The sequence below is a fragment of the Pyrus communis genome, chromosome 2 (assembly GCF_963583255.1).
Source record: "Pyrus communis chromosome 2, drPyrComm1.1, whole genome shotgun sequence".
Taxonomy (NCBI): domain Eukaryota; kingdom Viridiplantae; phylum Streptophyta; class Magnoliopsida; order Rosales; family Rosaceae; genus Pyrus; species Pyrus communis.
Genome location: NC_084804.1, coordinates 15,640,384 through 15,698,337, shown reverse-complemented (window position 1 = coordinate 15,698,337; position 57,954 = coordinate 15,640,384). Strand labels below are relative to the sequence as shown.

At 36.7% G+C, this 57,954-nt stretch overlaps 6 protein-coding genes and 2 long non-coding RNA genes across 10 annotated transcripts; 5 read left to right on the top strand and 3 right to left on the bottom strand.

Annotated features, from left to right (window-relative positions):
- Positions 1-225: 225 nt before the first annotated feature.
- Positions 226-3,274, top strand: LOC137726196 (U-box domain-containing protein 15-like). 2 transcript variants are annotated; one of them, XM_068465081.1, is made up of 4 exons: positions 226-825; positions 949-1,053; positions 1,275-1,706; positions 2,132-3,274. In XM_068465081.1, exons 1-4 carry the CDS (start codon positions 484-486, stop codon positions 3,185-3,187), a joined length of 1,935 nt encoding a protein of 644 aa, XP_068321182.1. In that variant the 5' UTR covers positions 226-483; the 3' UTR covers positions 3,188-3,274. The 2 variants fall into 2 exon arrangements, with proteins under 2 accessions (XP_068321182.1, XP_068321181.1); XM_068465080.1 differs by having other exon boundaries at positions 227-825; positions 949-1,065.
- A 14,510-nt stretch (positions 3,275-17,784) lies between these two features.
- LOC137724409 (ubiquitin domain-containing protein DSK2a-like) lies at positions 17,785-21,787 on the top strand. The gene is made up of 8 exons (XM_068463152.1): positions 17,785-18,357; positions 18,639-19,415; positions 20,036-20,244; positions 20,336-20,443; positions 20,611-20,666; positions 20,979-21,007; positions 21,104-21,190; positions 21,311-21,787. The coding sequence occupies exons 1-8, from the start codon at positions 18,120-18,122 to the stop codon at positions 21,457-21,459; spliced, it is 1,653 nt and encodes a 550-aa protein (XP_068319253.1). The 5' UTR covers positions 17,785-18,119; the 3' UTR covers positions 21,460-21,787.
- A 321-nt stretch (positions 21,788-22,108) lies between these two features.
- Positions 22,109-26,415, top strand: LOC137725889 (uncharacterized). Its single transcript, XM_068464724.1, has 4 exons — positions 22,109-22,303; positions 23,618-24,289; positions 24,392-24,475; positions 26,025-26,415. Exons 2-4 carry the CDS (start codon positions 23,632-23,634, stop codon positions 26,120-26,122), a joined length of 840 nt encoding a protein of 279 aa, XP_068320825.1. The 5' UTR covers positions 22,109-22,303; positions 23,618-23,631; the 3' UTR covers positions 26,123-26,415.
- Positions 26,416-28,577: 2,162 nt separating this feature from the next.
- LOC137724425 (zinc finger protein ZAT3-like) lies at positions 28,578-29,699 on the bottom strand. Its single transcript, XM_068463167.1, has one exon. The coding sequence runs from the start codon at positions 29,697-29,699 to the stop codon at positions 28,578-28,580; it is 1,122 nt and encodes a 373-aa protein (XP_068319268.1).
- A 1,250-nt stretch (positions 29,700-30,949) lies between these two features.
- LOC137726690 (uncharacterized) lies at positions 30,950-33,074 on the bottom strand. 2 transcript variants are annotated; one of them, XR_011067659.1, is made up of 3 exons: positions 32,833-33,074; positions 31,732-32,068; positions 30,950-31,645 (listed from the first exon to the last, which is right to left on the bottom strand). It is a non-coding gene; the product is annotated as an uncharacterized lncRNA (long non-coding RNA). The 2 variants fall into 2 exon arrangements; XR_011067658.1 differs by having other exon boundaries at positions 31,732-33,074.
- A 10,238-nt stretch (positions 33,075-43,312) lies between these two features.
- On the top strand, positions 43,313-46,901 carry LOC137725948 (beta-glucosidase 12-like). The gene is made up of 13 exons (XM_068464793.1): positions 43,313-43,507; positions 43,698-43,767; positions 44,025-44,083; positions 44,233-44,308; positions 44,488-44,565; positions 44,659-44,746; positions 44,828-45,083; positions 45,285-45,400; positions 45,540-45,757; positions 45,894-45,925; positions 46,019-46,121; positions 46,279-46,387; positions 46,504-46,901. Exons 1-13 carry the CDS (start codon positions 43,337-43,339, stop codon positions 46,673-46,675), a joined length of 1,548 nt encoding a protein of 515 aa, XP_068320894.1. The 5' UTR covers positions 43,313-43,336; the 3' UTR covers positions 46,676-46,901.
- Positions 46,902-51,601: 4,700 nt separating this feature from the next.
- LOC137721147 (uncharacterized) lies at positions 51,602-52,946 on the bottom strand. The gene is made up of 2 exons (XR_011066608.1): positions 52,421-52,946; positions 51,602-52,334 (listed from the first exon to the last, which is right to left on the bottom strand). It is a non-coding gene; the product is annotated as an uncharacterized lncRNA (long non-coding RNA).
- A 3,078-nt stretch (positions 52,947-56,024) lies between these two features.
- LOC137727077 (uncharacterized) lies at positions 56,025-57,465 on the top strand. The gene is made up of 2 exons (XM_068466016.1): positions 56,025-56,967; positions 57,288-57,465. Exons 1-2 carry the CDS (start codon positions 56,025-56,027, stop codon positions 57,320-57,322), a joined length of 978 nt encoding a protein of 325 aa, XP_068322117.1. The 3' UTR covers positions 57,323-57,465.
- The last annotated feature ends 489 nt before the right edge of the window (positions 57,466-57,954 follow it).

The window sequence follows — 57,954 nt, the reverse complement described above, 5'->3', positions numbered from 1 at the left end:
AACTAATTCGTATCAAAACGGTCGGTGTGACGATGTGTGATGTTGTAATTTGTATACAATCTTGAATAAGGTGCGTGAAATCATTATTATATTTAAGAACAGTGAAACTGCTCAACTGGACTTTAGTATATATAGAAATTGATTCAAAATTTATAGATTTTTGTTTTTTTGTGAATTACATATTAAAATGTTATATACTTCTTAAATATAACATTTGAGTCTAAATGCATTAAAGATGAAAGTTTTGTGTCGCTTGGTGGAACATGACCAACTGTGTTTTGTCAAATTTTTAAACATAAAAATCTAAGCACTATTTGTTACACAATCAAGGTAATTACTAATTATTGGGTCTTAATTACTTTCTCGGGAAAATCACCATTTGTCCGGGAAAAGTTGAAGATTTGTACGATTTAAAGAAATCTTTAAGGGGGTGTTCGTATTGCTTATAGCCACATATAGCTGGTGAAGTGGTACTAGTGGGAAATGGCAGAGAGGCAGATAATGATGGAGGTTGGGGAGAAGAAGAATGTTGGCAGCTCAACCAACGGTGAGGATGGTAGCGATGGCGTCGTTGTGGAATTGATGGGAGTGATTGAGACCGTTGGATCGTACTCGGGGTTTCGGAAAACACACAGGAAGGAGTGCGTGAACTTGGTGAGAAGGCTGAAGCTTTTGGTACCACTTCTGGAAGAGATGAAAGAATTGGACATAGTCATGATCATTTCTACAACAAAGGCTTTGAATTCTCTGGTTAATCTGAAAAATGCACTTTCTTCAGCCAAGAAGTTGCTGAAGAATTGCAGCTCTGGAAGCAAGATTTACTTGGTCAGTCTTCTCTCTCTCCCTCTCTCTCTTCTCTCTTTCTCTCTCCAGAATTGGCTTTTGGCTTTTTGGGTTCTCAGATTAATGGTTTTGTTGCATTTTTGTGTGGTTAAAACATGATTTTAGACGCTGGAAAGTGAGGCAGTGATGGGAAGATTTCATGCAGTTTATGATAAATTAAGCCAGGCTTTGGATGATATGCCATACAATGAGCTGGGGATCTCAATCGAAGTCAGAGAGCAAGTAATTTTGATTCCTTTTCCTTTTAACTTTTCCTTGTTTTGCTTTAGCCATCTTCAAATTCTGTTGAAACAATCTCGCAAGCGATTTGTAGCTTAAGTGGTTAAGAACGTTTATATTGTACTTGTATCACAATACAGGAAATTCTGATATTGGGTTAATTAATTACCGATGTGCTTGTAAAATGATCAATTTTTCGTGTCGATTTTCAGGTCGAGCTAATGCGAATGCAGCTCAAACGGGCGAAGAAACGCGCTGACACACAAGACATAGAGCTGGCAATGGACATGATGGTTGTGTTCTCTAAGAAAAAGGAAGGCAGGAATGCAGACAGTGCAATTCTGGAGAGGCTTGCCAATAAGCTGGAACTTCATTCCATTGCAGACTTGGAGGAGGAAACCGTGGCGGTTAGAAAACTTGCTAAGAGGAGATCGGCAAGGCATAATGCTGAAAGCATTCAACAAATCACTGATCTTCTGGGAAAGTTCAAGGAAATTGCAGGGATTTATGAGGATTTCTTGCTCGATGGTCCTGTTTCGACTAGATGTCTAAGGAGGTGTCAGTCTTTGATGATTCCTCATGAATTTCTCTGCCCAATTACTTTGGAGATCATGACTGATCCTGTCATTGTAGCAACTGGACAGGTAATCTTGAATAGAAAGAGGACTCACCTGTCGCGGGGGTAAACCCCCAATGTCTCTGCCTCACTCCTCACGTGAATTGCGCGAGGAGTATGATAGATACATTGGGATATTAACCCCGGGATAGGTAAGTTTTTTCTGCTTAACCATCTAAACCCTTTCTGCAACTAGCTATTACCCTTTATGAATTGTTAGATCAATGCATCTTATTCAAAGTGTTATTACATTTTGGCTTATGGATCATAAGTTAGGGTTTAAGCGTCGGTTACAGTCCCGGTTATTACCATAACAGAAAACTTAATCCTGATAAAAAAGCTGCCTAAGGTCAAAATGTAATCGGATAGCCTTCTAAGTCCAACCATAGTTTAATTTTCTCAAGTGCATAACATGGGGTCTGAGATAGTTTTTTCTGCGTTTTTTTTCTGAAGACTTATGATCGAGAAAGCATACAAAAGTGGCTGGATTCAAATCATCGCACCTGCCCAAAGACAGGACAAAAGTTGGATCACTTATCCCTAGCGCCAAATTTCGCCCTCAACAACCTAATCCGTCAATGGTGTGAGAAGAATAATTATGAACTTCCCAAGAAGGATCCCTGCGCAGGTTCGGATGGCTCTTCTGCTGAAATCATAGAGGAAGTATCTCGCTTAGTCCAAAATCTATCTTCATGTCAGCTGGATGTTTTGAAAGAAGCCATTTATAAAATCCGAATGCTCTCTAAGGAGAATCCGGAGAACAGAATTTTGATTGCTAACAGTGGAGGAATCCCGCAGTTGATTAAGCTCCTTTCATATCCGGATTCAAAGATTCAAGAACACACCGTGACAGCGCTTTTAAATTTGTCGATTGATGAGGCGAACAAAAGGCTCATTGCCAGAGAAGGGTCTATTCCTGGTATAATCGAAATCCTGCAGCATGGAACAGATGAAGCTAGAGAGAATTCTGCTGCTGCATTGTTTAGTTTATCGATGCTTGACGAAAACAAAGTACTGGTGGGGGCTTTGAATGGAATTCCTCCCTTGGTAGATCTTCTGCAGAATGGAACAGCCCGTGGAAAAAAGGATGCTGCCACTGCACTATTCAACTTGTCTTTAAACCAAGCCAACAAGTCTAGAGCCATCAACGCCAGCCTAATACCGCCACTGCTTCATTTGCTTGAGGATAAGAACTTGGGCATGACGGATGAAGCCCTCTCGATTTTGTTACTCCTTGCATCACACCCTGAGGGTCGAAATGAGATAGGCCGGCTGTCTTTCATTGAAACCCTGGTCAAGATTATCAAGAACGGGACACCGAAGAACAAGGAATGCGCTGCATCAGTTCTTCTGGTGCTGGGATTGAACAATTCGTCTTTCATTTTGGCTGCACTTCAGTATGGTGTTTATGAGCATCTGGTGGAGCTGGCTAAAAGTGGAACCAACAGAGGTCAAAGGAAAGCAAATTCCCTTTTGCAGCACATGAGTAAATGTGAGCACATACCCTAACAGAGTTGTTGATTATTCTTTATGTAGTATAGATTGTATCATGCTGAACAGTTGTTGATTTTGTTGAGTGAAATATATATTTACATAGACTCTTGGACTGTTTAGTATACGTTTAAAAGAGAGGGATTTCCGCGCTTTTTTTTTCTCCATTCCCTCATCGTTCCTTCTTTTTTATACTTCGGACTGAACAAATCAAAAGAGAATGAAGGGCTATATACAAGGAGAGGAGTGCAGCTCCATAAGTTGAAAATGAGAGCGTAAATCAGTATCCTATTGAAACTTGCCCAATCATCAACTGTCACGGGGTGACCTAGTAGTTGGAATGAATTTTAAGTTCGTATTTTACTAGCACATTCTGGGTTCAACTCCTGGCGTTGGTGAATCACACGATAGTATCCAAGAAGGCTAAAATGCTTCTGTGAATCTTTTTGGACCTGTTATGCTATGATTGTGGGAGCATCAACTCCTTTCCTATGGGCTTTCGAGGAGCACAATAAATTGTTGGAATTCTATGAAGAGTTTCCGGAGTCAAGATGCATGCCAGTTTCATATGACTAGGTGGAGTGGCACAAGATTTGCCTCTTGGCTTATGTATTGATTCTTCCACGCAACAATTTGCTTCTTGTATCGACAAATTAGAAGAGTTGTCAATCGGCAACTGTATTTGGAAACAACGATTAGTGGATATCAGCGATGTCACTACACAACAAGCAAAAGATTGGGGATTCAATCATGTAACGTTAAGAGGTCGTGCAAGATAAACTGTCGTGACGAAGCCACCAACTTATCATTTTTAGAAAAAAATGATGAAACTCGCCCAATCATCGTATGGATTATTTTTCATTGCCTCATCTGAATGGATGCTTAATGAGATGAAAATATATTCATGAATAAAGAGTGGGAGTATATTAGTGAACTCAGATTATGGTGGGCTCATTGTGATCTTATTATTTAATTAGTGTCATGTGGAAGTGTTAACTCTGCTGCAATGCTACATGCAGGACATCAGGCCACCGACGAGGACCACATCACATTTAATTTTTTGAAAGTCCAGAGAAATTCTAACAGAAATCCAACGAAAAATATACAAAATTTAATAATAATAATTACAAGAGAAAAATAATAATTTTGCAACTAGCAACGTGTATAAAGTATAAACATAAAGAAATCTATCTCACAACTCTAAGGTCCTTTTCCCTTACAACAGAAAAGCATCTTCTCGAATTCTTTTGAACAAGTTGATGACTGATGAGTAGAGCATATGACCACTTTGGATTTATTTTTTAAAACAAGTATAAGAGTTATGGTGTGCTAATGGAGCATGAGCTTTGAAATTATTCTTGTACTTTAGGTTGCGCTTATATTTTCAATTGCGTTCTTCAAATGGGATAATATATTGAACACTCATCTTTGCTTCAGATCGTTGTCTTTTACCTGTTAGTTTTAGTCAGCTTCAAAATAACTTAGTGGTGGAGGACGGCCGGACCCTCCCTGGCTACAACATCCAGAAGGAGTCGACTCTGCACCTGGTGCTCCGTCTCCGTAGTGGCACCAAGAAGCGTAAGAAGAAGACCTACACCAAGCCCAAGAAGATCAAGCACAGACACAAGAAGGTGAAGCTCGCCGTCCTCCAGTTCTACAAGGTCGACGATTCCTGAAGGGTCCAGAGGCTAAGGAAGGAGTGCCCCAATGCTGAGTGCGGCGACGGAACTTTCATAGCCAACCATTTCGATAGTCACTACTATGGTAAGTGTGGTCTCACCTATGTTTACCAGAAGGCTGGCAGTGACGGAGTCAAACGCGTCGTTTTATAAGTTTGTTTTGGGTATCGTTATGGTAGCTTGTTGAACAGATGGTTAAGTTCAAATAATTTTGATTTAGACTTGGAACCGTGGTTGTTATGGAGTATGGTTTATGTATTTTGATACGGTATTTAGATTTTTTTTTTTAAGTGTGTATTCAGATTTTTATTTGTTTTTAAAAGTCTGTATGTTTATGGGCTTTAAATAGTCATTTTATTTCAGGTGTACAAGTCATTTATGTTGCAGTCATATTAGATTAGGAATATGATTGTGTAAATCCTAACATATCTAGGATTTCCTTGTAAGATTCTACCATATCTGTTAGACTAGATATTATCCTATTAGAGTTGTAATCTTATTGGGGTAAGGAATTTACCTTCTCTACTACAATAAATAAAGGCACAATTGGATGATATAACACACACCTCACAATTAAATCTCTCTCTTCTCTCTCTTGCCACCAACCTCTCTCCCTCACTAGTCATAACTACAGTTCAGTCAAATAGGCCTACAAGACATTATCAGCACGCTCTTAACGTTGCACTAAAGAGAGTTTGATCTTCCTAAGTTTGATATTCAATCAAGGAAGTATTACGTTTTAATCATTCTTTTTATAATTAATTTATTATTTTATTGAATTGATCTACATGCCATTGATTCAATTTAATTTTTTTTATTCGTTGAACGTGATACAATGCATTGGAGATGCAATTCCAGCTTTCCGAGAAGGATCTTCTACAAATTCAAAGGATTTTGTTGTTTTCTGCCAATCAGTTACGCTTAAAATAAAGGAAGATATTTGAAACGTCCATGAAGCATGAACCCCTTATATTTATATTTTCCTTCCGATATATATATTGTATATGTTTCATATGTTTGTCAATACACACACACACGTTTCAATGCATTATGCAATTTGTGAGTTAAAGAATCAAAAGAAATTAGAAGCAATTAGAGTTTTTCAAACCCTAAGAATTTCGAAGAAAAAAAACAATTAAATTTTTGGGAAAAATTTGCGGTTGAGCCGTGCGCCGTCACGCCACCTCACCCCAAGTCGAGCCTGCAACTCGAGGCTTGGGCACTGGAACCATAAGGCAACATCCCTTTGGGCTTTGTTGCATGCGTGGACCAAGCCCTTGGCCTGGGTTTGAACTTGCTGGGCTTGTAGCACCTCTAGGTCGCATAACAGCCTTGTTGGCCCCCTTCCCACGATCCAGCCCATACTTGAGCAAGCCAGTGCTGCTATTGACCGCCTCTAACAGCCTATGCATTGTTGGGCTCTTCCCATCTCTTTGGCCCAAACCTGCACCTTGCCTTGTAGTGGACTGGGCTGCCTTGCAGCCATGTCCCCAAGTCCAAATGCTTGCAACTTTTATTTTTTTGCAAAGCCGTATAATGCAACCAGCCCATATGTGCTAGGCTGCATTCCTCTTTTCGACCTGATGCCATATTTTGGCATCTCGTGCTTCTTAACCATACCCAAATAATTTTTGGGATGTTTTTTGGTTAACACTAATTAAGTTATAATTCACTTGTCACTTAGCCCGCAACTAATTGAAGCTAATAAGACCCATATGTCATTATTTAACTTCCATGATTGATCTCGTATGGTCTCGATCTATTGAATTAATTAAAAGTGACCAGCAGTCCATTAATCTGACAAGACATCCAAAATTATTGGTCCGAATATCACTTTTGGAAATTAATGATTCAATAATTTATTTTTCTTCTTTGAACTGTTGACATCCTTTCGTAGTCCCGAAGTGCTCACACTTGAGTTCCCGAAGCAACTCAAATCCTCTACACTTAAATCAACATATTGTATTATGTGTTATTGCAGGAACCTCTCTTTTATGAACTAAACGTTCATAAACTAAATTGAACCTGTAGTTTCAAATTTAGTGCATTTGAAACTTGAAGTTTTCTTAAAATAATACACCCATGAAAACCCGAATTTTTCATGTATACCATGTCTTAGAACCCGAATATTCTAACTTTGATGCTTATGAATATCTTATTTCCATAGCACCAATCACAATCTTGTTCTCTCCACTCAGTGGATTGTCGAACTGTCACAAGTTTGATTCTCCTAATTTGGATGTTTCTAATAGAAACCATGTCACGCCCCGATCCTGACATGCCTCCAGGATCGACACGTGACGTCACCCAAATACTTGTAGATCTCACATACCCCGTCTCAGGAATATGGAAAATCGCAATTCGAGAATCAAATTGCAAAGAAAATTTTCGTTTACCTTATGGCTGCATCTAACCTCCTCGTTAGACTGCCTACGTACCCTCAATAGGGATCAAGCCATTCGTAGTTCACTAACACAAAATCAGACGTTTATTCCACTAAGTTCAAGTCGAAAAGCATAGTATTCCTCAATCATTCAATATAACTTGACAATATGTAATTCTTGGACTCAGGCTACATAACCAATCCCCATAAAAACATGATTTCTCTCCCATCCAACATATAAATCATTATGTCTCATCATGATATCGCAATTCACAACACACATCAAATTTAAGAACCGACGAAACACAAAACCATTCTCTAGCTACATTAATTAATTAATTTGATCAAAATAATAACAATCATTCCCATATCTTCTAAATTCATACCTTATGAAATCATAATCGAATCATGGAAAATCCCGAAGGAGTCACTCAGACGTCCAACATTTTTTCTAACTCAATTCACAAGACTCTCGAAACCATTGACACAAATATATATATATATATATATATATATATAAAACTAAGGCTAGAGTGACATAGTTAGGCCAAGCCTACTTCTCCAAACAATGGGATTTTAGGCTGCCCACGAAATTCAACAACCTCGGGTTCCGAACCACTTAACGGAACCAAACCAAATATGATCACCTAAAAATGTACCATGTACAACTAGTCATCATCACCTCTAGAATGCGTATGGTCCCCCATTACGGATATACCAAGCAGGACCATACGCAAAACTCATCGTGCAGGCAGTGATCACCCATCACGGATATACCAAGCATGATCATCCCTGAATACATATGGTCCCCCATTGCGAATATACCAAGGAGGACCATCCATGTACCACTACTACGTGGTGCAATCTCATCATCACACATTAAACATAATTATATGCATACATGTTATCGATTCCACATATCAACCAGTATCTAGTCAAATGGAGCACAACACAAGGAATTCCCTTAATTACTATTTCTACTAGAAATCTAATAAAGTACCTAACTCATCTCCTGACTTCCATCTCCATCTTATGCTAGATAATAGTGCCAAGTTCAAATAGGTATTCAGTTGGCAAGCATACCCAAATAATTATCAAACAATAATTAGCTTCCATAATTGTCATAACATTCATCATAATTATTATTCACATTATTAAAAAGTTAACTAAACACATATATATCACAGACATCATCAATACACAAGCCAAATCATAGTTAATTAGCATAGGTCTATGACTAAATATATATAATTCACATTTCAATAGAAATCATAATTATAAGACCAATTCATATTCACAAATGATACTAATATAAGAAATTAAGATAATAATCATATTTCATCTAATCAAGTCGTTATCAAACCAATATAGGCCCACTAGATTTTCACTAGTAATTCCCTAAGGTCCATAAATCATATCTACAATAACATACTAAAATTTGGTGTCAATTCAATGGTAACATCGTCAATTGTTAGAATATTCAAGTGGTGGACCTTATTGAAAATATACTCAACCAACAGCATTTCATAAATCAAATTTTACAAGAATGAAGATCTTAACAAGTAGAGTAAACTTTATACCTGCGGCCAAGGCCAATTTGGCCGGAAAACACCCCAAACTGGCCACGAACCGCCGAAACCCTAAGGTGGGTGTTCTTCAATTCGACTTCCTCGGTGTTCCAACGCCCCTACAACCTGTTGAGTCTTGTTCCTGGGTCTAAGGGGAGTTGACTAAGGGTGGTGGTGGGTGGTGAAACTCACCGGAACGGCAGAATCGCCGTCAAAACTCCATGGGTCGCCCGCATGGTTTTTACATGGTTTTGGACCTAAAACCCTTCAATCTTGGGCGAGAAAGGTAGAAGGGAGGTAGTGGAAGAGATTGCAAGTGGTAAATGGTGGTTGTTCAACGGAAAATTACAGGAGGATGCCAGAATCAAACCGGGTTTTGTTGGGGCTGCACGGGTCAACAGGAAGGGGGAGATTCCTCTATCCTCTCCTTATTGGCTGTTTCCTTCCCTTCCCGTTCTAATTGGTCCTCTTTTCCCTTAAGTGATTGGGCCAAATACCAAGCCTTACATTGGTTCCCCTTCCCACCTAGTGGGAGTTTTAAACAAAATTAAAATCTATAGTTTAGAAACACAACTTCATATGTCCATAACTATACCGTTATAACATGGACTCGCAAACAGCTTTCTCCTATGCGCTCGTGGTGTCGAGACCTATTTGAAAATTTTACTTTTGACCTCGAAAGGTCAACGAGTAAATAATAATTTTCCAAACTTCACTCTTCATAACTAGTTTAATTGAAATTTAATTTCAAATAAATTCTCGAAAAATAATATAAAATCTCAATAATACAAATACGTAGATTATAACAATGAAATCTGGAAACAGGATTTCACAAACCACTTCATATGGGGTACAAGACGTGAATCTCCACTTGACTATCAAGAAGCTGAGAAACCATGTAGCCAACAATGACAAGGAAGAACTGAATAAGCCTCCACCATGATCTTCATTCAAAGACTTATGCCCAAAGCATTACATACGGAAGTACCACCCTAATAAGGATTTTATGGCTTTTTGGTTCGCTCCCACGGACCATTTAATTAGGGTTAGATTCGGTTCAAATCGGTTCGGTTTGGTTCATTTTTTTTTTGGTTCAGTTTCGGATTTTTTTTTTCTTCTAAAAATGAAAAAAATTTGAAATCTGAAATTTTAACATCTCCAACATAATCATAACATAAGCATTCCAACTAGAATCAAAGACAATGAAAATAAACATTTAAAGTTCAACTAGAATCATCAATCAAGTCTTCAAAGTCCAAAGTTAAAATAAACATCAAAGTTTAAGTATTCAAAAAGTCCACAACACAAAAATCGAACAAAATCTGCAAACTGGCTTACTCTTTTCCTTTGGGGTTTCACTCGGCAAGTGTGGGCAAAGTGTCACATCCCGGCCCGGGGCGGATCACTTCCCAGGCCCGCTCCACCACCGTAGCACGATATTGTCCGCTTTGGGCTTACCATTCCCTCACGGTTTTGTTTTTGGGAACTCACGAGCAACTTCCCAGTGGGTCACCCATCATGGGATTGATTTAGCCCCCTTCTCGCTTAACTTCGGAGTTCCTACGGAACCCGAAGCCAGTGAGCTCCCAAAAGGCCTCATGCTAGGTAGGGATGAGAATATACATTTAAGGATCACTCCTCTGGGCAATGTGGGATGTTACAATCCACCCCCCTTAGAGGCCCGACGTCCTCGTCGGCACACAACGACCAGGGTTAGGCTCTGATACCAAATTGTCACATCCCAGCCTGGGGCGGATCACTTCCTGGGTTCACTCCACCACCGTAGCACGATATTGTCCGCTTTGGGCTTACCATTCCCTCACGGTTTTGTTTTTGGGAACTCACGAGCAACTTCCCAGTGGGTCACCCATCATGGGATTGCTTTAGCCCCCTTCTTGCTTAACTTCGGAGTTCCTACGGAACCCGAAGCCAGTGAGCTCCCAAAAGGCCTCGTGCTAGGTAGGATGAGAATATACATTTAAGGATCACTCCCCTGGGCGATGTGGGATGTTACACAAAGTTTAGGGTTTGCAGGACTTGCAGGCTGCTATTGATGCAGGAAAATACGAATAGGGAGAAAAAATAGAAGGATGATTTGAGAGCAAAACAGAATGAAGGTCTGACTGGGGGGAAAAAGAGGGAGAGAAGAATAAAGGTACGTCTAGAGTCCAGGAGAAAGAAATGAAAAAGAGAGACAAAAAAGAAAAAGAAAGAAAGAAGATGGAGAGATGGTAAGGTGAGGTTAGGGTCAAAGAAAGGAAGGGGGAGAAATCTTAGGTTAGGGTTTAGAGTTTCTACAGGCTTTTTTTAATATTTTGGGCTTAAAATTTGGCAACATATTGGGCTTACAAATTGGGTTTAAAAAATAATACCCAAAACAGATAATTAAATAAAAAAAATATTAATTTAATTAATTTGATTCTAGTTTAGTTTGGTTCGGTTTCTAGACCACTGAAACCAAAACCGAACCAAAAGAATTTGGTTCGATTTTTTCTGTTTTGGTTCGATGTTTGGTTCGATTTTTTTTGGTTTCGGTTTTATGAACCCACCCCTACATTTAATCATGAAAGATATTGCCTAAAGTACACCATGATTACATTTATGAATGAGTACGATTCTGAAGTTTATAAATCTGATAGAGTTTCGACTCGAGAATACTTTTTCTCATCCTTCCATGTTTCTAACTCGCTCCTGAGGCAGCAGTGTAGAGAGCGAAAGTTTACCAAATTCTCGAATTTGATTACTACCACAAATGTGAGAGAACGGTATAAACCCAGCTCCGTTGGAGTCTATTGAATGGCTCGACCCACTTTGGTCAAGCCCACCGAACAACATGCCTTGCTTTGGCAAGGATGTACCGAACAGACTCCCATGGTTCGATTGAAACCTTTCGAACCCATTTGTCTTTCTCACCCGCTTTAGGGTTTGTTTTTACAATGTGTGGTAAAATCCTGGCCTGTCAAGGTGTGGCATCTTGCCCGAGCATGATCCTTGGCACCTAAGACCTAAAACTTCAAGAATAAGGGATATTGTTCCCGAACCTCAACCCTGCATAATCTACTTTCATCTTGATGGAATAGATCATTGGTTATGCACATGTTTGTGCCCCTACCAATGTTGTTGAGGAGTACTATTCTAGTAGTCAATATGTGAGACTAATTTTGCTCCCCCAAACACCGTTGAAAAAGCATAATTTTGACATGTTAGCCGAATCCACCTTAGTAACCTTGGTTTACTTTGTGAGCATTTTTCTATGTTCTTGGATTCACGTTTGGTGTTTGTTTTTGTTATGGATAATCTTATCGATATTGTCCTCAAATATGAGTTAATTGAATCATATTTCTTGTATACATGTGACTGAATTCAATTAAACACGTGATTAGGTACGAATGTGGGAAAGTTAGTTGTATGGATGAATGTGATACTACGCACGCTAACTTTATATCTAAATCACATCTCTAGCAACGACTTCAAATATGTCCAACCTGATTATAAGCATTGGCACGTGCCTCGTTGTATGAATGGTACTAAATTATCATTTCAGAGACCTTATATTCTCCTCGTTCCGGAAGAATGTTGTTGAACTTAAGAATATTCCAGAGAACAATGATCATGAATGAAACCACTGATGGAAAATAGAGTGAAATATCTTTGCATCACCTCCAAAAATGAGCATGAAGGTTTGCTTTGGGGTCAATGGGCTGTCTCCTAACTAGGAACACACCACATGTGGCCGGCCTAAAGCCTGATGATTCGAGCAGTTTACTTGCCTTGGCACGACCATTTAGGACATTTAGGTCGAACAATGATGCCACGACGCATATCCTTACCCAAAGTGAAGATCTTGTGCCTACAAACACACTTTGCCAAGCCTGCTCATTGGAAAAATTGATTTTTTTTAAATCATCCCTAGCAAAGATACGAAATGACCCTCTTTTCACAATGGATTCAAGGGAATATATGTAGACTAATCCAACCAAACTGCGGACCATATAAATGCTTATGGTTTTGGTTGATGAATCGAAAACTGGTCACATGTTTATCCGCACACATTGCTGCTAAATCTCCTGGCCGATTTTAAAGGGTTCACCACCCTAATTATCCCATAAAGTTTAGAAGACTGGATAATGCCAGAGAGTTTATATCGACAATTTTTGATAAAGTATTGCATGTCTTTTGGGTTTATAATTGGACATTGAATTCCCATGTCCACCCCAAAACAACCTTATATAGTGATCATAAAGCGCAATTTAAATGATCGCCCAGACCTTGGTGAATGCACCAAGTTTTCGGTTTCTACCTAGGGCTATGCAATCATGTATGCACCTATGTTGGTCCGCCTTGAGACCCATTACCACCCAACCATTTTTGACATTACAGTTGGTTAATGGGTACGAATCTGACGCTTCATATTTACGCGTTTTGGGTGTGCATTCAATGTGCCCAATTGCATCACCACAACGTACCAATATGGGTCCTCACAGAAAGTTGTGAATCTTTTTCAATTACGATTCTCCTTCATAATACTCTCTTAGAGCCCTTGCAATTGATCTCTTTACAGCTAATTTGCGGATTGTCACTTCAATGAGACATTCTTCCCGCCGTTAGGGGGAGATAAGAACGTCAACGCTTCTGTAAAACGATGCGAATTTGCGTGGACATTGCCCATTATGTCTCATCTCGATCCTCATACCGTACAAGTGTGATAAGAAAGTGCAATGAATTTTATCTTTCAAAATGTTGCTCTAGACGCATTCCTCTGATTTAGCTAAAGTGACGAGATCATATACCAGTTGCAAACATGTCTGCAATGATAGATGTACTTAAAGGACATTAGGTCAACATCCCCAAAGGGTGTGCCACCCATGTTGGATGGTTCGGTACACTGACAGATAGCCAATCAATCTATCTCAGCCTGAAGCATGACAGATCGCTTGGTTCATAGGATTCACTTCCCCAGAAGATGAAGATTATGGCACAACAATGAATCCATACTTGATCGTTTTCTCAAATCATTTCCATCTCATGAGATTAATCCAAATTACTCCCGAAACTTGAAGTTCTTGGTCCAGTATACTAGTTTAGATGAGAAAATGGAATTGGAATGAGATTATCATCGATGATGTTTTCACTTATATGGTAGATACCGACAAAATGAAAAGCGACGATATCAAACCATGTTCCGTTGATTAGTGACAATATAGAACTGATTGGACAACCGAAATTGCAATCCAGGTTAAATTTCTTACCAAAGTGTGTTTGGACATACGTTCCTACACTGCCCAATGTAACCTTGTTGTGTTATTAGTAGGAAAAGAAACATAATTAGATGAATGAAATAGTGCAATATAATGCATGCGTTACGGCACAAGATTTCTCTTAAATGCCCTGTGATTGATAGCAGCATTATGAAATATGGTTAATGTTTTTCCACGGGGATATTGATACAAAGATTGACATGTGCTTTCTCGAAGAATTACATGGAGTGGTTTAAATAGTTCTAGACCACAGAACACCCTCTCAACTTGTTAAGGTATTCATTTACGGATTGAAGCAATCTGACAGATGTGGTATACCCATCTAAGTGATTATTTGATTAGTCAGGGATATGAATGAATGCCCTTGTGTGTTAAACTATAAATTCTTATTTCGAATTGCTAGAGTTACAGTTTATGTTAGTGACATGAATCTCACTAAAACTCTAGAAGAGCTTGAGAAAACTGTTTCGCACCTGAAGACGGAATTTGAGATGAAAGATCTTAGGAAAACTTGTTTATACGTCGAACTGAAGTTCAAGCGTTGTTCTGACGGTACTTTAGTTTACGAGTCAAACTACACCCCGAAGGTGTTACCTTTTAGTATACCTATGATCTTCCATATGCTATATGCGAATGAGACCCTTGAAGAGGTTATGGAATCCGAAATTCAATATCTAAGTTCAATTTTGCACTTTGTTGTACTTAACTCATTGTGTTAGATTGAACATCTCCTTCGCTGTTGATTTATTGGTAAAGATGCAGCACCGCGCCTACACGCGACCACTGAATTGGTATTAAGGACGTTTTTCCGCTACCCTGAAAGATGCTACAAATTTGGGCTAATCTCAATGCATCTTGAGCAGATCCGACCCCCTAATCCTTGAAATGATGTTTGCCTTGTTTGTTATGCTAACTTCAATTACTTATCAAACCTGGACAAGGCACATTCCTAAATGGTTATGTCTTTACCTTTAGAAATATCGCAATATCTTAGAGGTCCACGACATGACCTTAGTTGCGAAATCTTCGAATTGTTCCAAGACTCACATTACTTCACTACGCTACATGTGAGACTTGGTTGAGAGCTCTTGTTGAGCATATTCAAAGTACTTGTTGTTTTCATCCATCGTTGAGTCTCGATGACGATCCATGAAGATTATGCCGCATATCAACTCGACCAAGACATGATACGTCAACGAAGTCAACGCCAAGACATATTGCGTCTACATCTACATTAGCAAAGCATCAGGAGATTGAAGCATGCAAGCCGATCCCAGACAACCTTGCCGACTTCTACACGATGTCACTGCCGAAGTTAACCTTCCAGAAGTTTGTCTGAGGAATTGGTATGCCTAACTATTCATATGCAATACTTATAGTTCTCATTTGGAAGTTCTTGCAAACTCAGGAGGAGTATCCAGAAGTATACTCACTTGATCTTAATGTACTTTTTTCCCTACGATTAGGAGCATTTTTCCCACTAGGTTTTTGCTACCTAACTGGGCTTTGACGAGGCACCCATCCTGGACTGGTCATACCCTTATGAGTTCTTCTACTTGCGTTCAGAAGACGTATATTTTTTACTTGAAGCAACTTCTCACTTTTCTCCTTAGTCTACGAGTTTTTATCCCACCTTGGGTTTTACCATAGCGAGGTTTTGTGAGTTTTACCTTTTATACATTCTTCCGTTTATCTGAGACTCGCATTCGCTCATTGTGCCGACGACTCCATCAATTGAACTTCATCACTGAAGACCTGATAGGCCATTTGTTTGAGTATTTATACACTCAAGAGGGAGTGTTGCAGTCCTATTAGATTAGGAATGTGATTGTATAAATCCTAACATATCAAAGATATCCTTATGAGATTCTAACCTATCTCTTAGACTAGATATTACCCTATTAGAGTTGTAATCCTATAGAGGTAAGGAATTTACCTTCTCTACTACTATAAATAAAGGCACAATGAAGTGATATAACACACATCTCACAATTAAATCTCTCTCTTCTCTCTCTTGCCGCCGTCCTCTCTACCTCACTAGTCCTAAATACAATTCAGTCAAATAGACCTACAACAATTTAATATTTTTTTATGTAATTTTTTGTTTGCATATTAATTTTATTAGTTTAGTATCTTTTTTTTTTTTGGATGAAGATTAGTTTAGTTTGATAAAAAGCTTGAAGGGCCACAAAAAAAGAAAAAAGGTCCCCTAAGATTATTATAACATAATTACACGCAACCAAGGAGATTAATGACGGAATTGGATCCCATTTGGTTTCACTTTGGGGGAATTCTAGGGATCTTCACATCTTAACCATTCATCGTGTATTGCACGGTCAGAAATCATTTGACTTTTTTTATTTAAAATTAAACACAAATAATATCTAACAAAAACTTGTCACACGATGTATGATGAATGATTAGGATGTAGGGATCCTTAAGATCCCCACAAAGTAGATCCGGAGAGGATCCTCTTCCCTTAATTGACAACTACTCATCTTATAATGCTCCATAAAAAATGCAATTGTCCTTTGCAAAGCTAATATATAGCGTTCTCACATCCACAATAAAGAGTTTGTTGTAACAAATATTATTTTTCAAAAGGGGCACAAAATGGATGATGTATTGAAAATGTTCAATACCTCAGTCTCTTTTCGTTTACATTATAATTACAATGATTAAGAATATTAATCCATGAAATTTATACGTATTACTATAGTAGCTATTCATATATACATGGCACAATAAGAGCTCATATCATATATTAGAGTTAATTAACGTCAAATTAAGCAAAAAAAGATTAAAGAGAAAAATTAACGACATAAAACACAATGATAAACTCCTCAAACTAAAAAAAGGGATACCAAATAAAAATCCGAGAAAAATACAGGACCAAAATGCTATTTCAAAAAAAAAAAAAAAAAAAAAAAACTTTTCCTCTCCAATTTTAAATGCAAGAGAATTAAAATTAATTTATTATGTCATAAATAAAAATAGTGTTGTTATTTCCAGCCAATATTTTATTTCTCTATCCATTTTTTTAATGAAAATTTTATTATAAGTTTGCCCATTTGTAAAATAACTGATAAAGACCTTAAAAAATAATAATAGGTTGGATGCGAAAATGTAACAGGAGCTCTAAACTTACATTAAGTTGTGAAATGAATGGACAATATGTGAGCCAAATTCACAAAAGATACATAAAGGATGAGGGCAGAGGAAATTCTAGAATGAAAAATTGTGGATGCCCTTTCCAATTAAAGAGTAAGAAGCTAGCAATTGATGTTGATTGGATACTGACGGTAATATTATTAGATTGCATAATCACACAACAGAGCATTTGGAAGGTCATTCATTTTCTAGTAGATCATCGTCGAATGAGACTTTGTTGTTGAGCAAATATCATTACAATTTTTTTTTTTTTTTGGGAATAATAAAGGGTGAGGGAATAGCATTTCAAATTTTTCACTTTATATGGTGAGTGAGATTATTATTTAGTTGGGAAAATAAAATAACGAGGTGAGTCTAGCCTCTATTGTAACTAATAAGGTGATGAGATGCATGTGAACCAATATTTTAATAAATACGGTGTTAAATTTTTGCCCATACATCTTGAATTCGAAACCATTTTTTTAAATATTATTGAATAGTTTCACGCTCGGTGATGAGCAAAAGTGAAGTTGACCACTTAAACAAGTCATAAACTCCAATTCGACAAGAATATGCGAACCTAAATGTAGAGACTCTCACCCTTTAATTGTTCTCTTACAAATAGGTTTCCCCTTGGACACACAAACCCCCACCTGTACACTCCTTTTGCCTGTTCGATTCCAAATCCTCTTCAATTTACTTCGTTTTCATTACAATTTTAATTTTTTATTCCCCCAAAATTTTTATTTCCATATACCTATATATATATAACGTATACATTTAATTAGTAGCACAATTTTTCTGGGCTGTTACCTTTCACTTCAGAGGCATCGATTTCAATTTCGTAATTTCTAGGGTTAGGGTTTTCGATTCATTCGGCCTTGCGATCGATCGATCGGGTGGGAGACAATTATGGGTGGGGAGGGCGATTCCAGCGAGCCTAAAGTCAGTGGCCAAGGAGGAGAAGGAGGAGAGCAGATTAACATTCGATGCTCGAATGGTTCCAAGTTTTTGGTGAGGGCGAGCCTGGACTCGACTGTTGGGGCATTCAAGGAAGTTTTGGCTCAGAATTGCGATATTCCAGCTGATCAGCAGAGGTTGATTTACAAAGGTCGTATTTTGAAGGACGACCAGACCCTCACTAGTTATGGTACGCTCGATTTCATTCTCTGCTCGTTTCGATTTTTTAATATTTATTTTCTATTTTGTATCGTTTGATTGTGATGTGGGTTTGTGTAAATTTGTCGAAATTTGCTTATAATTTTGTTATATTTGTCTCGGAAAATTGATTTGGGTTTTGTGGTTTATCGATGAATGTTTCGGGTTGAGATTGTTGGATTTGGATGCTGTCAATGGTTGTGAAAGTTCCCATATGTCTTGTTTTGGGTGATTTACTGTAATCTAATCCATGGTTGGTTTCTTGTGTTGAAGGTCTGCAGGCAGATCATACGGTTCACATGGTCCGTGCCTTTGCTGCACCTGCATCAACCCCCGCTCCTCCGGCTGTTAATGCTACTTCTGCTAGTCCTACGACTGCTCCAGGTGTTACTCGCGGTGTTGGTTCCACTGAGCGTGAGGGGCTTCAGACTCCCGACCTTGGGGGATCTTTGTTGTTTGGGCAGGGTTTAAACCCACTCGGTGGTAGTGGAGGGCAGGGGTTATTTGGAGCTGGTCTTCCGGAATTTGAACAAGTGCAGCAGCAACTGACTCAGAACCCGAATATGATGAGGGACATAATGAACACGCCTGCCATTCAGAGTTTGATGAATAACCCTGATTTGATGCGTGGCTTGATTATGAACAATCCGCAAATGCGTGATATCATTGACCGGAACCCAGAGCTTGCACATGTACTTAATGATCCTGGCATTCTCCGACAGACATTGGAAGCTGCAAGGAACCCTGAACTCATGCGTGAGATGATGCGAAACACTGACAGGGCAATGAGTAACATTGAATCTTCCCCTGAGGGATTCAACATGCTGAGGCGGATGTATGAAAACGTTCAGGAGCCATTTTTGAATGCTACAACCGGGAATGCTGGAAATGATTTGGGTTCAAATCCATTTTCTGCTCTTTTGGGCAACCAGGGTGGAGCACAGGCCCGGGATGGGTCTAACAACCCTTCAACCACTGGCTCAGAAACACCTGCAGGTTCTGTTGCTCCTAATACAAACCCACTTCCTAACCCTTGGGGCGCTGCTGGTGGTGAGCTTCTCCCTCTTTGTTCTCTATTTTCCAAATATTAGTTTTGTTGATAGTGTTTTAATTTTATTATTCTTGACAAATTATGGGTATTAAATGGAAGAGACTTCACATGAAAGTATAATATTTTTATTGGCACTAACTTCTATCCTGAAAGTAGGACTGATATTGCCGTTGGAGATAGTCTTGGTTATGCAAACTTGTTGCTGGGTCTTGAATCTTAACACCAATATGCTTAGTTGTCAATTCCAACACTTGTTACATTTGTAGTTGTGGAAATTTTAGCATGATATGGCCCTCTCATTTTTAATGGGGGGGGGGGGGGGTATGTAGATGTTCTCAGTTTGTGCACCCTTCTGGAAGTTTATGTTCAAGTCTGCATAATATTATTTAAATCGTTGCATAAGAGTCTTTAGTAAATGCAGTTGCTTGTTTGACGTGGATTCAGTTACTGTTGACCTTCAAATTGATTATTAGGTTAACTTAGGCCTTTTACTGTTCTATTTTTGAGTTTTTCTTGTTTTTGTTTTTATTTTAATTTTATAGACTTTATCTTTTAAAAGAATAGGTTCTTTGAATATATTATGAAATCCATATTGATATATCATGATCTGAATTGTTAGGAGGAAATCAGCCAAATACTACCAGGACAAATTCTGTTGGGGATGGAAGGGCAGCCGGTATTGCTGGCCTGGGAGGTCTTGGTCTCCCTGGAATGGAACAGATGCTTGGTGGCATGCCAGATGCTAATGCAATGAATCAGCTTTTGCAGAATCCAGCGATATCACAAATGATGCAAAGCATGCTTTCCAATCCCCAGTACATGAATCAGGTACCATCATTTGACAAAGTTTCCCTCACCCAAGATGTTAGCATTTTCAGAAAGTGATGTTTTTTAATGTTTTTATTATGTTTAACTTTAGATTCTGAATCCACAACTACGCGGAATGGTTGATTCAAATCCTCAACTTAGAGAAATGATGCAAAATCCAGAGCTACTGCGGCAGTTAACAAACCCTGAAACAATGCAGGTATTTTCCCTTTCAAAAGTCTGCTAATTTTCCCCATTTCCTGCACGGATCTGTATTTCTTTGTTAATCTAGACATGCTGTCCCTAAGAACACAGAAATTGTTTGGCTTGTGAACCACCAATCTTTAACGTTAATCTTTTTCGTACTCTTGACTTTTCATCTTGTAGCAAATGCTCGCGTTACAGCACTCGCTATTTGCAGGCAATCGACAGCAACCAACTCAGTGAGTCTATAGACCTTACCATGCTTGCTTGGCTGGCTTCCACATTCAAATTTTGTAGTTATATTTTGTCGTTGTCTGATTGGTTTTTCACTTCATACTTCTGTCTAAATACAGCATCCTTCTAAGGTGTCAATGATTTCATAATATACTTGTGTCTAAATAAATATACATCATTTACCCCTAAATTATTTCTATGTCCATGGAGGTGTGTCAACTCATCTCAACTAGGAGTTTTGGCCACTGAAAAGGAAACAGAACAATACTTGTCCTTATGTTAACTTTATTACTAATCATTTGTTGCGTTCTTGCCAGGGATCCAACTCTCACCGGTGGTGCTACAGGTACATTGATAATAATGAAGTTCAAATATAATTAGGGGTTCTTGCAATTTTCTCCTTTTGGGTGTTCACTTTTGTTAATTTCTAATGTATAATCAGGTGCCCCCAATAATACTGGGTTGGAGATGCTGATGAACATGTTTGGAGGTCTTGGAGCCGGCAGCTTGGCCACTGCAAACCCTAATGGTTGGGCTCCCTATTCGTTCTCAATACATCTTACTCTTTATGAACTCAACTTTTTGTCACAAGAAGTCGAATTAAATCAACTGTTATGTTGTCTCTGAACATTTGTCTTTGCGGTTGCAGTACCACCGGAAGAGCTGTATGAAACTCAGCTAAGGCAGCTTCAAGAAATGGGTTTCTTCGATACCCAAGAGAATATCAGGGCATTGCAAGCCACTTCTGGGAACGTCCACGCTGCGGTGGAGCGACTTTTAGGGAATCCCGGGGCGTAACTTTAATCGGCTTCATGTTTTTATATTTATTCAATTGGGATTTTTTCTTGTGGACGTGTAAAAGTAGTAAAACTTGGAGTGAAGTCGTCTCAAGACACAAGACATACAGGCACTTGTAGATTACATTTTGGGGGTGTGGATAAGCAACAACACACACGATGATGATAGAGCTGTGAGCTTGTGGCTAAGCTTATGCCTTGCCCCAACTGTTTACCTGCTTATCTTACTCTCACTCATGTTTGCTTCAAAAGTGCTTTGGTATACAAAAGTGCTTTCTGGTTCATGTATACGTGCACATTTTTATTAAATAAATGGTTTCAAATTTCAATGCCTTGATTTATTGAATCGATTATCAGTCAATGCAACCATACAAGGCCCTTCTTTAGGAAAACAATTTACTTAACACGGGTATACTGCCGTTATAAATAGCACCCTTACATGAGTATCCTTGTGTAGGGGAACATGGCGATGAGATCCTTCATTTCTCTTTATTGTGTAATTTGGGTGTTTATCTATGTTTACCGAATAATAGCGGAGATCGAGTCTGAGATTTTAGATGCATGAAGAAGGCTTTTAACCGATTAAACTTACAACTTAAGTCCAATAATATACAACCAAAATAAAAGTTGAGGCCCAACAGGCTTCTGTACAAAATGACAATCAAGCCCTTCTGGGGTGAAAATTAATTATCCAAAGACTGTAGGCCCAAGTGCAAACTTTCTAAAAGTAGTAAACAGAACGGGGAGACCAAACTACAAATTCGTCGCGTTATTCGAGAGCCAAAGCTTCTGGTTTTGAAACCCCTTCTTCCTTCATATGTTTCAAGCGGTTCCAATGAGCTAAGGTAAATGCTCTTCCCGTTCACCTTCCATTGCTTTTTCTCGATCAACATCTTCCTTTTCTTCTTCGAATTATTCGCTGTTCTGGTCTTTTTTCTCTTGTTAGGTGTTGTGGTGATAGAACATGAATAAAATCTCAATTGCATGTGGTTTTTTTTCGTATGGATTTTGATTTTAAAGTTAAATTTGATCAAATGTGTGTTGCTTAATTTTCGATTTTAGTAGAACCCATGTCTCGAAATCGATAAATTCATGCATAAATGCAGTGATTTGGGTAAGGGTAATGCTTTGATGCATGTTTGTCTTGAAGTTTCCGGAATTAGATGGAGGTATCGAAATGTGCGAATAGATCAAGTTATGGGATCATTCATTAGGGTTTGAGCTGCTTTTCGTGTGGAAAAAAGTATGCATTGTTGGGAATTGGAGGCAAAAATTGTGTTTCTATGGGATTTGAGTTTGGGTCTTCTGTGTAAGTTGTTAAAGTTCAAAAGAAACTTGCAATGCAATTTTAGGTCATAATACCGAACTTAGAGTTTTCCCGCCAAGGAACAAGAAAGATAAAATGTTGATCATACAACATTTAATGTTTTTGCCCATTTGGATAAGGGTAGTTTCTTTGATGGACAATTGTCTCTAAGTTTCCGGAATTAGATAGAGGAATCAAAACGCATCCATAGAACAAATTATTTGATCATTCATTAGCCTTTAAGTTGCTTTTGGTGTGAAAAAAGTATGCATTGTTAGGCATTTGGAAGCAAAATTGGGGTTTTTATGAGACTTGAGTTTGGGTCTTCTATGTAAGTAAGTTTAAAATAAACTTGCAATGTAATTTTAGGTTATAATACCAAAATTGAGTTTTTCCCACCAAGAAAGAACGAGGGAGATAAAATGTTGAGCATACAACATTTAATGTTTTTGCTGATTTCACTTATTTCTTTATTTATAATGCACTTATTAGCACCTTCTTGTTTTAGAAATAGTAGTTTTCTACTTGTGTAGATAATTACAGAGGATGAACACTTGGTCAAACTACCTCTTGTAAGATATTACTTTTGTAGTATTGTGTTTAGATGAACTCTCCCAACGGTTTTAGCTATGTGTACTACTTTGCAACCTATGTCAAGGACGATCTAGTCTCTTATGCGCACCATTAGGGTCTGTAGGTGAGAATTTCTGATCAAGAACATTCTTCATTTGTCGTGCTCTGGCGATCTCATGCAAATAAGCTTGTCTGTTTTAGTTTCCCATTATAAGTTGGATTTAGTAAATCATTGGGTTACTATTTTGTTTCTAATTTTTACTGGTTTTTCCATCACAAGGTCAATTACTTCAGATGGTTCAGCAAACCATAGATTCTATAGTCAGTGAATATGGGATGGGAACTACAGAATCTGAGTCGTCTATTCATGATAAACGACAGCCAGTTCCTGTAAAGAAGACAGTGTTAAGAGATCTGCAAAATGTTCCCAAGGATAGACCCACTAGTAATGCCCCTAGAGTTTCGGGTACCAAGAGACCTTTACCTGAGAGGCCAATGAGCCCTCCTCAACACCAATCCCCCAGTAGCAGTCCTGCAAATACGCAGCTTGTCTATGTTCGTAGAAAATCTGAAGCAGATGCAGTCAGAAATAGTACATGTGATAATGCAAGCATTAATGCTGAGTGTCAGATGTCAAGGAAACTTAGTCACCATGAGGCAAGCACCCAACCCATACCCCAAACAAAGGAAACAAAAGTTTATTGTGTGCCGGCTTTTGCACCTTTTCCAGTGGCAGCTTCAACCATTCCGCCTGGAAAACCTTCAGTTCCGGTCCCGCCTAGTAAGTCTGGTACTGGACTACCACCAGCAGGAGCCAATGGTCATCCCCATACTTCTTCTACAGTGCATTGTTCAATGGGTCTAAAAAATCTGCACTGGGAAGAGCGATTCCATCAATTGCAGTTGCTATTGAGGAACTTGGACCAATCAGAACATGAGGATTATATCCAGAGTACGCACTTGAATTGAGAAAATCCACCTTAATATGTTTTGTTTGGATTTCCTTAAATTGTAACTTTACTGACTTACCCTTTGGATTTTGATTATCTGTTAGTGCTGCGGTCGCTCTCCTCGGTTGAACTGAGCAGACTTGCAGTTGAGTTGGAAAAGAGATCAATTCAGCTTTCACTGGAGGAAGGTAATATGATTCTCTTCTTTTTATGTTTTTTAAATATCTATTGTAGTTAGAAAGATGATAAAATGGAAATTCTTGTTTTATTATCTTACTACAAATATAATTATCGTGGTCTTTGTGTAACTCCACATTGGGAAAGTTAGCTATAATATAGATTAAGAAATCTATGACCTGCTTTCAAGATTTTTACCTTGCAAATGTTTGCCAAATCTGCAAAATATCTGTCTACTTAATCTGTGAAGATTCACAGGTTATTTTGGTTGAAATGATCTTTACCGTGGTCCTACCTATTTTAGCAACATTGTGAATAAATAGTCAGTTGACTTTCTTTTATAACCATTGACACCTTCGGTGTCTGCTATTTGGTTTCTCAAAATTCTCAAAGTTTTTCACGCGTTTGGTAGCTACTATGTTTTGCCATAGTTGTTGTTTGTGTAATAGGATAAAAGAGAATGTTTATATGAAGATAATTTAAACAATAATAATCAGTAAGTTTCTAAATTTTTTCTTCTTTTAAGGTAATAAGTAGAGATGTTTATGTCCACATGGCGCATGGCATACATATTTGTCCAGGTTCTGTAAGTAAGAAGATATTTTTTTCCTATCCTCATGCATAGAAAAATTAAGTCATCCATTGAGTTGGCCATCGTGGTGCCCACACGATACGGGTGAGTTGGTGATGACAAACCTTGCAAGGCAGCTTGCGCCTTATTCATTCTTGTCAATGAGTTAGGTTACAAATGTATGTGATCTGTGAATTGCTATCACTTTTAGATCCACTAAACTGATAGATGATATTTTTATTGACCTCTTTTGGGTGGATTTGTGTTTTCGGTACTTCAATGTAAGTGCAGTCGTCCAAATACGTGGCATCTATCTTTTTTCAAAATAATCCATTACTCCTTTGTCATGGACAGAGCCAATGAAGGCTCAGTGGTGGCACATGCCCCCACTTTTGTAATTTGTTTGTTTAGTTGCATGCTACAATTATATAATATACACGGGTTATCTTTGAAGAAAATATGTATCTAATATCCAACATACATTCATTCTACTTATACTCCATATCAAATATTATATGAGCAATAGTGCTCTTGTTCTGTCATTCAAACCGAAAAAACCCTTTCCCGCCTATCATGTACTTACATTTTTCTCGTCACTTTGCCACTCTCCACTACTATATTGAAATTTTTGTAACATTGAAATTGTGATACATCATCATTTGAAACCATCCTTAATATCATATTACGTATAACCATACTATAATAAGGTTTTCTTAGTTGTTTTCGGTTGCCCCTACTAGAAAAATTTCTGGCTTCGTCTCGCTTTGTCATTAAAAAACTCTATGATTCGTTTGAAAGCATAATGTTTCATGTCATATCTGCTAATCATGACCTCTTCCTTTTGGCGCCATAATTGTTGTAGCGAGATGGTGGTTACGTATCAACTTTTGAAGCTTTCTATTTATTTTTCCTATTATACCGCCCTGAATGTCTGGACGCGGCATAAAACCTCTCTCTTGCATTCCTCCTTACATCTCCCATTACTACAGCAAAAGAGTTGCAGCACGTTGGGCGATTGAATGTTCTGGGGAAATCTGTGAAGCAGTTTAAAGTGCCTTCAACTCAGGAAGACCGATCGGAGGATTGAAATGACACCAATGAAGAAGGAGCAAATTGTGCTAATCAGTAAATTGCAGCTGGATAAAAGTGTGCCTGCTGCTGCTGCTAGTTTATTTTCCACGGGTTCCGACCTTTTCTGCAGTTGGTTCTCCTGCTTGTATTCACCACAAGTTGTCTGTAAAATTTGGGTTGCCGTATGTGCACCACAAGTTGGTTCTCCTGCTTGTATGTGCAGTATTCTTACATCAGCTGTAGCCATAGCTGCTGAAAGTATTGAATTGTAACTGTTGAAAAATATAATTAAAAGGGTAAATTTGTCAACTGCTATCTCAATGCTTTGTTCCAGCGGTGCAGCTTCTAATCTTATACTTGTTTGTTTGTGTATTGGGCTCTGTCCTTTGAGGTGCATAGGGCCCAAAATGTGGTGGGCCTGTCACTATTTTAAACCCAAAGTTTATGTGCACGTTTGGTCTTTACAACTTAAGCCCAATTGTATGATTTGTGACAAATCAATGTGGAACAAGCATACTGACTGGTTTCTAAGTAGAATTTGTTTCAACAAAAAATTAATAAAAATTCGAATTTGTGTGGTTCAATACATGTAGAATTATAGTCATCTTTTTAAGCTTATGATAATCCTTTAATAATTAAAAACTTCCCCAGTTGATGGGTCATTTAAAAGGGTAAATATTTTGGCACCTTATTTGTCGTTGCATACCACGATGGAAAAAATTAAATATATCTCTTGGTATTTGGCGTGGGTGACTTAGAAAATGATGCTTCATGAACATGGTTAATTACAAAATCGAAAGGGTGTCATTGGAGATTTAACAGACTTGGTGTTTGTATCTAATCGGCATGGAAGCATTGTAAAGCTGTGCAAACCTTGTTTCCAGATGCACATCATGGAGCATGTATGTATCATATAGCTGGCAAAATGAGGAAATTTTTAGTCATTAAGGTCATATTGGTACTTTCATTTCAATTTTTTGTTATAGTTATCATAAACTTAAAAATGTGGCTATAATTTTATATAGAATTCAAATTTAGGTTTTTTTTCAAATTTCCCATACATGTTTAGAAGCCTCCTTTTTATCAATTTGAAGTCCGCATTTTATAACATAGTTGTATGATTAAATCATACATTTGAGTGTAAATCATACATTTGAGTGTCATTAAAAATATAGTTATTATTCACCTTTGCAAGAGAATCTTGGGTCATCCTGCCTAATTGCGTGGCATTTTTTATGTTATTGATTACTGAGATGTGGTCCGTATTATTGATGTTATTGATACTTTGACTTCATAATTAAATATATGTTTATTAGTGTCAGTCTAGGTGGAATTTTCATTGTGGAAAGTACATGACGATGTGGCAACATTTGCGTTATTGAAAAAGAAACATAGTTAGGAACCGACTCAAATTATCTCTCATTTGACATGTTTACTTACCAGGTATATGGGGGAAATAAAAATTAGGAAATTTTAGTAATAAGTGAAGTAAAAAATTGGGAAACTTAGGAATAAGGGAAGTGAATAAAACAAATTAAAAAATAAAAAACATTTGGGCTAAATACCCTATTCTGGATCCATTGGTTTGAGTTCATGGTTTAATCAGTTTGCTACGTATTCCAGTTCCAAAGAAGACCTAACTCAAAAACACCAATTAATAATTGCTTCCAAACAATCTTAGCTCTTGGAATGGAACACAATTGCCAATTTGATTCAATAGCCCTAACGTCTGAACTTCTGATTTTCAGACTAGACTTCCTTGTATTAGACAGCTTGTAGAGGAAGACCTACATATGCTCCAGTTAGAAGATGCAATTATGAGACAGAGAGTCATGGCAAAAAGGGTAAATGAAGACCTAGGAAGCCTTTGAAAGAGACTAAGAAAAGATATGAAATACTTGGAGCTAACGGAAGATTTGGTGCAAAACTGAGTGCATTTTAGGGTTCATACAGTGACTCCACTTAGAGGGATAATGCTTGGTTGTTTTTGTCTAAGACAGCTTGTAGCTACAAATCGATCCGGTTGCCGCTCAGAAATTAGGTCTAACTACTGAAATTATAAACAACATGGCTTGTAACTCAATCCCAGAGTTGATCTGTAGTTCAGTGGACAACACAAAGCAAATGACAAACCAAACTAGCAAGAAGGTGCAAAGTTGAAGTTGAAAGTTGAACAGAATAACAAGCATTAATACAAACCAAACTCAGATAATTTGTAATTTATGCGTATAAATATAAAGCTGTCTTTACAGGTATTCTGTAAACCACAATATTAATTTATATATAATCTCCCAATTGAGGAGCCAATAACAAGTACTTTAACTACAATACACATATATATATATATATATATATATATATATATATATATATATATCTTCCAAGTCAAATATCAATTGTTACAAAATAAATCACCTAATTATGTTCCAAGACACACATATACATATACATATACACTAATTCAGATTCATTCAAAGACCCAACCTTAAATCCAAAGTGAGTCCAGAAGAAGAGTACGAAGAGGAGTAGTACTGATCATCTGCAGTGTGAGAAGTAGAAGCAGCAGCAGAAGGCAAATTCAAGTCCAGCCCACCACTACCACCAGCAGAATTTTGACCTAATAATAATTCCCTTGAAGTTCCATAAGGCTGCTGCAGGTTGAACCCTAACCCTAACTCTAACTGGGTCTCCTCCCCTTTTTCCCAGTGACACCTCATGTGCCCTCCCAATGCCTGCCCACTTGAAAATACCCTCCAACAAACACTGCACTTGTGCCCTGCTGGTGATCCCACCAACTCCATGTGATCCTCATCCATCACATCATCATCACCATCACCATGACCATGTTCATTGTGGTGATGATGATCCTGATCAACCTCTCCATCACTCCTTGTAATTGCAAAACAGCCCTTCACATTCTTGTGGCTTGCCCTGTGGCCCCCCAACGCCTGGTGGGACGCAAACACTTTCTTACAACTCGAGCACTCAAACCTACCACTATTGTTACTATTACCACCATCAAACACCTCCTGTATACCTTGGAGATTACTAGTATTACTCACACTCTGAGTAGCGGTGGTAGTAACGATGATCTCATTACTTGTCCCAGAAGTAATCCCACTGGAAAGCATTAGCAAACTCGAGGCGGCCTCGTGGTCCTCTTCACCCATGGCCAATCCCAACTCGCTCAACGTGATGTTGGGTGAAGCGGGCAGCCGCAGATTCGGTGGTGGGTCAATGCCCCTCCACTGGCGCTCGGGGTGGCACCGCATGTGACCGAACAAAGCCTTCCATGACCAGAACGTCTTGCCGCACTCAGTGCAGGGTTTCGTGATCTTTGGGGCAGATGGGTCTGGTTTTTTCGCATGCTTAGGCCTCAAAACCTTGTTCGGAGCAGCCTGGTTGTCGAGCCTGATCAGCTTGGAGCGTTTCTTTCTGGGATTGTGGTGGGTTTTATCTTCTGCAGTGAAACAAGTGGAAGAAGAAGAAACCGCGTAGGCAATGGTGGTGGCGGGGGCGGCCGGAACGACGGCGTCTTGGTGGGTTGGAGGGGATATGGGGAATCGGAAATCGATGTCGGGGGAGTTGTTCATTGAGGAATGTGCTGTTTTCTTGTAAAAGATGAGTGGATTTGGTGGAAGAAGAGACAAGAAAATGGGGGAAGAGGAAAAAAGTTCAACAGTCGGGAGTGGGTTCAGAATTTGTAGGGCAACAAAGGGCGGTTACTTTGGACTCATCTCTGAATTGGCAGTTATAGACAGTTATTCTAGTTCCTATCCGTACAGTTCAAACCCCACTAGCCCACAATATTTACTTTTTTTTTTAAAAAAAGAAAAAAAGAAAAAATCTTCCTCTGCAAGCACATTGCGTGCGCATGAAGGTGGTGGTGGTGGGAGAGCTCTTGTATAGAGTTTTTATTGGCCTTAATTTTGTTTACTTTTCCTGCCTGGAGATTTTGTGCAGGAAGGAATAACCGAACAATGTTTACTTATCGCAAGTGGCTTGTAACTCTGTTACTTAAATGATTTTTCTTTGCACTCAAGTTTTCGTGTTCAAATTCCTCTCTCTGTAATTTAAATAATTATAACAAATTATCCTATCGTTTGTCAAGAAATTTTTTTTACTTACTAAGAATGGATAGGAGAGAAAAAGAATTATATTTTCAATTCGCTTTTCATCTTTACCAACACATAAAGAATAAAAAAAGAACATGCGCTCAACTTCAAATCATTATTTCCATACCATCAAATACTAGAGTGAGGCTACACGCTATGCATGTGAGATAGTTTCTACAGGAAAATTAGGGTGCGAAGGAAGAGAAGGACTTGCATGGCAACAGTTCACCTTCACGTAGCGTTTCGTGTCAATAACGTAAGAACATGTGTTAGTTTTTTTTTTCACATGTTCTTATATTATTGGCATGAGACGTAACATTGTAGCGATGAATTTGTGTCATACAAGTTGTTCTCGTAAAAAAAGAGAAGGTCTTAGGTGCGGTACAAACCAGAATTTCTGGTGACAGGGAGGGAATGGGTAAACTAGAATTATAATGCCGCCCTTAGTTATTAAAGTTATATTTAAACCTTTTAAAGTATCAAGAACATTGTAGTTATTTTATCCTCTATATAGTATAGTTGACAAATAAAATTTTCATAATATATAGTTGACCCACAAGACCAATTACATAATGCCACATGGAGTATTTAAGAATCCAAAATCTAAATCACCAAACTGTTGAGTTAGCAAAACATAAAGAGATAATTTGTGATAAAACCCCGTCTTATTTTTCTCATCACAAATAAGTTGCTCAAAACTCTCACAATAAAAATTAAAACACCGTTGCTGAACATAGTTGACGGCCGAGTGATTTTGTATTATACATTGATTTTTGAAGTGTTTTTCACTACTATTTTATATTTATACATTGCTAAAAATATGGATCGGTTCACAGATACAGGCAGAGTGGAGTACCCAAGTACAAAAGTATCGAATATGAAGCACGTAAGGGCCAATGGAGGCGTAATAATCGAGTAGATGCCGATCTGTGGTATTCAATGGACTGATGGAGGTCTCACAGTTGAGTAGAGGCCAGTTTATGACTTGGGGCAGCATGCACCAATGACGAAAATCACACACTTCCTTTCTCATGCATCCTCTGGAGGTAACAACTGAGGTTCTAGCTTCCTCTAACTTTGCTGTGTCGCCAATGCTATCGGAATGTCATCAAATCATAGGAACAGAAGCCGAATCTAGTTAACTGGATGCACATCAGGAAGAAACTCCTGAAGAAGAAAGACTGGGTGAGCTTTTGTGACAGAAATTAAGGAACTACAGCAGGTAGCGGAAAGGTTAGAATAAGAAACAACAAAGGTTGGATCTTCACAAGGAGATGATAAGAATTCACCTAGTCAGTTAAATTTTATTCAGAGACAATGTGAAACTATGTACATCAACCATGTTGGGGTGAAGAGAACTTTTCCAACTTTTCCTCGAACTCAAGAGTGATGCCTTTCTGCAATCTTCCATATTCAGGATTTATCTACAAATAAAAAAGAATGTTGTTATTATGTAGTTTATGATTACTATAACTAGAATAACATCATAACTGATACAAAGTGCACATACCTGAATCTTATTATTCCACCATTCATCAAAGGCATCCACTGTTCCCTTGCTTGGATTCCACTCTAGGCCAGTTTCTATCCCAATTAGTTTTTTGCACAACTACCAATCCTTTTTTAGTCTATCTCACTTATTTTTCAATTGCGCTTTACTATAAGAATTTCCTGTTTCTTTCCTAAAGTTTTCTATCAAATTTGCCGATCTTTCTTTGTTAAAGTGAGGGCCAAGACGACGTCCGAACTCAACATCCTTGATGCACACCTCACTGAATACGGATATATTATGATCATTGCATGTACCATGTGGAGCTCTTGCTGAAGTTCCCACCTTTTTTGCCATCCTTATATATATAATATTAAAGGAAAACTAATGAAAATGGCTAAAAAACTTTGAATTTTATTGATAGAGCAAAACAAGACACAAAGTTCAATGGAGACCACAACAACATCAGAAGCTATATGATGTATATGGATCTGGAATGGAGACCACAACAAGTCACGCAATAAAGCAAAAAAAACCACAACATCATCAAGACTTACATAACATAATTGTAATTATGAGCCAGAGATAAGGCTCTGAGATGTTCATTGCCTGCTCAAAATCATATGCTTACTATGATTCTGCAATCTTCCATTTCATGCGACTCATACTATTTTTTTTATCTTTTGGTCCAAATAAAAAAACTACTTTTGAAAAGCTCACTATCCACATGCCGGTGTAAATTTATGTTGCAGACATGTTTTGGCTGATACCACGTGAAAAAGAGTATCCATGTCTGTGTAAATTTAATTTAACAGCAATCAAATCTTCCAGTATCATCCAAAAACTAATCACCGAACTAAATTACAACTAATCAACTAATTATACGGGAAAAAACGATTCTAACCAAATTAACCAAAGAAATTAATCCACCTCAAGTCCCATAAATTAATTAAAAATAGAATTTAACCAAATTAATCAGCAAATTTCAATCATTTTGGAACAAAAATCAATTGCAAAAAAATGAAGAAAATGACTTATAGTTGAATCAGTTCAATATTTCAATATTCCAACAATAAATTGTCAAAATAAGCAAATTAGAAATTGAAACGAAAGAAAACTCACCTGTTGTTGGTGAAGAGTGCTTGAACCGGAGGAGATGAAGAGGATAGATGGGTCTATGCCCGAACCAGATGAGAGGGAGAGGAGAGAGCACGAGAGAAATAGGGAAAGGTGGAAATTGAACGAAGCATAGGAGAAAAGGATAGTATTGTCAGCATAAATGTTTCATTAATTGACAATTTTTACGCGCTTCTATGAAAAAAAAGTGCTCTTTTAGAGTCTAACCTGATTTTGCTTTCTATTGTTTTTGATCCACAATTGAAGGGAAAAAAAATAAAATAAAAAAAAAAAAAAAAAAAAAAAACTCTTTTTTTCTAACCAAACACAATTTATGGTTCCAACTTTTTTTTTAAAAAAAATTAAGCAATCCCAAGCCAGCCTTATGTTTAGAGGAGGACATAAATTTAGAATTTTGGCATGGAAAAAAAAACCTTAGAATTTGGTACCTTCAATTCCTAAATTTAGTTTCATGTAAATAGATGTTATTTTCATATTTCTATAAATAAGAGTTTAAAAATAATAAATTTTGTATTCAATTCTATTGTTCTTTTAGGTTAATCAAACAAGCAAATTCACAAGTTCTAGATAATAAAATTTTGTCATTTCAATTTCCATCATTTTAAAATTCTTTAGTAATATAAATTATTTTCATCCAAACAGATTGTTAGGTTTTATTCTTATGCTATGTGTGTACGTCATTTTGTAGTTTAACATAAAGAAGATGAATTAATAATCAATAAGAGTCTTGTCTCCATTTTTCTAATAATATATGAACACAACTACAAGTTATTTTAACTTAAGATAGCACAATTCAAAAAGAAAATGGTGCAACCTCCACTTCAAATTTCTAGAGTGCACAAAATTTGCCACAAAAACAAAACAAAAAAATCCTTCCAATTTTTTCCTCGTGTTGCACAATGCCAAAATATCATGTGCATTCTCCGCACCTCCAATTTTCCATTTGCGAAAAATCTACAAAAAGAAAGTCTTGCTCAATTTTCATATTGTTTGCCTCATTCGTCTTGTGAAAAGACATTAAAATTTGTTATTGATTCCTGCAAACAGAAAGTTAAGCGGGTAAATATATAATATAATTAGCATTTATGACATCAAGTACACATCTATATTTGTTTTTATGTATTTTAGTTGTCATATATGACATGTCATCTCGACCAAACTTTTTTCCTGTATTATCAGACTTATTTCTTCTCAATTCGCCCTAGTCAGCTACTCTCTTTTTTCCCTTCTTATCATCTTTTCTTATGTATTGAATAGTCTCATTCTTCTCCTCATCATTTGGTCCAACAGTTTTAGATTGTAAACAAACATCTTCCGTGGATTCCTCCATAATATCTGGTGGTAGTACACTAGACAAAGGTAAATCCACTTGTCATATAACTATTGTATTGAAAGATATATCTTTCGATGAAGTGGAAGAAATAGATCAAAGGAAATCTATAATTAATTAGAGCTGAGGATGCTTAAAGGAAGAATATCTTATATTATAAAAAAAAATACAAATATGCTATATTATGTTATGCTTAAAAAAAAAAAAAAAAAAAAAAAACGAATGACTGAAAAAAAAAAAAAAAATACAAACAGATGACATGTTTCACGATATATATAGTCATGGGGGATTATGGGACAAAAAATAAATCCATTTGGCATGGAGCTAGAACCTTGTTTCGAGATGTTTTTGTTGGTATTGCTCCAGATTTAGATGCTCAACTGGAATTTGGAGCATTCCAAAAACTTGGAGATCCAACTACAAGAAGACAAGTAGTCTGATACAATATGCGTTGTTACTTGTTACTTTTCATTTTTATTTTATTTTTTTGTGATTTTTAGATGGGGTACCAAATAAATCTTGATTTGAATCACTGCCTTTTCTTTAACTCTTGTTCTTTATTTATCCGGGAGACGATCCCAAATAAACAGGTATGGAACCTATAACTGTAAACCACGATCGAATCTATGGAAGCATTGGTTCATACATTCCTTTTAGTCTCAACTCTAGAAATAATATTTTTCGCTATCTTTTTTCGAGAACTGCCTAATGTTCCAACTAAAAAGGTAAAATGATTTGTTATCATCTCAATTGAAGTACGAATCCTCCCAATATTGGGAGAATCCATACTTCAACTAGTCCCTTTGTTCCTCGAATGGATCTCTTAGTTGTTGAGAGGGTAGCCCAAAAGAAGTATATAAGGTGTACAATTTTTTGGTTGATAAAGGGATCAAATGGTATAATTCTTTTGTTGGTAGATTGGAGGATTACGAACATGAATATTGCTTCCCTATTGGCTGTTTTTGCATTAATTGCTACTTCTTTAATCTTACTGATTAGTGTTGATGTTGCATTTGCTTCTCCTGAGGGTTGATCAGGTAACAATGTTCTATTTTCCGTAGACCTGGCAATTTCTTACACGACCCGTTAACACGACACGTAAACGACACGAAAATAATGGGTTTCGGGTCAACATGATAACTAATCGGGTCATTATCGGGTCACACGATAATAACCCGTTAATAACAGGTCCTTAACAGGTTTATACGAGAGTAACACGCGGGTAACCTGTTTCGACACGATAAGAAAATGCTATTTTGATGATTTTAATTTTTTAAACTACTAAAAAAAACTTATTATAAAATGCAATAGATATAATGAATATGTATATATTGTTTATTAATTATTATTCTATATAAACTTTAAATTTTAAGTTTTATTTATTTATTTATTTTTATAGTATATTATAGGCAAAGATTGAGATTAAAAATCATAAAACACATTAAAAATAAAAATATCAAGTAATATAAAAATACCAAACACATAAAAAAATTATAATAATTAATTTCCCGCCTAATATTTCAAGAGTTTCATCCATTTCCCGCCTAATGTTTGGGAAATTTTGCAGCCTATATCCATCCATTTCCCGCCTAATATTTAACCCATAGAAACTCTAAGTGTTAGTTAATGTATCGTTTTGATGGGATACGCATCCTATGAAACAAATTTCAATGATCCAACCATCAAACTTGTTTATATATGCTTCGAGATCGCATACACCAAAATTTACAAAAAAAAAATATTTAGAGATCAAGAAACGAGACAAAACTTTTCAACGGTTATAAACGAAAAATCACGATTTAACGGTTGTTTTAACTCTGATTTTGATGATTTTTTACAGCTATACTCTTTGACCCTATATGAATATAATGAATGAATTCGATCTTCAATTTAAAATATTTACATTGGTGGATACCACAAAATCTTATGTTATGACACACCCCGAGATCAGGGCGTGCTGGCCATCACACGGAGGTGACGTAGCCATGTGCACGTGCGGAAGCTAATAAAGTAGTAATATAAAGTATGAATAATTTAAAAACTAGCATACAAAGTACTAAAACAAGTGCTAGAGTAAGTGAAACACGAATTCAGAGCAAGACTACAGCAGTCCAAAGAAAAAACTCGACGATAGTACACCCGAAGGTGACCCTACAATGGTGAGTGTTTGTCAGAAATGCCGGGAACGCCCTCTAGGAAACCACCGAAACTGCTAAGCAACTAGAACCTGGAGGGGCGCAAAACAAAAGCGTGAGTGGGCAAAAACAAATCTTTCGAAAGCCATTTATAGAAATACTTTCTAACCCCTCGCCGTAAAACCTGTATACTTCCCAGAAAATAAACATATATACGTATGTATATAGGTATGTCAATCATGCTCAAATATATGCCATGTGCTCAATAATATGCCATGCCGAAATCTCATAATGATATGCAAGTGCTCAGGTATAAATCATGATCATAACATATAATTTGGCAGTCGGAGTCACCTAACGTGACCTGTACGGCTGCATATAGAGCTCAAATCTCAAACTCAATAACTGAACCTGCCCACGAGTCGGAACCACCTAAAGTGGTCTGTACGACAGGCCTGGGTGTAACATATATGTACGCTCTAGTGCTACGATCACGTGAAGGCTGTGCGAATAATCGCGGGTCACCTACGAGTCGGAACCACCTAATGTGGTCTGTACGACAGGACTGTGCACCTAACTTGGATCGAAGCTGAGCGTGTGGTGTGGGAGGTGAACATCACGTGAAGGACTGTGCCCTACTCTGGGCGGGAGCACTAACACCGGGGGTGCAGGTTATGAGCTCTCTAAGCATCTCAAACTGCTACTGAATATAAACATGAATACCACTTACCTGGCACTTACCTGCGCGTCCACAACACCAAATATGTATATGTATATGTATACCACTACTAATGTATGCAATGATGCTCAAACGATAATAATATAGTGCATGGCATAAAACAATTAACATTTATTCAATTTCTGGGAAAATATAGTATATAGGTATATACGGAAAACCAAAAGCCCACTCACTGATATGTGGAAGGGTCGTAGCCCCCTGCCTCGAGTGACCACGCTCGTCCTCGGGATACGTATCACCTATATGCGAAATAACTATAAAAACGTCAATTTTAAAGCACATAACCAACTTCTCGTAATAACTTCTCATACATTGCTCAAATTGGACAAATGAATATACCAACGTGCTCTACACAACCTCAGGATCACAACCATATTTTTAGAAAAAATTTCCTCCGCCGCACGCGCCCCCACGCGCCGGCCAAGGCACGGCCACACGCGCCGGCCACGCGCAGGCACGTGCCTGGCACGCTGACGGCGTCAACTGACGCCGTTAGGAATATTCCGTCAGTTTTGACAGATTCCGTTAACGACGTCAGGAATATTCCGTCAGACTTGACGGAATATTCCGTCACCTTCTCCGGCGAACCTCCGGCGAGGCTCCGGCGCCGTCGTCGGCGCCGGAAAACTGGAAAAACTTCAAACTTCGTTTTCTCACTCGTTTCTACACCATTTTTCACGTTTCTTGAACCAAAATGAAGCTTAGGACTAGTAGAATCACGATATACTACTTTTAAAGGCTAAAAACCACTCGATCATACCTGTCTCCAAACTCCAAAAACCGGCCAACTTCGAACCAAGCTATTCCGACGTCCAAATTCGTCCAACGAAGTACTCCTAAGCTCCTCGTGACACCACCAAGCTACCTACGAGCTTAGAAATCCCAAAAATGTGCTAGATTAAATTTGCATGAACAGTACTCAAATCGGACCACCTCGAATCGACGTGAAAACGTTAGGATTCTCACCTGAAAATGGTACGATCGTGCTCCTCTCTACCTCACGAGTTCGACAGTGTCCTTGGTTCCCTCGATCTGCTAAGGTTTAGGGTGCTTGTGGGTGTGTCCGTACGTGAATAGTGAGAGGGGAAGGGAAATGGGAAGAAAGGGAACTCGGGAGAAAGAGAGAGAGAAAGACAGTGAGAGTGGGAGTGACAGTGTGTGTGTGTGGCCCAACACATGCCAACACCACACCAAGTAACCAAAAACATGACGAAAACGAACTAGGGGCAAATTCGTAATTTCACACGTACGTTAATATGAATTTTGGGACGGGATGTCACATGTTATACTTGATAAAAGTATAAATAAACTCTCAAGTGTTAGTGAATTTATCATTTTGATGGGATACGCATCTTACAAAACTAATTTCAACGATCCAACCGTCAAACTTGTTTATATATGCTTCGATATCGCATACACCAAAAATTGCAAAAAACAAACATTCAAAGATCAAGTAACGAGACAAAAAATTTTGACGGTTATAAACGAAAAATCACGATTTAACGGTTATTTTAACTCCGATTTTGATGATTTTTTACAGTTTCACTCCTTGACCCTGTATGAATACAATGAATGAATTCGATCTTCAATTTAAAATATTTATACTAATGGACACCACAAAATCTTATGTTATACTTAATGAAAGTATAAATAAACTCTTAAGTGTTAGTGAATCTATCGTTTTGATGGGATACGCATCCTACAAAACTAATTTCAATGATCTAACCGTCAAAGTTGTTTATATATGCTTCGAGATCGCATACGCCAAAAATTGCAAAAAACAAACATGTAGAGATCAAGTAACTAGACAAAACTTTTCAACGGTTATAAACGAAAAATCATGATTTAACGGTTATTTTAACTCTAATTTTGATGATTTTTTACAGCTACACTCCTTGACCCTATATGAATACAATGAATGAATTCGATATTCAATTTAAAATATTTATACTAGTGGATACCACAAAATCTTATGTTATACTTGATGAAAATATAAATAAACTCTCAAGTGTTAGTTAATGTATCGTTTTGATGGGATACGCATCCTATGAAACAAATTTCAATGATCCAACCGTCAAACTTGTTTATATATGCTTCGAGATCGCATACACCAAAATTGACAAAAAAAAAATATTCAGAGATCAAGAAACGAGACAAAACTTTTCGACGGTTATAAACCAAAAATCACGATTTAACGGTTGTTTTAACTTTGATTTTGATGATTTTTTACAGCTATACTCTTTGACCCTATATGAATATAATGAATGAATTCGATCTTCAATTTAAAATATTTACACTAGTAGATACCACAAAATCTTATGTTATACTTGATGAAAGTATAAACAAATTCTTAAGTGTTAGTGAATCTATTGTTTTGATCGGATACGCATCCTACGAAACTAATTTCAACGATCCAACCGTCAAACTTGTTGATATATGCTTCGAGATCGCATAAGCCAAAAATTGCAAAAAACAAACATTCAGAGATCAAGTAAAGAGACAAAACTTTTCAACCGTTATAAACGAAAAATCACGATTTAACGGTTATTTTAACTTTGATTTTGATGATTTTTTACAGCTACACTTCTTGACCCTATATGAATACAATGAATGAATTCGATCTTCAATTTGAAATATTTACACTAGTGGATACCACAAAATCTTATGTTATACTTGATGAAAGTATAAATAAACTCTTAAATGTTAGTGAATTTATCGTTTTGATGGAATATGCATCCTACAAAACTAATTTCAACGATCCAACCGTCAAACTTATTTATATATGCTTCGAGATCGCATACGCCAAAAATTGCAAAAAACAAACATTCAGAGATCAAGTAATGAGACAAAACTTTTCGACGGTTATAAATGAAAAATCACGATTTAACAGTTATTTTAACTCTGATTTTGATGATTTTTTATAGCTACACTCCTTGACCCTATATGAATACAATGAATGAATTCGATCTTCAATTTAAAATATTTACATTAGTGGATACCACAAAATCTTATGTTATACTTAATGAAAATATAAATAAACTCTAAGTGTTAGTTAATGTATCGTTTTGATGGGATACGCATCATATGAAACTAATTTCAATGATCCAACCATCAAACATGTTTATATATGCTTCGAGATCGCATACGCCAGAAATTGCAAAAAAACAAACATTCAAAGATCAAGTAATGAGACAAAATGTTTCGACGGTTATAAACGAAAAATCACGATTTAACGGTTATTTTAACTCTGATTTTGATGATTTTTTACAGCTACACTCCTTGATCCTATATGAATACAATGAACTAATTTGATCATCAATTTAAAATATTTACAAAAGTGGATATATACCACAAAATCTTATGTCATGATGATCTATGAAAATTGAGGATTTTGTAAAAGGAATAACATGTAAGCTTTGAGTTCCATTGGCAAGGTTACATGGTCGTTTATATTTTTAAAACCCTTCAAATCTCATGAACAATGTTATTTATTTTAGTGAAAAATTAATAAAATTAATAATAATAATAATTATTGTAGAAGTGTGAAAAATGTAATCACTCGTAATAAAAAGCTTTACAACTTTCATTAAGGGGTCAACTCCGAAATTTAGTATGCATATACTGATTTAGTATTATGTTTTACATTTTTTTGGGGTCAAATTATGTTTTTCATTTTCATTTTTATTGATTTAAAATATATTTTTCTTAACGGGTAACGGGTCGGGTCATATTACCTGAAAATATTAACGGGTTGATTTCGGGTCGGGTCATATTACCCGTTTACTTTAACGGGTATTACACGACACGACCCGTTAAGCTATCAGGTATGACACGAAAACGACACGAACACGAGAAACACGACACGAATGCCAGGTCTAATTTTCCGGCACATCATTATGGTTTGGATTAGTCTTTCTGGTGGGTATCCTTAATTCTCTCATATCCTGAACCTATTCGTTCTATATCCAAAAATGAAATGACCCCCCTTCCCAATTCCTTCAGGTTGTGAGACACACTAAAATTCAATATAAGTCCCAAAAATTCAAATAAAGAAAAAAAATTAGAAAAATTAGAGAGGGGTCAAACTTTTGTGTTTTTGAATTGTAAAAATATATATAAATGAAAAATATTAAATCAAAATAAATAGATGTAAGCTAATAAAAACCAGTCTCTTGAAACAACTAATCAATTTCTTGTACTACCAAGAAGAAGCCACCCCAATGGTATATTTTCACAATCTTTAGGAGCGAAATAGCCAATTTGAGAACCTAGCTATTTCGATGCCTTCTTAATTAGCGTGGAAATACAATTTCACAAAACCACTGGGTTTACGGATTCAATATTAAAACTCTAACAAGAAGAAAAAGATCAAGATTAATTAATTCTTCATCCTTATCGATTATGCACTTATGTAAAGAATTCTGGTCATAAATTTCTACCTTTTTGTTGGGTCAAATAATTTTCTACTGTTTGAATAAGTCTCTGTAGCTAATCGCCCATATTCAACTTCAAAAGTTTTGCCCATCAACAGTTGGACATGCATAATATAAACATGCAGATAAATGACTCTTTGTTTCCGAATCCAGAAAACATTTTCTTTCCCTAAAAAAGTCAAGAGTATTCAAGGATTGATTATTTCAAATTAAGATGAGATCGATCGAACTGTTGTGTACATTATCTTACTTTTCAACTCAAGGAATAATTTTATAAATAATGTATTTTTGTAGTATAAGTTCTTAATTTCTTAATCTTAATATGAATATCATATATACAAAAAACTATTCAAATTGAAGACTGTTTAGTCATCCAAATGTATCAATAAAATGAATAGTTCGTTATAAATCTTTTATTGAAATAATTCTTTTTGTTTAGATGATGTTCAAATAAAAATTAGGAAACTAAATGATCACAATATAAAATTTGTAGAATATGTGCATTCCTCATAGGTGGAACGCAAGGATTATCCATTCTTTTACGTACGCAGACAACTATTGGGTACATGAAACGTGCTTTCTTTTAAATTACAGTCCATGACTTGGACTTTAAACTAGGACTTTCAAAGCCAATTTTGTTTACAAATTTTAACCCTTTACTATTCTCATTCTTGTACCAGCAAGAAGAATGTGTAACTACTATACTTTGAAGGGTGTCCAAACCTTCGAAAAAACCACCCCAATGGAATCCTTTCACAATCTTTAGGAATAGCCAACTTGAGAACCTAGCTATTTTGATGCCTTCTTAATTAGAGTGGAAAGACAATTTCAAAAAACCACTGGGTTTACCAATTCAATACTAAAACTCTAACAAGAAGAAAAAATCAAGATTAAATTCTTCATCCTTATCGCTTACTACTTATGTAAAGAATAGTGGTCATAAATTTCTGTTTTTTTGTTGGCTCAAGTAATTTTCTACTGTTTGAACAAGTCTCAATTGCTAATCTTCCATATTCAACTTCAAAAGTTATGCCTTCAACATTGGGACATACATCATATAAACATGCAGATAAATGGCTCTTTGTTTCCTAATGCAGTTAACATTTTCTTTTGCAGGAAAACTCAAGGGTAACTCAAGGATTGATCATTGCAAATTAAAATGAGATTGATCGTACAGTTGTCTATATTATCTTACTTTTCAACTCAAGGAATAATTTGTTTTTATAAATAATGTATTTTCATATATATAGTATAAGTTATTGATTTTTTAATCTGAATTTGAATATCATATATGCAAAAAACTGTTCAAATTGAAGGCTATGTAGTTATCCAAATATGTCAATAAAATGAATAGTTCATTATAAATCTTTTACTTAGTATCAACACTATCGATTGGGTTCATATATTTAAATGACTAAACGATCTCAAATTCAAATAATTATTTTTGTTTAGATGATCTTCAAATAAAGATTAAGGAAATGAAGTATCACAATATAAAATTTGAAGAGTATGTGCATTCCTCATAGGTTTATCCATTCTTTTACGTGCGTACGCAACTTTTGGGTACATGAAACGTGCTTTCTTTTAAACTACAGACCATGATTTGGTCTTTAAACTAGGGCTTTCAAAGTCAATTTTGTTTACAATTTTTAACCCTTTACTATTCTCATGACTTGGTCTTTAAACTAGGGCTTTCAAAGTCAATTTTGTTTACAATTTTTAACCCTTTACTATTCTCATGAGCTAGTACGTAGACACCATATCCCTTCCTCCCTTTCTCTATATAAACCCCATGCAATATTCCAGGAGGAGATAACTTAATTATCTCGATCGATATCAAAACTCCCAAGTTATGGCAATGAAATATTCACGATCTTTGCTCTTTGGTGTGCTGCTACTCATTGGCTTTGCATTGACAAATAGCAAAGCAACTAATACAGATCCACCTGTTCATTGCGAATTTCTCAATCGCAGCAGTTTTGAACCAGGGTTTATATTTGGCACAGGTTCCGCAGCTTACCAGGTCTGTATATATATGTATTTTACACACACACACACACACACACACATTTATATATTTCTTTTGGGATTATTTACCATATTTTTGGTGTATTTTATACATGCAGTTAGCATCCATGCATGAATTATAATGTTGACATTTTCCTTGCGTGTGTAGTAGTACTCTTACGTATATGCATGTGTGTATATTTCAGTATGAAGGTGCAGTAAAAGAAGATGGAAGAGGCCCAAGCATATGGGATACCTTCACCCACAAACATCCAGGTCTGTGATTTAATCAATTGATAATATGAAAACTTTAGCTACTTCATTTCAAAAGGAGTATAAATAGCACCTCATTCTTTTCTTCGTGAGGACAAGTAAACTCCAACCTCTCTAATAACCATGCACATTGTTGGGAGACGAATAGTACGTGGTCATGTGATATGTACAATATATGTATATACATCATCAGTGCGCACACATATAAAGTACTTTGCACATGATATGGATTTCACCATTATGTTTTTGAATGACTACAGAAAAAATCGCTGATGGCAGTAACGGAGACGTCGCTATAGATCAATATCACCGCTATAAGGTCTAAAACCTCATAACTTTGTCTCTTGACCCTTTATACTTGAAGGGCACATGTTAACATATTAAATTGGAGCCTCTATAAAAATAAAATAAAAAGGACAATATATAATGAGATCCTCAATATTTAATTTTAAACTTTTGTCATTTTAGGAAGATGTGGGGATTATGAAGGATATGGAGTTGGATGCTTACAGATTATCTATTTCATGGTCCAGATTATTACCAAGTAAGTTGCTCCACATCCTCATATTTGGTTGGGACCAATGTCAATATTGTGCATAAGAATTATTTTTCCTACAAGAAAATTATTCTCTTTATATACTTTTAACTAAAGTAATGTGATCGAGTTATCTACTGGTTAACCCTCTTTTTTTTTTTTTTTTTTTTTTTTTTTTTTCTAATTAGATGGAACATTAAGTGGTGGCGTTAACAGAAAAGGAATTGATTATTACAACAATCTCATCAATGAACTCCTACGCAATGGTTAATCATCCTACCTTAAACAATTATTACATGAATTTTTAGAACATCATTCAATTAGACTTTTAATTTGATTTTACTGATCATGTACTACAGGTTTAAAGCCGTTTGTAACACTCTTTCATTGGGATGTTCCCCAAGCTTTAGAAGATGAATATGGTGGTTTCTTAAGCCCTCGTATTGTGTAAGTGAACAAAATTTATTTTCTCATTGATAATTTGATAAAATACATACTGATATACGTAACATAAATTTGTATCTACAGCGATCATTTTAAAGACTATGCAGAACTTTGTTATAAGGAATTTGGTGATCGAGTCAAGCACTGGTTCACGGTAAATGAGCCATACACTTTTAGTAGCATGGGTTATGCTGTTGGGACTCTAGCACCGGGACGTTGCTCTTCTTGGCAAAATCTAAACTGCACCGGTGGAGATTCAGGCATTGAACCATACTTGGTGACACACCACATTCTTCTTGCTCATGGAGCAGCTGTAGAATTGTACAAGAATAGATATCAGGTTCAATAATAGTTTCTTTTTTTTATTTTTTATCTTTTTTTTTTTGGGTCAGCATATTGGCTCCTAATTGAGAATTCTATATGAATCATTATTATTGAGTTGTAATACAAGAGGGAATACTCTCAGTAGTAAGATAATCTAAAGGTTGTATCTTTTTCTATAACTCCTATTTATTCAACCAAAATTCATATTTTTGGGCAGGCATCTCAGAAAGGCTTGATAGGAATAACATTGGTGACATACTGGTTTGAGCCTGCTTCGGAGTCAAAGCAAGATAAAGATGCTGCCTTACGATCTTTGGATTTTATGTTTGGATGGCAAGTGTCTTAATAAATTATATATAAACTCAATTACACGTTTACTTATGACTTGTAACATTGATACAACCTAGCTAGCATTACTCTTTATATATAATGCTATAATTAGGCTAATATTTGGAATTTTCATGTTTTGTAGGTTTTTGGATCCGTTAACAAGTGGTGACTATCCACACACCATGCGATCAATTGTTGGAAAAAGATTGCCAAAATTCACAAAAGAACAATCCAAGTTGCTAAACGGATCGTTTGATTTTCTTGGAATAAATTATTATACTGCTAGATACGCAACTAGTACATCGAAGAACAATTCACTACAGGCAAGCTTTGTAACAGACCCTCAAGCTGATCTTACAAGTGAGTGCGAAAGGAAACTTACTTTCAATAGCTTAAGTTCTTTGTTCTTCTTGACCTAGTTTGACTTCTTAATTACATTAATTATATTCTAATATTTACACCAATTGTATTCTAATGTTTGTAAATATTGTGGCAGCTGAGCTTAATGGAGTACTTATTGGTCCACAGGTATACATCAAATTTTTCATTTTGTGCTATTTGCATTTGGAGGATTAGTTTTTTACCCCAACAGTAACGTATTATCTTGAAATGGTGTTGCAGACTGCTTCAGATTGGTTATATGTATATCCAAAAGGAATTCACGATCTTGTGCTCTACACAAAGGAAAAATATAATGATCCACTCATTTATATTACTGAGAATGGTATGTCATACATACTTTTAAGCCTTGATTAAATGCAAAAGTTTCACATATTTATAATGGTGTAAAATGAAACTACCCGTTTTTTTTTTTTTTTTTTTTTTTTTTTTTTTAGAGGAAAAAACTAAATTTAATTTTTTGTGCATTAATATGTACGTAGGTGTATCAGAGTTGAATAATCCAGAACTATCAATTGACGAGGCTCTTCATGATACCAATAGAATTGACTACCACTACCGTCACCTGTGTTACCTTCAAGCGGCGATCAAGTAAGTAGTTATTAACAAATTAATTAAGGCTATATACTGCCTAGCCTGCTTAAGTTATTGTTATTTAATCATTATATTGACCTAATCCATTTGAACATTTATGTATTTGTGTGCAGAAATGGTGCGAAAGTGAAGGGATACTTTCCATGGACATTGTTGGATGACTTTGAATGGGATTCTGGATACACCGTCCGATTTGGTTTAAACTACGTGGATTATAATGATGGGCTAAAAAGACACCCAAAACTCTCAGCACATTGGTTCAAAAATTTGCTTAAGAAGAATTGAAGGAATTAAAAGAAATTTATTGTTGATTATAAACATTTAAGTGGATAATTGTCCTTTTTATGTATTTGTATTTCAATTCCTTCCGCATTTGTATTTCCTTTCAATAATGTAAGTATTCTTTGAGATTCAATAATTCAATAAAAAGCTATAAGAGCTGTGAATGCTACAGTAAGACCTCTCTATACAAAGGAATAACTTATTTATAGCCGTAAACAGTTTTGGTCCTAGTTTGGGTTGAGAAATAAATAGCACATTGTAATAAGTTATTATTTTTCTTGGTCCTGTTGTAAAGAAACTCGCCTCGACATAGTAGTAATTGTTAATAAGGACAATAATAAACAAGGCCACAAAAAAAAAAAAAAAAAAAAATAAGAAAAGGTTTTAGATGGACTAAAACATTTCTATACTATTGTTTGGGATGTTTTTTTTTTTTTTTTTTTTTTTTTTTTTTTTTTTTTTTGTTTTTTTTTTGGAGTTGATACCACACCTTGGAGCTTTTGGGTACGTATGTAAAACCTTGTTAATATCTTCTTGTTGAAGTCAAAATATTTCTAGCTCCTCAGGATTATCTTCGTCCCCTTGTTGCCTAATTGTATTAGTGATTATTTTTTCAATTAAAGCGTGCTCAACTTTTTGCACAACTTAACACAAATGTTTTCAGTTAGCTGGCTTTGCATATGACCTTGGGTGACATGACAAATTTGATAGAAGAAAAGAAAAAGTATACGCTTGAACTGGTCGAAGGTTGGATTGTAAGTATTTGTCAAATTTACTTAGAAGAATTAAAGAGTTTTAAAACTTTTGCTATATATTACAAACATCTATTTTTTATTCTTTGTTGAACATAAGGATGCTAATAGATTTTAATATATTCCACCTGTTTAACACAGTTTTAAAATTCACGGCATCGCGCGGGCTTAATTGCTTGTAAGAAACTATTTACAAACGTTGATGCACAAAATCAGTGAGACTTTGGAACGACGTAAAGTGTTGAGTTTGTAACCATCGCAATGTTGCTTCATCACCTAGTGAGGATAATATGTAAAGAGATGGAGGTAGGGAAGCAACACAAGATGTACGTGGTTCACCTTAAATGGGGCTACATCCACGAGGGTGGAGGAGTCCTCATTAATAGTGAAGATTTTACACAAGACATAAGTTTAAGCATAATCATCATTAGTGAGTTCTAATGACGAGTTTATGCACAATAATGACATTAGGAATTAATTGTTCGAGAACGGTCTCCTTGTATAGTTGATGAGGGTCTTTGGCTCCCATCCACGATTGATGTGGGAGTCTAGGAGTTTTATTTTTAGGTTGACGCTTGTCGTGTTGTGATTGGTCTCTTGATTGGAGAAAAACTCATGTGCTTCGGCAAGGGTGCCTCCACATGAAGTCTTCAGTGGGTCCTTGAAGGTATAAGGTTGACCGGTGCTTAGTAGTTTCGAGGGTGGTGAACTACGGAACAAGCAGTGGTCCCCCAAGTTCACGAGTGAGGAAAGCTTCTCGGTTGGAGACTTGCAAAACCCAAATTGGTGAGTACTCATGAAACTTTCGAGTACTAAAGTGCATTAGCATATATTAGGAGTCCACCAAATCTCCTATCGATGAGGATTACTGAAGGAGGTGTCTTATATTTCCCGAGCCAATGAAGAAAATAGACTTTAAAAAAATTTTCCTCTTTTTTTTGGATGTAGCCCAAGTACATATATTTTTTTTCTTATGCCCAATTCCTTCTTTCTTTTTTTGTTGAGAAAAGAAAATCTGATTGAAGTTTTTCATTTGTGTATATAACTTGAGTGGTTGAAGCTTTTTCCCTTGGACAAATGGCTTGAAGGGTTGATGTTTTTTCCTTTGGGCACATAGCTTGAGTGGCTGAAACTTTTTCCTTTAGACACATAGCTTCAGTGGCTAAAGATTTTTCTTCTGGGCGCATAGCATGGCTGAAGTTTTTTCCTTTGGCCACGTTGTTTGAGTGGTTGAAGCTTTTTCCTTTGGCTGCATAGCTTGAGTGGCTAAAGCTTTTTCCTTTGGATACATACCTTGAGTGGTTGAAACTTTTCTCCTTTGGACACTTAGCTTGAGTGGTTGAAGCTTTTTCCCTTAAGCACATAGCTTGAGTGGTTGAAGCTTTTTTCTGTGGACACTTATGTTGAAAGGTAGAAGTTTCCATTTACCATTGTTGGCAAGTAAAGTTAAGATATAATACTTGCATGTTGTCATGGTGGCTATATAGGTTATTGAAGTTTGCGACTTCGAAGTTCTTGTAAATGTTGGAGTAGAAAATGCCTGATGTTTTTAAAAAGCCTATAAATGAGTTTCCTTCAAACCATATCCATGGCAACCCAACTAATTTATTGAAGCCACAATGTTTGACCTCCTTGTACAGTTGAAGGAGATGTTAATAATGCTTCGTATTGCATGGTGCAAATTAAGCCACTGAAGAGTTGAAGCCTATGTGTTGCTTAAAGCCTTCTGGAAGCTATACAAATTGATTGACCTCCTAAATGTGTTATTCCCCCTACGCAATGCCTTTATATATAATAATAAGGTTGGAAAGAAATCATTCTCCTCCAAGGAATACAAGTCCTAATAGGGAAGAATAACTACAATAAAAGCTAATCTATGATTTACACAATCACACTTAAATAAGAAGTTTATAACACTCCACCTCGAGTGTGTAAATACTCAAGTAGATTCGGCATCATGTGTTGTTGAGGAAGTCGACTCGTCGTCACTGATTCTAGGAACACGGTAGTCTCAATAAGGTAGGAACATGCATAAGGAAATAAGTCTCATAAAAAATTCTAAGCCTATGGTAAAAATCCGAGTAAGGACAAAATAGTTAAAGAAAAATTTGTGAGCAATGCAAAGTCAAATGAAATGTCTACAGGACGTCATTAGGGATATAACCAACCCAAGATGAGAGCCTCGTCCAAACCTCGTCAGGTAGCAAAACCCCAGTGGGAAAAATGCTTCTAATCGTAGGGAAAAATAGTACATTAAGATCAAGCAAGTATACTTCAGGATACTCCCCTGAGTTTGACATAATTTCAAAGGGAACTAACAATGTCACAACTCAGAAAGTTTACGCATACCAATCCTTGAACAAGCTTCTGAAACGTCGCTTTCGGTAGTGATTTGGTGAAGAAGTCAGCCAGATGGTCTTGTGAACGAATCTGCGTGACTTCAACCTTCTGATGCTCTTGTTGTTGATGTGAGAAGAAAGACTTCGATGCAATGTGCTTGTTGTTGTCTCCTTTGTTGTAACCCTTCTTGAGCATTCGATGCATGCTGCGTTGTCTTCATAGATCATCGTCGGGAAGTCAACGACGGGGAAAAGATCGCAGGAGCTTCAAATATCACCTACAGCCGCTACCATCCAGAAATATTCTTGAGTTGTTCAATGCATGCTGCGTTGTCTTCATAGATCGTGTGCGGCGAGAATTTCAGCATTGTTGGGCGAAGTGGCAACTAAGGTCTGTTTAGTTGACCTCTAAGAGATTGCGGTGCCTCTAATGGTAAAGACATAACAATTCCAATCGAAGTTTCATCTCCAAATAGATATCCACCATGGCTGACCAAACTTCTTCTGCAATTGAATAGATTGTGCAACCTAATATCCCAAATTTATGCTTTTCGCAAAGACCCATGAATTTGAAATTGCTTTGTGTAGGTGATTCACCATATTCTGGTTTCGTATGAAGGCTAACCCTGAAAAATGCGAGAGGAAATATGCAGCTTTCTTTTGTTTTTTTGTTTTTTGTTTTTTTCTTTTACTTGTCGGTTCAGTATTGCATAGACTTGTGATCTATGAAATAAACATGTGCTGAAGGCTTCTCCAATTCCAACAAGTGACATGCACTGCACATAAATCAAAAGAAAATGAATGTAGGCCACAAGTATATTATACAGCCAAATAGGTAGACACTTAAATCATAACAGACCATTAGGTTTATTTAAAAATAAGGAATTATAACATCATATTTTCCTCCACCTCATTAATATAACTATAAAAGCACAACACTATGTAATTCCTTTCGTCTAAGTCCAAAATATCACAAGAAAATGTAGCTTTCGCGAGAAAATAAATAGTAAAATATGCGTTCATCATTATGCTATTTCTTAATGCTTCCATCCCTCCTTGGTTGTGATTTCGATCTTCCTCTTCATCATCATCAATATCGCTCTCTTCACTATAGTCTTCGGGGTCATCAAAATGCCTATCACATTCAGAATGCCTCCTTTTGTAGTTATGAAGAGCCATTGTAGCAATGACAATATTCACTTGCTTATTGAACACACAATCAAGCATATCCCTCAAAATTGCCCACCTTTTTTTCATACTCTAAACGTACGCTCAATTACGCTTCTAAGAGAAAAATGTCCATGGTTGAATACCTCTTTATGCCCCGTTGGTTGGCCACTCCTATAAAAATATGAGAGATGATGTCTTTGACCTTTATGCCCCATGGGGTGGTATTAAATTCCAAATCTATAAGTTTGATAATATCTATTGCCATCTAACATACAATATCCAACATAACACCAAAATATCTACTAACGATTTCCGAAGAGTGTTGAAATTGCTCTTAGCTATTCTTTTTTTTTTTTTTTTTTTCTTCTATACTATGTCCTAACATATGCAAGAACATTCCTAATATCACTTCCTCCTTGAACCTTTCAAACTATAGTTAGCTTGCAATACTTTCATTAACCAAATGTTACCTGTTTGAAAAAATTCATACATGGAGTTTTATGCACATATTTTAGATAATATGCTTCAATAGCTCGAGTACAAGCACATGCTAATATGTCAAAATCTTCCTCATCATTATCTAGAATGTCCATATTCAAGCGCACCTGCAAGTTAACAAATAATCCTTAACAAAATTCAAGCACCTTGCCAATTAACAGTTGTACCAATATTGAAAACAAAGTATCTAAAAATTAACTCATAATTCAAAATAACATTCAAGGAAGGTGTCAAACAAATTCTACGACATAATCCTAAAATCTGACTAAGAGTGTACAAATCCAGAATGTTTTGTAAAACTACAACTCCCTCATTGGTTGATGAACTCATAATTCATCCCAGTAAGTTGCACACTAGGATCTTTCAAGATAGAGAACATCTCTCTCTTCTCTTGATTAAAAAACAAACGAGTTGCAAACAGCCACAACGGGCTTGTACGCTCACAACCGGTAACGGTTCAACAACCTGCACAACTTCAGGAATACTAGTGCCTGTCACCAATTGCCTCATAGTGCTCTTACCCTCTACTCCACCAATAAGGCGGTCAATTTGACCATACAATTTTGCAACATCGCCAACCTTTTTCCTTTTTCTATCAAACTTACTTGTTCTCAATTCACCTTGGTCAGCTATTTTCTTTTTCCTTCAGCTCTTTTCTTTTTCCTTTCTTAGCACCTTTTCTCATAGATTCGGTAGTGCACTCTCCTCATCATCTGATCCAATAGATTCATTTTGTATATTAACATTTCCTGTTGAGTCATCCCTACTATTTGGTAGTAGTGCACCAAATGAAGGTGCCCAAGCATTTGTACCAGTAGCAACGCTGTTTGAGAGCATCCTATCCAACTTTTCTTCGAACTCAGGAGTGATGCCTTTCTGCAATCTTCCATATTCAGGATTTATCTACAAATAAAAAAGAATGTTGTTATTATGTAGTTTATGATTACTATAACTAGAATAACATCATAACTGATGCAAAGTGAACATACCTGAATCTTATTATTCCACCATTCATCAAAGGCATCCACTGTTCCTTTGCTTGGATTCCACTCTAGGCCAGTTTCTTTCCCAATTAGTTTTTTGCACAACTACCAATCCTTTTGTAGTCTATCTCACTTATTTTTCAATTGCGCTTTACTATAAGAATTTCCTGTTTCTTTCCTAAAGTTTTCTATCAAATTTGCCGATCTTTCTTTGTTAAAGTGAGGGCCAAGACGACGTCCGACCTCAACATCCTTGATGCACAACTCACTGAATACGGATATATTATGATCATTGCATGTACCATGTGGAGCTCTTGCTGAAGTTCCCACCTTTTTTGCCATCCTTATATATATAATATTAAAGGAAAACTAATGAAAGGGTTTGAAAACTTTGAATTTTAATGATAGAGCAAAACAAGACACAAAGTTCAGAAGCTATATGGTGTATATAGATCTGGAATGGAGACCACAACAAGTCACGCAATAAAGCAAAAAAAACCACAACATCATCAAGACTTACATAGCATAATTGTAATTAGAGCATGTCTAGCCCGTGCCCAATGGACCGGCACCAAGTGAAAAAAATGGACCGGCACCAAGTGGATCAACTCCAGCCCGCAAAACAGGCTGGCACCCAGCTCGTGCCAGGCAGGAGCCCAACCCAAAATGGACAGACCCAAAGGCCGGTCCATTTCCCTGGCGCGTGCACAACACGCTCTCCATCCCGCGAGTAGCCAACAGCAATTGCAGGCGGTGGGGCCCGCGTGCAGGCCAAGTTGGGTTCGACCGGGTGAGGGCTACGTGGCCCTCCTCAGAGCCATTGGATTTCCAACGGCTAGTTTTTGTAGACCGTTGGATTTCCAACAGTAAAAAAAATTTAAATTTCACTTTTAAATTGGACCGTCCGATCACAGATCAACGGTTCACGTTTTTTTCACCAAAAATTAAAAAAAAAAAAAAAAGGCCCAACGGTCAGAAATTTGACCGTTGGCCACCTGGCAGCGTGTTGGCTGTTGGATTTGATTATTTTTCAAATCCAACGGTCCAGATTAATTACAACATTAAAATTTATTAAAAATTAATTAAAAATTGTCAAATTTTTTTTAAAAAATACAGAAAAATTTTAAAAAATTAATTAATTTTTTCTATAAATACCTAACCCTCATCTTCCACCTTACACCACATTTCAATATTTTCTACACTTTCTACACTTTCTACATTTGAATATTTTGTACACTTTGAGAGAAAAAAATGACTTCGTGGAAGCTCAGTGAAGATGTTACGTTGTGTGAATGTTGGGTTCGCACTACTCATGACCCGATTACGGGTAATGAGATGGATAAGCGAGAAATGTGGAGTAAAATTATGAAATCGTTTTGCGATGTACATGGAAAAGATGTACATGGAAAAGATGCCAAATCTAGTCAAGGTCTTCAAGGTCGTTGGAAAAAAAATCAACGCATCCTTTACTTGTTGGACAAACGCCCTCTCTCATGCTTCTGGTAATCTGCGTAGTGGGACAAGTTTAGCAGATGAGGTAACAATATTTTTATTTATTTATATGCATTCCACCACATCAATATTTTAATTTATTTAATTTCTTATGTAATTTTATGTAATATGCATTCCACGCCCATCAATATTTTATGTAATTTCTATGTAATTTATATGCATTCCACGTCCATCAATATTTTAATTTATTTATTTGTGTTACACCCGTATTTTTTAATACTATCTTATCCCACATTTTTATAGACACTACAAGCACAAGCATTCTACAATGCAAAGAACCATAACAAATCATTCAACAAATGGGAATGTTGGCAAATTGTAAAAGATTGCCCTGGATACAAAATTGTGGCAACCGGTCCAGAAGTTGTCATGCACGGTATGGGTCTACACAGTTCGCCAGAAGCAGACACAGCCGAACAAGAAGCCAACACATTTGAAGACATAGAAGGGACGCCTGAACAAGTGCCAGAGACCCAACCGACTCATCAGTCCCTCAGGCCTCAAGGTAAAAAGGCATCAAAGAAAAAAGGTAGTTCTTCCAAAAATGACTACACTAAATATATGGAGGAACTTACTCGTCAAGGTGAACTGAACATGGCATGGGAAAAGGCTAGAGATGAGGAAAAAGCTACTGCTATGGCAGCAATTATTGCAGCTACTGAGGCTCGTGATGCGGCGGCTGAGAGACAAAGAGAAATAGTTAATCGAGAGAACAAGATGATTAGAGAAGCACTTCATCGAGAGAATGAGATGCTTAGAGAAGAAAGGATGGCTCAAACAGATCGTGACACTATGAACAAGTCTCTAGTAGGACTGTCTCCGAATTCAAAATATTTTTGGATATCAGAAAAAAAAGATGTCGTGCGAAGGAGGCGTGCAAGAGATGCCGAAACAAGTCAAGGGGGTTCCAGCTACAGAAATCCTAGCAACCAAGATCCTAGCACCACATATCCTAACTCCACAGACTTTGTATAATTTCGCATTTATTTGTACTACTTTATTTAATTTCTTATGTAATTTCTTATTTATTTTTAGAACTTTATTTAATTTCTTATGTAATTTCTTATTTACTTTTAGAACTTTATTTAATTTCTTATTTACTTTTAGAACTTTATTTAATTTCTTATGTAATTTCTTATTTATTTTTAGAACTTTATTTAATTTCTTATGTTATTTATTATTTACTTTTAGAACTTTATTTACTTTCTTATGTAATTTCTTATTTACTTTTAGAACTTTATTTAATTTCTTATGTAATTTTTGTACTTTATTTAAATATTTGAATAAGATTACATAAACTCACCAAATAAACATTTAAAAAAAAAATACCAAATAAAATTACATAACCTCACCATTTAAACTTAAAAAAAAAAACACACTAAATAAGATTACTTAAAAAACAATACACTTTTGTTAACTGAAGCAGCCAGCCATTGTAGACTTGTAGCAGCCAGCCATTGTAGACTTGTTAACTAAATCAGCCATTGTTGACTAAAGAATTAGGAAATCAGACATGTTTTCCATTGTAATTAATAAAGTAGTTGTAAGCTGTAAAGTTAGGTATAGGCAGTAGTTTCACAGCAGTGTTTTTATGACTTCTTGTACTGGTTTCATACCTGATCATCATTGCTTGTATTCCTATATAAATCCTCCGATTGGGAGATGAATAGATCAAAAAATTAACTCTATTTTGGCATGGTATCAGAGCCATTCTGATCCAAAAGGAGTTTCTATTCTAATTAACCTACTGGCACTACTGCCATCTACCCCATAAGACCTGCAGAATAGCAGGCCTTATACTTTCATACGAATCCAATCTCTCTTTGGCCATATCTGCCAACATCACTACCCATATTGAGCTTGTTAACCATATACATTCCGCTGCATCTCTACTCATCTTCTGTCCATTTGCAATATCTCCACGAACCCATACCCTATAAACCCAAAATTTTAAATAACTACCCCATACCCTATAAACCATACCCGTTGGAATCACCCAACAAACCCGTGCCATTGCCTCTTCCTCCTTGTATTTTGTTCCTGCATCCCTCTCAGTGAGACTCTATTGTTTCAATAAAGAGAATTTGTTGCAGTAGTAATGGGTGACTCCAAGACCACTGTTTCAGCTGCTGTTACACAAAATGATATGTCTCTGCATATCACCCCAGACAAGTTGGATGGGTCCAACTATTCCTCGTGGTCCCAAAGTGTCCGCATCTACATCACTGGCAAAGGCAAATGGTCTTATGTCAGTGGAAAAAATAAGGCATCAGCAGAAGCCGATGCATTGTATGCTATATGGGAGGAAGAGAATGCCATGGTTCAATCTTGGCTTCTCCGACTCTCTACTGCAAAAGATGTTTGGGATGCTGTTACCCAAACTTACTCAATTGAAAAAGATGCATCAAAATTATATGAACTTCGCCGTCAAGCACTGGCGACTCGCCAGAATGGTGAGCCTTTATCTGCATATTATGGTAAACTCCAGCAAACATGGCAAGAAATAGATTTCTTACGTCCTGGAAAATTGAAATGTGCTGATGATGTTGCTGCTCAAGAGACAGAAATTTCAGAAGAAAGATTGTATGATTTTCTGGCTGGCCTTGATCCTCATTTAGATCATGTTCGCAGTCAAGTTTTGACTCAAACACCTTTGCCATCTGTTCGTGCTGCTTATGCTCTTGTGAATGCTGAAGCAAGTAGACAAACCATTATGTTGGTTGGCCCACAAGTGGAAGGATCAGCCATGGTAGCTGCTCCGTCTCGATTTCCCCGTGGAGTCTCGAATTCTCGATCAGGGGGATCTAAAGTTACTGATACAAGGAAGTGTACTTATTGTGACAAGGATAAGCATACTAGAGACACTTGTTTTAAGTTGCATGGATATCCTGATTGGTGGGTTCAAAAGAAGGAAAATCAAAAGAAAAGCATTGTTGGATCACAAGCACACCTGTCTACACCAACGCCTTCCGTGCCTCGAGTAGATCAATCTGCTCACTCAGTTTCTCCTACTACTGCTTCCACTTCCTTAGTCGACGCAGGTAACTTTGGTTTTGCCTTGAACACCACATTTGGTGCTCCAAATAAACCTTGGATCATTGATTCGGGGGCTTCTGACCATATGACCAATAACTCTTCATGGTTTGCTTCTCACACTACTCCACCTTTAAATACCGTTAAAGTTGCTAATGGTATTTCCACTCCAGTGCTTGGAGCAGGCTCCATCTCATTAACACCATGCCTATCTCTCTCATCTGTTTTACATGTTCCTAATCTTTCTCACAATTTGCTTTCCATTGGTAAACTTACAAATCAACTAAACTGTCTTGCCATCTTTTCTCCTACTCATTGTTGGTTTCAGGATATTCGAACGAAAGCGTTGATTGGTCATGGTAGAGAGAGGGGAGGTCTATACTACTTGGACTTACCACCAGATTGTGAGAAGACAAGTTACAGTTGTCAAGTGGAAGCTAAACAAGTTGAAGCTTCTAAAAAAATTTGGTTATGGCACAAAAGATTGGGACATCCTTCCTTTCAGTACCTGCAATATCTATTCCCTTCTTTATTTTCTAAAGTCAAGGTTTCTAATTTCCATTGTGAAACTTGCATCTTTTCTAAAAATCATCGTGTCTCATTTCCTTTAAGCTCCAATAAAAGTGATGTTCCTTTCTCTCTTATTCATTCTGATGTTTGGGGACCATTTCATATTCCTACTCATACTGGTGCTAAATACTTTGTCTCTTTCATTGATGACTGCACTCGAGTTTCTTGGGTATACTTACTAAAAAGTAAGAGTGAGGTTATGTCTGTTTTTCCAATATTTCATCAAATGATTCAAACCCAATTTAATGCTAAAATTCAAGTTGTTCGATCTGACAATGGGAAAGAGTATTTGAATTATGGACTTGGAACATTTTTTCAACAAGAAGGTATCATTCATCAAACATCTTGTCCACATACTCCTCAACAGAACGGTATAGCAGAACGTAAAAATCGTCACCTCTTGGATGTGGCTCGATCTTTATGTT

Excerpts from the sequence above, each read along its gene's own strand:
- LOC137726196 (XM_068465080.1), top strand. The coding sequence starts at position 484 with ATGGCAGAGAGGCAGATAATGATGGAGGTTGGGGAGAAGAAGAATGTT. Across the intron at positions 826-948 it reads CTGGAAGCAAGATTTACTTG|ACGCTGGAAAGTGAGGCAGT; the intron begins GTCAGTCTTCTC and ends ACATGATTTTAG. Across the intron at positions 1,066-1,274 it reads CAATCGAAGTCAGAGAGCAA|GTCGAGCTAATGCGAATGCA; the intron begins GTAATTTTGATT and ends GTCGATTTTCAG.
- LOC137724409 (XM_068463152.1), top strand. The coding sequence starts at position 18,120 with ATGGGTGGGGAGGGCGATTCCAGCGAGCCTAAAGTCAGTGGCCAAGGA. Across the intron at positions 19,416-20,035 it reads CCCTTGGGGCGCTGCTGGTG|GAGGAAATCAGCCAAATACT; the intron begins GTGAGCTTCTCC and ends CTGAATTGTTAG. Across the intron at positions 20,667-20,978 it reads AATCGACAGCAACCAACTCA|GGATCCAACTCTCACCGGTG; the intron begins GTGAGTCTATAG and ends CGTTCTTGCCAG.
- LOC137725889 (XM_068464724.1), top strand. The coding sequence starts at position 23,632 with ATGGTTCAGCAAACCATAGATTCTATAGTCAGTGAATATGGGATGGGA. Across the intron at positions 24,290-24,391 it reads ACATGAGGATTATATCCAGA|TGCTGCGGTCGCTCTCCTCG; the intron begins GTACGCACTTGA and ends ATTATCTGTTAG. Across the intron at positions 24,476-26,024 it reads TCAGCTTTCACTGGAGGAAG|CAAAAGAGTTGCAGCACGTT; the intron begins GTAATATGATTC and ends CCATTACTACAG.
- LOC137724425 (XM_068463167.1), bottom strand. The coding sequence starts at position 29,699 with ATGAACAACTCCCCCGACATCGATTTCCGATTCCCCATATCCCCTCCA.
- LOC137725948 (XM_068464793.1), top strand. The coding sequence starts at position 43,337 with ATGGCAATGAAATATTCACGATCTTTGCTCTTTGGTGTGCTGCTACTC. Across the intron at positions 44,747-44,827 it reads TTCTTAAGCCCTCGTATTGT|CGATCATTTTAAAGACTATG; the intron begins GTAAGTGAACAA and ends TTGTATCTACAG. Across the intron at positions 45,758-45,893 it reads CCCTCAAGCTGATCTTACAA|CTGAGCTTAATGGAGTACTT; the intron begins GTGAGTGCGAAA and ends ATATTGTGGCAG.
- LOC137727077 (XM_068466016.1), top strand. The coding sequence starts at position 56,025 with ATGGGTGACTCCAAGACCACTGTTTCAGCTGCTGTTACACAAAATGAT. Across the intron at positions 56,968-57,287 it reads CACTTCCTTAGTCGACGCAG|GATATTCGAACGAAAGCGTT; the intron begins GTAACTTTGGTT and ends TGTTGGTTTCAG.